Genomic DNA, 72089 nt, shown 5'->3' with positions numbered 1-72089 from the left:
ATTTTGGCTTGTATTTTTGGGATGTTACACACCGAGTTTCGGAAGTACTCGGTTGTAGTCTCAGAGGCAAAGGGTATAAGCGATCCGGTCTTTTATGGGTCTCGGGTCTTAATCATAAAGTTTTAGACTTGGAGGTATGGCATGGAGCGTAGGGTTTCCCGCCACCTTTTCATGGCTATAAAGTTCATCGGAAACGGACTTAGAACAATGAAGTTATAGAACTTTGAAGTTATTGGCATAAATGGTCCCTAATAGAAATGTTTAACAAGCAAGTCCCATGCATGCAAGGGAAGCATGCACGTGTCCGACTGGGTACGCCCAGCGTAAGCTGGGTTACGCCCAGCATATAGGTCATTTGGTTGCGGGTGCAGAGAGGCGTACGCCCACCGTACGGGAAGTATGCCCAACGTATGCTTAGAGTTACTAAACCCTAATTTTAGGGCATGTCACTATATAAAGACCACAATGCTTCAAGGATCAGCCTCCCTCTCACCCTAAAGCAACTACCACGAAACCCTAGTCCTCCATTGAGTGTTCTTGGAGCTTAGAAGACCATCAGAGTGCATATTGGTGTCTTGGGTCCATTTTTCAAGGAAGTGAAGAGCAAAGCAAGGTGGTGGATTAAACGAGAAGATATAGATATGGGGTTATTGCTTCATTTCAGACTTCCTTGAGGTATAAAGCTATAAATTTTCTTCATAGAATCTTAGATCTAAGTTTGTGGAGCTTTGGACCTTTATAGGTCCAAAGAATGGATCTTTATGTTGCAACTTCGTTTTTGAGCTTAAGGTTGCCACCCTCAAAGCTAAAAGTGTCCCATGAGTAGTAAAGTTTCAATCTTGATGGTTCATTTATGACCATACATGAAATCTATCCATTTCCATGGAAGCTTGTTGTCACATTTCAATTCAAACGTTAAGAGGAACTTAGATCTACATTTTGGACCATTGAATGGAGCCATTAATTGCTTAATAGAACAAAATGGCTTAATAGGGGAGTACGTTGGGCATACAAGTTGGTATGCGCATCATACATGTCACAATTCCAGTACGCCCTGTGTACAGCTGAGTACGCCCCTTGTACTCAGTCAGAGTGGGTTTTGCATTATTAGGCCTCGGTTTGGACCATGCTTTGAGCATAAGTTCTTTGGGCCTTAGTGGTCCATCAGAGTCAAATAAATTGGGCCAAGAATATGTTTGAGCTTAGGATAAGTCCTATTAGAGGATTTAGGCCCAATTTAGAAAATCGGGCCATTCGTGGGCTTAGAAATATTAGATTGAATTGAGCCTTGAGTATGGTCCGTGTTAGAGCAGGGGTAAAACAATCATTTTACCCTAAGTAGAATTATTGGTTTGGACTGATTGTTATTTTTGGATAATGGTAGCTCGGGGAGTCAAGAGATCAGCAGTTCGGGGATCTGCTAGCTAGTAGCGAGGGGTTATTCGCAGGGTTCTACAGTCAGTCTGTGAGGTGAGTCTTCTCCAGTAGGAACGGCTCGAAGGCACCAATGTCAGCCCTTTTATGTATGTTAGTGTATATTGGATTTAGATATGATGTCGGGGTTAGCCTGATAGAATATATGTGATATGTGTTCCAGATTTCGGTCCGATGTCGGGGCAAGCCCGAGGAAGGAATTCATGTTTAGTTATAATTGTTGTCTTTATGATACTTATATGTTCCTGGTAGGGAGGTGAGTGTGGGCGGGGGCCCGTATCTCATCACTAACTAAGAGTGGACGAGGTTCCATATCTCACTAGTAGCAGTGTATGGGCGGGGCCCAGGATAGGCGGGGCCCTGAGACCAGCAGTTATAGTGTTTTGTTTGTTTGTTATGTATCAGTTTGATTATGATTATATGATTGTATGAGTATAGTGGGTAGGGCCTGGACACAGGAAGGGCCTAGTAGAAACAGATCTGTATACCGAGCGGGGCTCGATGCCAGGCGGGGCCCAATGCCGGAACAAGTTCGATGTCAAGCAAGTCCCGATGTAGCGGGCAAGGGCCCAATATATGTACTTATATGTATGGTGTGTGGTAGATTAGGGAGCTCACTCAACTTCATGCTTACGGTTTTCAATTTTGGTTTCAGGTACTTCCGGTAGCGAAGGGAAGAGCTCGGGATGACTGCATGGCACATACCAAGAAGTTTAGCCTGGGATGTTTTACTCTGATAAAAGGAACATGTTTTGAGATGATACTCTGATTTGATATGATGAATTTTGTTTATGAATGATATGATTTGATAATTATAGTTTTTGTTAATGATTTTAAAAGAAATTTCTGGACTACATTTTTTGGATGTTTCAAGTTGGTATCAGAGCCTTGGTTTGAGGGATTCGGGCACACTCTCGGATGTGTCTGAGCTTAAACTAAGGACTTGGTATGAAAATTTTTCAAAAGGAAATCATTTTTTATAGAAAGAATTAAGAAGATAGAAAAGGATTTTGAAAAGAGAAAAGCACTTAGAAAAGAGAAAAGGGTGTGGTGTGTGCAATCAACCGAGCTCAAGTAAGTTCTCCCAAATTACCCATACATGTTTGTTTAGATACAATATGCTTATGAGAACCGCATGCTAGATTAGGACTAAGGATCCAGGGGGTTTTATCTAGTTTTGCAAGACTAGAAACTTAGTAATCAAATAACACTCAAACAAAGGATAACTAACAACTAAGGGAACAAAACACAACTAGATTCAACAAGATAAAGAGCTTCTGTTCAGATTTGATTCACTTATTCCTATGGTTGATTTCATGGTAGGTGCAATGGATTAATATATCAATGGTTACCGATTCTAATGTGATTAGGTTCATGTTCATTATTACTAATCCTTTAGCAAACAAGTTAATTCAAACAGTGATCAAGTGGTTAAACTAACAAGTTTATTAGTGTTCAGTTTCAATCAAGTAAGACTTGTAATATTAGTTAACTAAATTTGTCAATTCAATCAACTCATATGTGGTTGCTTAACACACATGCTCACACATCAACTTACTTATTTTCTAGTAAACCCTAGGTTCATGTTCACTAATACTAGGAATACAATCTTGTTTTCACAAAGCTATATGATTCAAGCAATAAAAAAGATGTTCATACAACTCAATAAACTTGATTATTATCATAAATAATTATCATTAACACATAAGGGTCTTTAAAAAGCTTAACAAGATAAATAACCAAATCAAATCAATCCAACCCACTAAATCAAACCATATTCATAAGATCATATAGTCTAAACAGAAGTATGAAGCTTTTAGTTCATAACTACAACAAATAACATCATAAAATTGAAATCTAATGATTCAAACATGGTTCGCACAAAAGATAAAGATAAAAGTAATGTTTGTTTGCCTTTGATCTCTTCAAATTTGACTTCTAGGTTGAATTCTCGAAAACCACGGCTCTAAGAACCTTTCTGGCCTCCAAAATGTCCAAAGCTTCCATAATTAGTTAGGGTTTTGAGTGAAAGTGTTTCTATATATAAATTCTGAAAACAGATCCAAGTCGATTAGTTTTTGAGAAAAACTCGTAGAGTTTTACATTTAAATCGCGTGTACGGAAAATCAACGTCAAGAATCGCGAAACTTCTAATCAACTCGTCCAGTTGATGGCCAACTCATCGATTTCGTTTGGAATCAACATTTTCTCACTTTTTTCTTTCAAAACTAAAAACCTAGAAAAACATACGCTTACGCAAGGGGATTTAACTTCATCCTTTATTGATTAAAGGCATTAGTCTTATGTGCAATGACTACTTAAGCTTTCCTGAATATATTTTTGGTACACGATGCTAAACATGTTGCGTCCCTCAAACTAAGCAAGGTTTTGTTTTTGTTCCATGATTTCACTAGAATAAAGGGGGCCACAAATGCATTATAACGTATATTGGTTCAACTAAACATTTAGGTCCTCAAAGAATCATCAAACACAATACTATCATGGAATGCTAATCTAATTTAATCCTAGCAATTATTTAAAAAAAATTATAGCTAGAATTCTAATGTCACTAATGTAATCAACCCCCTACCCCACACTTAATTAATGCAATGTCCGCATTACATGTTATGCATGATAAAGAACATAAAAGTAAAGAGAGAATTGGAACATAATCCCCTGTGATAGAAGTTGTGAGGTTGATGTTATTCTTTTTAAGCTCCATCTTCAAGTGACTTTGGCATGGGAACATCTCATCCATGACTTGGGTGTCAAAATCTCGTGTGGTACAGCTCTTAATGTAGTGGAAAAAAGCTTCTTGGAATCTCCTAGAATTGGACTTCAAAATATAAACAATTCCCACGTCGTATGGAATCAAATCGAAGACTCAAATATAAAATGATTGAGCAACATGCCGAGTTGATAGTAGTGAACTCGTCGTGTTGGATCGTAACTTGGGCATAAATCGCATTTTTTCTCTGGAACTTGGCGAGTTTAGTTGTGCACTCGACGAGTTTTTGGCTTTCATCAGACAAACTCTTCTTTCTGCTTCAGTTCTGATTTGGTGTTCAAGGAAGGTATCAATGCAATACACCTCCTTATTTTCTTTAATGATGAGACTCCTTTTTAACCACAGTAAACATCAGACTCAAATTATCACTCAAATCTTCTAATCTTCTCGTCTACGACTCGACCTCTCACTTTATTTCCTTCACGCTTTAAGAAATCGCTCTAATCTCACCCTAACTTCTGCAAATATCAAAGACAAAAAACTACATAATAACAAGGAAAACAACCATCAAACTTAAAATTCTTAATTTTCCCTAATTACTAGAAGTTAGAAAAATGAAAAAGAAAAGCAAACTCAAATGATGGGTTGCCTCCCGCGAGCGTTTCTTTTTGTGAGAGTTTTGAGCTGGACTCCCAACTTAATAAACTTCCAATAAACTCAATGTCAATCCATCCATTGTGTTGAATATTTTTTTGGACCAATTCGTAAAATTTAGCTCTTTGATTTTAGAATTGGCCAAATGAGCTTGAATTCATAAAACCCAAGAATTTTGACAATGGTTGGAACCGGTTGGATACTAATCAGAAATGGATCATGCCTCAAAACATTTTCCAAAGTTACCATGCTTTGAAACACAATCCAGAAGAACAGGGGGCCACGTCGTGGTAATGGTCAAACCATGGCTTGGTTTATGCAACACAACTTGTTCTTGTTCTTCGTCTGACCCCTCTACCAGCAACCTTTCTAGCTCCTCCAAATCTCTTTCTGGATAAAATTCTTCATCTTGTATCTTTAGCTCTTGTAACTCATATTTCTCTTGTTTGTTAGGAAATATGTTATCTAACCAGCTTCCTAATTTCATCAAATCTTCATCTAAGTCATACTCCTCATCTTCTTGCTCAATTTCATGTACTACTTCCTCAAGAAAAGCATCAAAATCATCGAGATTTGGAAAATATATAATTAATAAAAATAAAAATAAAAAAGTAAACTAAATACAAAAAAATTAATCAATAAATTGAAAACAATAACAATTAGCAAATAAAATTAACTATTTGAACCATTCCCCGGTAACGGTGCCAAAAACTTGATACGTGTGGAATGTACTAGTTTTAATCCTACTAACTTATACACAGAAACAAATACACAAAAGGCAGTGTACCTATCGATTAGCAGTTTAGTTCAGACAAGTAGGGTATCAAACACAGGGAATGGTAAATAATTAAAATTAAAGGTAATATTATATAAATAAAAAAAGGTATTAAAAGGGGGTTTTCTCCAGTTTTGCAAGACTAGAAACTTAGTAATCAAATACACTCAAACAAAAGACAATTAACAACTAAGGGAACAAAACACAACTAGATTCAATAAAATAAAGAGACTTCTGTTCAGATTTGATTCACTTATTCCTATGGTTGATTTCGTGGCAGGTGCAATGGATTAATATATCAATGGTTACCGATTCTAATGTGATTCGGTTAATGTTCACTATTACTAATCCTTTAGCAAACAAGTTAACTCAAACAACGATCATGTGATTAAACTAACAAGTTTCCTAGTGTTCAGTTCAAATCAAGTAATACTTGTAATATTAGTTAACTAAAATTTTCAATTCAATTAACTCATATGTGGTTGTTCATCACACATGCTCACACATCAACTTACTTATTTTCTAGTTAACCCTAGGTTCATGTTCACTAATACTAGGCATACAATTTTGTTTTTAAAAAACTATATGATTCAAGCAATTAAGAAGATGTTCATACAACTCAATAAGCTTGATTATTAACATAAATAATTATCATTAACACATAAGGGTCTTTAACAAGCTTAACAAAATAAATAACCAAATCAAATCAATCCAAGCCACTCAATCAAACCATATTCATAAGATCATCTAGTCTAAACAGAAGTATGAAGCTTTTAGTTCATAACTACAACAAATAACATTCTAAATTGAAATCTAATGATTCAAACATGGTTCACAAAAAATATAAAGATAAAAGTAATGTTTGTTTGCCTTTGATCTCTTCAAATTTGACTTCTAGGTTGAATTCTCGAAAACCACAACTCTAAGAACCTTTATGGCCTCCAAAAATCGCCCAAAGCTTCCAGAATTAGTTAGGGTTTTGAATGAAAGCGTTTCTATATATAAATTTTGAAAGAAGAGCCAAGTCGATGAGTTTTTTTGAGAAAAACTCATAGAGTTTTACATTTAAATCGCGTGTACGGCAAGTCAGCGTCAAGAATCGCGAAACTTCTAATCAACTCGTCGAGTTGATGGCCAACTCATCGATTTCGTTTGGAATCAACATTTTCTCAAAACACAAAAGTTGTCCGAAATTGTGTCTAGTTTTCAGAACATTTTGAATCTCATCAACCGAAGTTACGATTCATGAGATATGGCCAAAACACTAACAAGGGGTCAAGCTGTCCAGCAACATCCTTATTTCTTCAAAATCCAAGATCCAAGCTTCCAATTGCTAAATTCGCTTCCTTTTCCATCCGAGCATGTCATTATTGCTAAAAAATGAAATTCTAAACTAATTAAGCACATTTTGTTCGTTAAATGTGATAAAATCAACATAAAGTATTAAGATAATGCATGAATTTTAAAACTAAATATCCCATATCAATGGACTTAATGGATTTAGTCCTTAATGCATTAAGTCCTTAATGGGTTAAGTAGGAACACTTAACCCTAATCGGCATTTTATGTGAAAACACTATTTATGTTTGGGCTTCAAGTTGGGCCTTCTTTTGGGCTTTGGTGATTTATTTATTGATAGACCGAATGGAAACAAGTTATGGACTAAGGAAATTATTGGGCTTTAGGATAAGGCCCATTGGAAAGGCTTAGGCTCAATTTGGAAAATTGGGCTATAGGTGATCTGTCACACCCCGAAATCAGGATGGCAGAAACGTCCGGGGGTTGGGATGACTTTGATGTACAATATAATAACAGTTGAGTTATAGTAAAGAAAGCAAAGACAACCATCATATATATAGTTGAAAATGTTACATTGTTTCTCGAGTTACATGTTTGAAAATCAATTAAAATATGATGACCAAATGATTTGTCTAACGCCTTAGGAATATTAGTTATTATCTGAGAAAACAAGTAGTTTTGAAAAGTGTAAACAATTAAATTTGTGATTTCATAACCTTTTGTTATGTAGTGTTGAAATCCTTTCTTTGAAAAAGTAGTGTTTGTTTTAGAAAAATCCAATATTTTCATTGTAAAATGAGTTGTAGACTTAAAACCCAAAGACCCAAATGTAAAAGTATTTTCCATACTTATATTAGTATATGCAGCTTTAAATAACATAAAACCGTTCGAGTGAATGAAACCCCGCAAACTATATGTATCATTATTTCCCTATGTGACTTATTATAACCATGCTAACAACATAGATGGCATGTAACGACATTCTTCAGGCATCAGAATGTTACGACATTTGTCACCCCATACCTGCCAGTCTAGCTGTTGCAAGCAACTTAGGTGCGGGATTGTCAATCCCAATATAGATCTATACACAATTATCACGCTCTCCCTACAAAAGACTCTGGTTATAATACAGGACTTGGTAAGTATACTAGTGTGTACTTGAAGACTTGAGCTCATAAATTTGATTCAACTAGTTTACATGTAGTGCGAATGAAAAAACCTTTTTGTAGTGGAAATGAAACCTTCCGTAGTGAATTCGTAGTGTTAATGAATCATAAACTATATCTATTATAGTTTATCGTAAATGTTTGTAGTGATGAAAATCCTTATGTGTATGATTACTAATTTTTCATGAAAGTAAAATAACATGGAATGTAATCAGTATGTATTTCTATCATATTACACACTTTGCTCAACATGTTACAAAGTGTAGATAAATCCATAACCCACTTTTCTAGTTATAACGTTCATGTTCACGTTTTTCGAAAAATTATAGAAAAATCATCGTAAGTCGAAATCTAAATCCGTAAACTTTGAGTTTTTATAAAATGAGGATAATTTGTCCCTAATTTTTATGATGGACTTTAGAAGTCTCTAATCAGTGTGAAAATGTCCATTTTCACTAATTGGTCCGAAATGTATTCTGAAATGACAGGTTGTTTTGTAAAAATTGCCATAAATTGTAGAAAAATCATATGAACATGTGCAAATAGTCCTTAGAAAGGTATAAAAATGAACTATTTTCATATTGAATAGTTTTCAAAAAAATTAGGTTTAAGATGGTCAAAACAGTCCGTGAACAAGACACAACTTTTTCATGGAGAGATGATGTTTAAGTTTAGATTGTGTTTTAGTGTTGTAACTTGTATCCCCCATCCCCCTAAAATTTGAAGAAAACATGAAAATATAGGGGGTATGAACTCACCTTATGTGGTTGCTTGGTGAGTGGTAGGCGGAGGATGTCGAGTTTTCAAGTCACGAGCACTTGAAGAACACTTAGAGGTTTTGATGATCCTATGAACGATAATGTGTGAATATGTGTGCAGGCGATTTGAGATTATTATGGAAATATGTAAGAGTATAAGAGTTAGAGGAAATACTTACTAAAAAGTGAAGAAATAACTCAAGAACACTTCAAGAATGTGGTTGAAAGAAGAGATAAGGTGAGAGCACTTTTATGGAGAAAAAGCGAGTTTTTGGAGTGAAGTGTAGAAATGAGATTGAAATCTCCTCAATGTGGGTTTTATATGAATTTGAATAGAATATAATAATACAAGTGGATTCGCCTTGATATGTCTAATGGATAATGATTTGACCAATGCGAATTGAGGAAATGACATAAAGGTGGCAAGTGGAGATCCATTTTACCCACTTGTATAATATAATATCTATTTACCCTTAGATATTTCTTTATGTAAAAATATGATTTATAATTAATAAATCTTCAAGTTGTGGATAAAATATGAGTTTAGTGGGTCTAAGATGTGAAAAATATGAGTTGGGTGAAAATCCACCGTCAAAAACTCAAAAAACTGATGAAAAATGCGAAACTAAAGAAAATTTGGAACTGAGAGGTGTACTTACGAAGGCTGCTGATGATCCGAAAGTATTGCTGCGAATGCAAAATTCACTACCAGCGAAGGATTCGGTTCGCATGCAAGAGCTTAGAGGTTCATAGCGCAGGTCTCGGTCAACCTCGTAGCGAAGGTCTTTGGTTGCATGCGAAACTCGTCGGTGTAAAAGTTCCTGGCTCGGTCCGAAAGGCTAAGATGCGAATCTTCTCGGTTAGAAGCGAATGTGTCCGATTAGAAACGAAAGTGAGGTTTCACATCGAGAGGTTTCGCATCTGATAGGTTTCGCATCCTGAGAGGGTTTCGCTGCGAGAGAAGGGTTCGCTTCTTGAGAGGGTTCTCATTTTTTAGAGGGTTTCACATCCAAAGTGTTGTTTTTCATAATAACTTCCCGTTTCGAGTGGTTTTTGACCAATTTAAGGGTTGGGACGGTACGGGTGTTTATAAAAAAGTTGAAAGAGAAATTGAGAGAGATTTTGAGAAATATTTGGGGGAGAGAGAGAGAGAGAGAGAGAGATAGAGATAGATTGAGAGATACTATGTGTGTAGCTTTTTCTAGGGTTTTGCGGCATAGTGTTAGGATTATAAACTCCACTACGCCTTGTTATGAGTGTTGTACATCCCCTAAAAATATGTAATGGAGTTTTATCGATTTGTTACGTTACTCACCCTGTTTAGGGTTTAGGTTTTTTGAACATATGGAGCTTCTGAGTGATACTTTGTGTTAAGATAGTAAGTTGTACATTAGAAAACATAGAGTGCGCCCTAATATACAAGCACTAGTTGAGTTGACGGATTTGACTTGTTGACTTAGTCTTAAGGGGGTTCCTATGGCACCCTGTGCAAGACCTTGGAGGGTTTCCAAGGCATCCTTATATGTTTGTATGTATGGTTTATATGGCAGGTAGTTAAGACCATTTAGAGGTTCCCATGGTAGTGGGCTAAGACCATGAGGGGGTTCCTATGGCACCCAGTGTAAGACCATGGAGGGTTCTAGGGCATCCTTATATGTTTGTAAGTATGGTTTATATAGCAGGTAGTTGCGACCATGTGGGGGTTCCCATGACAGTGGGCTAAGACCATGAGGGGGTTCCTCTGCCACCCGGAGTAAGACCATGGAGTGTTTCCATGGCTTCCTTATATGTTTATATGCATGGCTTATGTGATTGATATGACTTATGTGATTAATATGGCTTATATGATTGATATGGATTATGTAAATGATATGAATTATATGATTGATATGGCCTATGTGATTGATATGGTTTATGCGGTTATGTGGATTATGTGGATTATGCGGGGTATGCTCTAGGGATGACAATTCTCGACACGACCCGTGTCACGACACAAAATAAATGGGTTTGGGTTGAGTTTTTCAATCCGCCAACCTTTTTATTAAACAAGTCATATATGGGTTTCTCAAAAAATAAACGGGTTGATCCGCCAACCCGTTTATATTCTTAATATATATATATATATATATATATATATATATATATATATATATATATATATATATTATTTTTAAATATATTTATATATCAAGTATTAATATTTAATAAGTATTACATAATATATATCATTGATTCATAGACCATTTAACTTTTTTGACATTTTGACTCATGGTGGATGGTCTAAGGTCGTAAGTCGTAACTTATAAGGATAAATTTGTAAAATGTTTCTATGAATGTTTTTAATTTTCATTTGGATGCATAAGACTTAAATGTCTAAAATTTCTATATGTTTGCATCAACCATCAATAATTTATTCATGTTTAATTGTCAATTTTATTTATAGAACCTGACCCACAAACCTGCCAACATATGAACCCATATAAATAAATGGGTTAATGGGTCATATATGGGTTTATGTTCCAAACCCGCCAACCCATGACATGTATATTTAAATGGGTCATGTTTGAGTTTGCATATTTTGACCCTCAAACCCGCGACACGTCAACCCGAACACGACACAATTGCCAGGCCTAGTATGCTATGGGGAACTTACTAAGTTTTGTGCTTACAGTTTTGTTTATTGTTTTAGGTATCATCGGTTTGGAAAGGAAGGGCCCAGCTTGATCGCAACGCACACACCCGTGTTTTCCGTAATATTTGATTTTGGGATGAACTCTGATAAATGTTTTTAATTAGCAATGTTTTTGGAAAGCTTGGATTTAAAAGACATATGTGTTTTGACTGTAATGAAAAATGAAAAAAAAAATACCCTTGATTTTTGGATCATTACAGTTCAACGTCCCTGTTAAACACATCGACCCGTTCCCTAACTCTGATACCATTTGTAACATCTCCCTTTGGCACGTCCCACAATATTCTCCGCTTTGGGCTCCCAGCATTAAAACTTCCAAGGGTTCACCCATAGGGACGAGCATAACCGGGTAACCGCCTATTTTAGTTGGAACCGGAACCGCTCCCGGAACCGGCGGTTCTTAGTTTTTGGGTATTGGAACCGGAACCGCCTACACCGGTTCCTAGAAAATTGAAACCGCTCCCAGAACCGCCGGAACCGGTTCCGGTTCCGGGTACCCGGCTTCTTGATAAATTACATCTTTTATTGTATACATTTCATTGAAATAAACTTTTATAAACAATAGGAGACTAGGACTGTAATATAAAACTAAAATAATCATAAAAACTTGATCTCAAAACACCATGCCAACACAATTGGAATTTATCAAGTAATATAACAAAATGAAAATTTAATGACAATTTTCAGCAATAACAAAAGTCAAAACAGCAATAGCAAAACAACAAACAATTTTTATCAAGTTTCAAAACAGCACAAAAACAACAAAAGAACCACAGCAAAACAGCCAAACAGCAACAGCAAAACAGCACCAACAGCAACCAAAAAACAGCAAAACAGCAAGCAAAACAACACCAAATAGCAACAGCAAAATAGCAAACAGCAACAGCAACAGCAACAGCAGGCAGCAAAAACAGCAACATCCCAACATCAAAAACAACAACTACTTATTCCCTCCATGTGTATCTTCCATATTGCGACTGATTTCTGCAGTGGAAATAAACATAAAAATTCAAATTAGAATATTAAATATTATACAAGAAACATAAAATAAAAGAATAAATAAAAGTGTATCTTCCATATTACCTTCCTCATATTTTTCCACATCTTCCAGTAACTGTTCAAGGTCAATACAAACATTTGATGCCCTTAACCAATCTTGAGTAAAAATCAAAGCTTCCACCGTTTTTGGAAGCAAATTACTACGAAAGTCATCAACCACACGTCCGGATGTACTAAAAGTGGACTCACTAGCAACCGTAGAAACCGGAATGGCTAGAATGTCCTTTGCCATTGATGCTAACACCTTGTATGTTGTGCACTTGTCACTCCACCACTTCAAAATATCAAATGTTTCATTATTCATTTTTTCGGGTGGAGCATCAAGATATTCCTCCAATTCAGATTTTTCCATAGCATCTTCAACATCATTTTCAAAAAACTCATCATATATTTTTCTCATTTGCTTATTCTTAACCACACCATCAAAACTTTGACCATCATTATCATTTGTATTGAAAGAACTAGAACCATCATTCTTGCCCCTTGAAGAAACATTAGAATAATGATTATATAGTTGATTCAAAACCTCAAACACTTGAGAATATAGCTCTTCAACCTTTTTGAAGTCTAAAGGATAGATTTTTCTTAGAGAAAACTTCACAAACCTCATCTTATACCTTGGATCAAGTGCAACCGCAACTAACACCATCACATTTGTTTTTCCAAAGTCTCCATAATATTTGTCAAACTTTTTCCTTATTTGATCACCCATAAGAACAATATTGATATCTTCATCTTGTGTCCACTCCAACAAGGAAGCAAGTACACCTAATATCTCATGATAATGCATATTATCCGTAACATACAAAGTTCCCGACATCCTTTTCGTGGCTTCAAAAAACTGCTTCAAACAAAGAGATAAATTTCTAGCACTTTCCCAATCTTTTTGGGATGGAAATCCATCTTTAAGATCTTTCTCAAATGCGGGGTCTTCTTGTCTCATTCTTTTAAAAGCTCTCTCAAACTTAAGTGTCGTTTCCAACATAATGTAAGTGGCGTTCCACCGTGTTGGTACATCAAGAGATACCGATGCTTTACTCGAAATTTTTGATTTTGAAACACAAGTATCAAACAATTTTGATCTTACTGTAGAGCTCCTAACATATCTAACTGCACCCCTAATCCTAACAATGGCATCTTTAATCAAATCGAGACCATCTTTAACAATCAAGTTTAAAATATGGGTGGCACATCTCATATGGAAAAACTCACCTCCTAAGACAAGTTTATCCATTAGATTATCTTTTATATGAGCAACAACTACATCATTAGCACTTGCATTATCTACAGTGATGCAAGATAACTTCTCTTCAATACCCCAATAAAGAATACAAGATTCTACTTCTTTCCCGATTTCTTTTCCTTTATGACTATCAATATTACGAAAATTCAAAATTCTTTTATGTAATTTCCAATTATCATCAATAAAATGAGCAGTTAAACACATATAACTTAAATTTTGCACAGAAGTCCAACAATCAGTAGTAAGAGCAATCCTAGAATTCAAACTTTTCAAGGCATTTCTCAATTGCTCCGTCTCACAAAGAAACACTTTACTAATATCTCTAGCAACCGTGAAACGTGATGGGATACAAAACTGTGGAACAACAACACTACAAAAATATCTGAACCCGTCACGTTCAACGTATGAAAATGGTTGCTCATCAATGACAATCATTTTTGCTAAAGCAAGCCTGATTGTATTTTGGTTAAATTCCCAATTAGAAACGGTAGTCGCATCACTTTGACTTGTTCTAAAAGTGCTAATTTTCTTTTGTTTTTTTATTTGTATTATCAGGATTCTGTAAACATACAGCAGTATGTTTACCCAAAGATGATGTACCATTTTTTGTAGTAACTGTCAAGATTCTGGAACAATGTTTGGATTGCGCCTTTACAATCTTGCCCGTCTTTGGATCTCTAACATCTGTGTAGTTGCGCCAAGCGTTTGATGTCCTTTTGTCCCCAACTACCGACACTTTGTTTTGCTCAACAGCCTCACTTTCACCATCCAAGTCAACATCAATTCGACTACTTTCCATTGTTGAACCTAAAATTTCAGACAACAAACATAAATCAATAACAACCAAAATATACAATAAACTTTTGAGACCACAAAACACAAAAAAAAAAAAAAAAAAATAGTGAATTTCTAAGTATTACATGTCATGTCTATATGAGCTATTAAGCACAATAACTCAATAAATTAAAACAGGGTCTGGCTTGGGTTTAGTTTGAGCTCTTAAACACTCGTTGTTATGCATTTAAGTTGAAAGGATTATTAACTATAAGTTATTTCCTTCCATATACAGGGCACGGGTATCAGTAAATCAAAACACATATACAGGGCACTAAATCAGTAAATCAAAACACATACGTATAAAACTATAAGTTATTTCATTCCATATCCAATGGAAAGTTTATGTTTATTTCACAGAGGCAGGAGTTGAATCAAATTGGACTATATTACCCATCTTGATCTCTGAAAGGTAACAGTTTGACTATTTGAGACTTCGAATCTAACCTTGTAGTTGTAAGCTTACAGCGATGGTCGGCGATTGCATCGGCAATTAGCTTTCTTCGTTCGTCGATTAAACAGACAAAACAACGTGAGCGACTAAGCGGGGGTCTAAGAATCGAATGAGTCCAATGTCTACCTTCGTCTTCTACTAATCTACTCCAGGGAATCAAAGGATTGCGAGACGGGAGATTGGAGTGTCGCTGTGTCGGCACCTTACGAAATACGAAGTTATGATAGCGAGAGGGGAGTGTGACTGTGTGGGTGTTTGCGTTTTTTTGGTGAGAATGAATTCTCAATCACAAATCACAAACCCTAAAAATGATAAGGCAAGAGGAATTTACGCCCCCTTCTTTTTCTAAAATATTAATATTATATTATATATATATATATATATATATATATATATATATATATATATATATATATATATATATATATATATATATTAAAGAGGCGGATACCCGACGGTACCGGTTCCGGGTACCCGGTATTGGAACCGGAACCGGCGGGTATCGGTTTTTAAAAAATGAGAATTGGAACCGGAACCGCTTAAGGCGGTTCTGAGACTTTAGGAACCGGAACCGGAACCGCCTACGGCAGTTCCGGTTCCAGAACCGGCAGTTCTGAGGCGGTTCCGGTTCCGAAAGCAGGTACCCGCTTCCACTGCTCATCCCTAGTTACCCATCCCTAAGTTGCTCTTGTTTGGGCATACTTAACTGCAAAGTTCTTATTGGATCTGATGCCCTCACAGATTTAAAATGTGTTGTGACAGGGAAGGTATACACACCCATTATAAGGAAATGTTTCGTTCTCGTTCTCAGCGTACACAATGTACGCCCAATGTACTACTCTATTGCCTAAAATTACCAAAATGCCACGATGGGGCATTTTGCACTCTTTCTTCTACTCATGGACTAAAATGCAATATTTATTCATACATAGGGTTAAAATTGAAAATATATCAACATAGGGATGTTACAATTCTCCCCCAGTTGAACTAGAATTCATCCTCGAAGTCGGTCGTCGTGAACAAATCAGCATAATGCTCCCGTATCTCTTCCTTCGGCTCCCAGATCCACTCAGAGCCTTTATGATGTTGCCACAGAACATTTATAAAAGGTATCTCCTTGTTGCGCGAGATCTTCATCTTCGTTCCCACTATCGCTACCGGCCTATCAATATAATTTAGGAATTTATCGACCTAAATAAAAATCAAAGGGACCACGACTTCATCATACCACACGCACTTCCGTAACTACAAAACATGGAAAGTGTTGTAAATCTGACTGAGCTTACTCAGCAAATCCAACCAGTAGACTACGTTGCCTACCCTGACGATCATACGGAACGATCCAATATATTGAGGGCCCAATTTTCCCCTCTTCATGAAGCATATCACACCCTTCTAGGGTGAGAACTTCAGTAGTACCATATCACCGACCGGAAATTCCAACTCCGGTCGGCATAACTCTTATGTCAACTTTGAACTATCTGCAGTCTTTGCCTGATTTGCTGAATAAGCTCTATGGTCTAAAGGACTACTTCAATCATTCCCATGAATCTGTGACTAACCTCTCCCCAACACACTAATGTATGACATTTATGACCATACAAGAGCTCAAAAGGCGGGTTACCAATGCTGGAGTGATAATTGTTGTTGTAGGAAAACTTCGCAAGAGGGTAGGTTAGAATTCCAACTCCCACCAAAATCTATGACCTAAGACCGCAACATATCCTCAAATGACCGGAAGGTATGCTCACTTTGATCATCGGTTTGCGGATGATAAGCAGTGTTAAAATATAGCCTCATGGTCAGTTCCTCATGGAAATTCTACCAAAAACGGTAAGTGAACCGAACATCTTGGTCTGATACAATGGAGACCGAAACCCCATGGCGAGCAACAATCTCCCGAACATATACATCAGCTAAATTTTCGGTCGAGGAGCTCTCCCAGATGGCCAAAAAGTGGGCACTCTTGGCCAATCTATCCACGATGACCCATATAACATCAAATTCCTTGGCAGTCTTCGGTAACTTGGAAATAAAATCCATGGTGATCTGTTTCCACTTCCACATGGGAACCTCCAAAAGTTGCAGCTTACCATGTGGCCTCTGATGCTCGACATTGACATCCTATAGGTCAAGCATCTCTCAACATATCCGTCTATCTTCTTCTTCATACACTACCACCAATAACTAAGTCTCAAATCCCGATACATCTTGGTGGCTCCCAAGTGTATCGAAAAGCGATACTTATGAGCCTCATCCAAAACCATCTATTTGATCGCACCAGAAAATAGAACCCAAACCCGATCACACCGGGTCAATAATCCCAGACTATTGATGACAAACCTGTCGAACTCACCCCTGATCCTCTCTTGTTTCCAGTTCTCCTTCCTGAATCCTTCTTCTTGTGCCCCTCTGATCAAATCCAAAAATGGGGAATCAATGGATCCTCATACACATATCTCTAGCTGAATACCCCGCCGACTTGCGGCTAAAAGCATCCGCGACTACATTTGTTTTACTCAAATGGTAAAGGATCTCGTAGTCATAATCCTTGACCACGTCAAGCCACCTGCGCCGCTTCATGTTCAGGTTCGACTGGTCTATAAGATGTTGCAAACTCTTGTGATTCATGTAAATGGTACAACAGACCCCATATAGATAATTCCTCAAAATCCTGAGGACAAACACCATTGTCCCCAACTTCAGGTCATGAGTAGGATATCATGCCTCATGCGGCTTCAGTTGCCGAGAAGCATACACAATCACTCGTCCCCTTTGCATAAGAATCGCCACCAAACAAGTGATGGATGTATCACAAAATACCATGCAATCCTCAAAACCCTCCGAAAGGGTCAATACTGAGGCCTCACATAACCCCTGTCGTAGTGTCTTAAATTTCATTTGTTGTTCAGGGCCCCATCAGAAATCCACTCCCTTGTTTGTCAGACGAGTGGGGAGTACAACAATCTTGGAGAAATACTGGACAAATCTTTGATAATATCTCGCTAAACCCAAGAAATTCATGATCTATGAGGGAGATTTCAGAACCTCCCACTGCATCACGACCTCATCTTGGCCGAATATACCAAAATCTCATTTTGATTAACGAGATGTCCCAAGAATTGGACCTCTCGTAACAAAAACTCACACTTCGAGAACTTGGCATACAATCGTTCTCGCCTCAACACTCCCAAAAGCTCTCGAAGGTGCTCTTCATGGTGCTTTCTGTTCTTTGAATACACCAAGATATCATCAATGAACACAATAACTGATCGATTGAGCATCAGCTTGCATACCCGATTCATCAAATCCATAAATACTACATGCGCATTGGTGAGCCCAAATGGCATCACCACGAACTCGTAATGCCTATAACGAGTCCAAGATGCGGTATTCTCTATGTCCTCCTCTCTCACCCTCACCCGATGATACCCCGATCTCAAGTCGATATTGAGAACCAAGACGCACCTTACAACTGATCAAAGAGGTCGTCAATCCGCAAAATAGGATAACGGTTCTTCACTGTCAACTTGTTCAACTCTAGGAAATCAATGCAGACTCGGTGTGAACCAACCTTATAAGAAAATTCCCCTGTATTGGTGGACAATCGAAGCTGAAAGGATAGACATAGATTAACCTACTACTAAGAACCAGGCAGTCGAGAGACAATCCACAGACCAGAGAGATATTGGTTTAATAGTGATCGATTACTAAGAACTAAAGAGAGATATTGGTTTAATAGAAATAGATTGACCTACTACTACACCAAACATTCTAGATTTTTTTTTTTTTTTTTTTTTTTTTTTTTGGGGGGGGGGGGGGGTTAGGAGTGCTTTTTGAACTCTAAAAGTTTTTATTGATTTATAATGGTTGTAAAATCAGTTTTTTAAAAAGGGTTTGGATTAGCTTTTATGGTAAAAAACTAATAAGATAATAAGTTAAAAAATGTTTTGCTTAAAAGTGCGTTTGGAAGTTATTTTGGTTAAAAAACAAAAAACAATTTCAAAAAGCTAAGTTTTATATGGTTTTAAAAAAATGATTTGTAACGTCCCTAAAAATCATGATATATATATTTTTGTTTTTAGATTAATAAATTCTTAATACATATATTTCCTATAAAACCAGGGTAACTAAGTTTTAGCAAAATATTGACAAATCAGAGTAATTCACAAAGTGCGAAAACATATGGTGTGTGCTCTGCAATCATCCCGAGCCCTTCCATTTGAAAACCGGAGTACCTGAAACATAAACTGAAAACTGTAAACATAAAGCTTAGTGAGTTCCCCAAAATCTCACATAACATAAACCTACAAAATCTTATGCAACATACATATAGTTTTCATGGTCTCCCCCATGGTCTTTAACTGGAATGCCATTGGGCTCCCCCCATGGTCTAATATCCAAATGTTAGGGGCTCCCCTATGGTCTTTACCTGAAATGTCATGGGCTCCCCCATGGTTTTCCATGCAAGTATCACAGAGACACCTAAAATTCCACATATCACGTAATGCGCCGATATTTGTGCCTTCGACCCATGGATATAGTGGGAAGACTCACCTCGATACCTGACCCCACAAATAACTCTTTAACTGTTGATCCGCCAAAATTCTCGAGCTATCAAACAATTAACATCCAATTAACAATTGTGTTCCAAACCGAATCCAATAATCTATATATGGGGTAACAGGAGCATTTTGCCCCTCACCTAGTTTAGTCCAAGACTAAGGCCCAAACTCCTCGTCATAAAGGCCTACCAACCAATAATCATATAAAGCCCATTTATGGCCCAATTTTCAAAATTGGGCCCAAACCCTTACATGGCCTTACCTAAAGGCCCATTAACATTTTCCTAATCCAAAAACTTGATTACAGATGGCCCAACAAAGCCCCAAGCAATCAAATCCTAAAAGCTAGCCTAACCCGAAGCCCAAACACACAAAGCCCATCAGACCGAGTACGCGAGGCGTATAGGCACGTACGCGTAACGTACTTGCTTGGAGGCTTGTACGCTGCGCATATCTGCTTGTACGCCCAACGTACTCACCTTATTAGTCCAAATATGATTTTCACTTAATCCATTAAGACAAAGCTTTCCAAACCATAGATATAACCTCCTTGAGCTGAAATACCACGTAAAGTTGCCAACTTTTACGTTCATACATGACTAAAAGAAGCTCTTAAGCTTAAAAGGGACTTAATAGTTGAATTAGTGCATGCATAACTCTATAATACACATAAAGCTCGAACCTTTATGCTCAAGGATACCAAAACAAACTCATATTTGAAAGAATGAACCCATAAACAACCTAACTTATTCATAATCTCAAAAAGAAGACCAAAATCGTAAAAGCTAACCATGAAGAGATCTAATCATACACAAAACCAAGATACAAACTTAATACCTCAAAAAGCTTCCCCATAAGGTGATGATTCTAGATCCAAAGCTTTCCCACTAAACTAAACATCTTCAAGCATCTCTTCTTGCTCTCCCAAGGGAAAAAATGAGCATCAAAACCTCCCATTAGCTCAAGAACACCTCCAGGAGGCTACAAGGTCGATTTATGGTTTTGGAGTGTGGAGGTTGACTTAGAAATGAAGGAAAGGGGCTAACATATAGCTTTTATAGGGTACAATTGCTAAAATTAGGGTTTCACTCCAACCCTCATACGCTCAGCGTACGAGGTCTCGCACCCTGATCTTAACTCCGAAGGTACGCTAAGCGTGCACTCAATTACACATGGCTTAACTCTCCTCACATAAGTACACCCCGCATATGACCTTGGTACACCGCGCATACTAAGGTATTCTCCTTAAACCCTAATTCCTTCCGAAGGCCATAACTTTCTCGATACAACTCTGATTTCAACCATCATTATATCCATGAAAAGGTATCGAGAAGCTCTATACTATTATTAACTCATACTTGCCATAAGATATCCCGAACGAACATCCACTTTCCATAGAAACCCAAACCTGAAAAATTACCGAAATTCCATTTGACTTCAAAACACAAACCGAATGCCTAAAACATCCAAATTATGTTATCCAACTCCAACGGAGTTCAAAACTCAATTCCTCAACGGTCCGAAGCCTACTAATACCTAATCCCTGATCACCATCCCAAAATAAGAACAATTTGAAATAAGACCTTACATGCTTTTTGAAACTAATAAAATCTATTTTGAAATCGTTTTTTTGAGTTTGGCTTGACATTTTTTTTTTCTTTGTTACTAGCTTTTAAAGAAGGAGAAGCTTGCCAAACACCCATTGGTTTAATCAAAGCATTAGTAAACCCCCAAACCACCAAGTTTTGGAGGGAAAACGTAAACAAGATCTCTCCAGCCTCTCCGGTTTTCAAGTTTTTTGCATCAAATTTATGTGAAAAGCCTGATTATCAGGATTTTAACCGGTTAATATATTTGGGCGTTGGATTTCGTCATCAGCATCTTCGAGTTTTGGAAACTGGAGTTATAGAAGTGAAATTAATCGAAGAAAATGGGGACGACACGAAGAAGAGGAGGCAATGGAGGGATGGAAGAGAATACAATGGCAATTCTCGATACTTCTTGTTTCAGTAAATCTACTCAACATATAGCCGATGACAGTACGTAACGTTTTTCTGTTTACCTAATCTTAATCATTCAAAATATATTGATTTCTTGAGCGTTTTTTCAATTCCGTACATGTTATTTTGTTTCTAGGGTTATCTTTTCTTGAAGCGGTTCGTTCTGGTTTCCTTGTTCCTGAAAATGCTCCTGCACCCACAAAGTAAACTCGTTTTTCTTTATCTTTCAGTTCGTAGAATTTTTGCCCACCAAGTGTTTGATAATTTGACTCATCACACTAGAGAAAATTAGTTCGTATTTGATTTCGTTGGTCAGATGGATTCTTACCTCGATAACTAAAATGAGTTTTCGTACCTTTTCCAAACCATTTTTTAGGGTCTTCTTTCGTAAACTGTATCTAATCCTGATATTATGCTGTATTGTTTAACTACTGATAACATCACAGCAAAATTTACAAGGAAATCTTCCAGATACTGAAAGTTGAGAATTCGCTGTATTTGATAATGTCAAGCTATCAACTCTTACTCGAGTTAGATAAGGTATTCAGTTGTCTGCTTATTTTCAGACTTATAATCTTTCTTATTTGCTGATTTTTCTTTTGATAATTCATTAATGTTTCCTACTCCTACATCAATCACAGCGCTTCCCTCAAGTTTATCTTTCAACTGCCAAAAAATCAAAATCATCTTCACCTTCTTCCCTCCCATGTAATGAATTAGTTGTGGTGGAAGAGGTATCAGATTTCTCATTTATTTATTATCTTTAAATTATAATTCACCAACCCTATATCACTATAAATCATTTAAAATTTTTCTTTCAAGTCAGGCATGGTCTCCATTTGCATTTGGCACAGAGTTCTCTCCTAATGAGAAAGAAGATCATGGCAAAACTAGTGGATCACTTGATGCCACTGTGAGTTAAATTTGTTCCTTTTCGTTTATATATTTTTTCAGTTCTTTGTATATTACCATTGTTGATCATATCTTCTTTATATGGTGTCAGGCATTTCATGATCTTATAAAAGATCTTGCTGAAGTGGCAGATGAAGAAAATACTGAAGTACTAGACATAAAGGTACCATAAATTTGTGTAAAAAATCTATCCATTACATTATCTAAGCTTTCTACAACTATTTTTTATTATAAGACAAGAAGGGCATCCATGTCTTTTGCATCCATTGACATAATTTCATTACAGCCCTTGAGGAATATGCTACTCTTCCAATACCTTGTCAGTTTTCTTGAAGGAGATTTCGTAATCCGTAATTTGGCATTTACAGGTGAACATCATCTTAATTGCTTTAATTTTTAAAGAATGTGTTTTTGTAAATAAAATTCTTTTTCTTGATGCAGAAAACTCAGATTGGATCACTTTGAGGGAGTCATTGCTCAATATGATTTTGGTGTGTGCTGAATGTTAATCTCTCTCTCTCTCTCTTCAGTTTTATTTAGTTTCAACACTTATTTTTGACTTTTATGTAATGATATTATTTGAATAAACTTTTCAGGTATCAAGGAAGATAACATACAAAACACTAATTAAAGATTGTTTATCAGCCATGTGTCAATTGTCTCAATTTTCTATGGATTCTAGCAATGTCTTAACACCTTCAGACACTGAATCACCAGAAGCAACTGAAAAATCCCATACAGCTCTTGCCATTGCTTTACCTCAAGTAATCAAACATACATGTGTTTCTTTTCAGAAGTTATTGTTAATGGTAAGTTAATTAATAACATATTTAAAAATATTTATATACTATTAGTGACATTATGAAGTTAAAATAGATCATTGAGCTGGATTCATCTAAGAAGGCAGCTGATATGGAGGGTTGGACTACTAGAGCTGATGGTGTAAGGTATATTTTTTTTTAATATACTTTTCACTTTAATAAATTTATGTTTTAACCAAATTATAAAGTGTCATATTTTTATATATATTTTGATGCAGAACCCCTGCCATGGAGATTATCATGGATGAACTTACATATGATAAAAATATATTGTTACCCTTCTTTCAGGTATATATTAAAATTCTAAAGCTCTATTTCTTTTAAGTTATTTAACATTTTCATATTTATTGGTTAATTTTGTATTAGGCGTTGGATAAACCTAAGCTAAAGCTGGATATGATTGTTCAGTATTTCCAAAAGTACATTCCCAAGGTAATTTTAGCATATTCCAGTTATGTGTTTAAAGCTGAAGTTCAAACACATTATTTGATTATTAATTATTTAAAAAAAAAAAAAAAAAAAAAAAAAAAAAAAAAAAAAAAACTTAATGTTGTAATTTGCAGACATCTGTTCGCACTAGAAGGTCTAATGACTCTACAAATAACTCAACATTTGGTGGAGTTTTGAAGTGTTTTTTAAATGAGAACAATACAAAAAGTATTATAAAGAAGATTAACACAGAAGTAGCTCAATTGCTTTTAGCACATGCTTTTCAGGTGAGTTTTGTTGCATTCATGATATCAATTAAAGAAAATTAATATGAAGTTTTTTGTTTTGTTTAGGCATTCATATCATTACCATGTCAAGATTCAACTGAATCTAAGGAAGATAACTCTATTCCAGAAATTTGCAAAAATATGATCTCAGCCTTCAATTGTCTTAAACAGACAGATGAGTAAGCTTCTTTCAATTTCTTATTTTGTGGTTTTTATCATTAAATATTAAAAAATTTGTACTATTGATTTTTCAGGCACATGGTGATTCCACCCTTTGGGAAAGAGGCACTTTTCACTGCTGCAGTTATGCTCTCAGGAGTTTGATCTCAATTTTATTAATGGTCAATATTTTATTTTGTGGATTTCTTCATGTGATTTTGGAGAACTTAGAAGTGTATTATATATGTTTATATTATGCTAGATAAATGACATTAGTGATTTTGTTTTATTTATTGTGTTTTGCAATCTCATTTGCATGTTTATTGGTTTTGATATTTATTAATATTGTAAACTGTAACAATGATGATGGTTAAGGGAAGCTTTAAATCTTCAAGTTCTTACTTTTAAGTTTAGGAGTCAAAAGGATTTGAGTATAACAAGAAGACGATATCTTTTTGGTTTTGTTGAAGAGTATAATTTAAATTTAACTAACTATATATATTGTATTATTTCATTTGTTTGACAGAGATGGTGGATTGTGAAATAGGGAGTCTACATTTTTACAAAATAATTGTAAATACAAAAAGAAAAAATAAAGTAAAGCTTTTGGAAAGTTGTCTACCGATTATTTTTACATTTAGTTATTAGTAAATTATAGTTTTGGTCTATGTGGTTTACATCTATTTGTAGTTTTAGTCCAATTTTTAATGTTTGACTTTGTCTTTATGGTTTTTAAAAATTGCATGCGTGGTCTTGAGACCGTTACGAAATGATGAAATTGCTATTTTATTTGTTATTTTCTTATTTTCTTTAATTCTATTTTAGTTATTAAATGAAAAAACAACCATTACACAACCGATCACCACCACTATCACCTCACGACCACTACCCACTGTTGCTAGAAAACTAACCACTAAATACCACCACAACCCATTACCGCTAGAAAACCAACCATCAATACCAACAACACCATCTCCCAACCACTACTAACCATCGCCGCTAGAAAACCAACCATTAATACAAACAACACCATATCATTCCACCACCACCACCAGCACCCATACACCTTCGAAAATCATCCACCAAACACCATCACACATACCAACACCATTAATACCATCACCACCACTACACCAACACCACAGCTTGTGTCCACCACCACCACCACATACATATATAAGATTAAAAAACATATTCAACTCCCTAATATAAAAATCAAAACAAAAGTCATTGTTCAAAATCAAGATCTTATACATGAACTACTGTAACATCTGGAATTTCAGGTATTATATTTATTCGTTTTAATTTCTAGTTTTGTGGAAGAACTCGGCGAGTTGATGCGTAGACTCACCGAGTAGGGGCGCGAATCATTATCCGGGTGGACGGCTGGACTCGGCGAGTCGCCCCAATGACTCGGCGCGTCCACGCTGTTTAATGAAACCCTAATTCCTCGGGTTTGGGGCCTATTTAAAGGGCCTTATGGCCGTCATTTGCGGTTACCAGACCCCAGAGAGGAACCCTAAGTGAGCTAGAGCGTTTGTGAGAGGAAAGAAGCTATTTCTTGATCTTTGTTGGTGTTTTTGCAAATAGAAGAGGCCCAAGACAAGAGGAGGTTGAAGAGGGTGCTAATCTAGTGATTCCAGAGCTCAGAGACTTCATTTTGAGGTATTCATTCGAACCCTCCTTCAGTTTATGATGTAATTCTTAGAGTTAGGGCTTTTTAGCCCCATTAGAGGATGGTTATATGGAGTAATTGGTCCCTTCTCGTGTTGGTGTTGTAGATCTTGATCCAAAGAGGTCCAAAGACCCTTTTCCCTTGAGCTTTATGGGTATTAATGGAGGTTATGAACTTAGGATGTCATTTTAGAGGCCATATCTTCAAATAAGGCCTTTAAGCCTTTGCATGTGCACCAAGATGTTAGATTTACATGATTATAATGCTTTGGGAAGCTGGATCTATGGTTTAGAGGAGCGGATCTGACCTCAAGAGGTCAGTTCAGCTTGAGCATGGCATGAACTCGTCGAGTCCCTTAACCGACTTGACGAGTAGGACGAGGGTTTTCCCGATAATCACACAGTTGGTGACTCGCTGAGTTGGGGAAGCGACTCGGTGAGTTAGAGGGAATCTAGAGGGCAAAGTGCACAATGGTACTCGCCGAGTCAGGAGTCGGACTCGACGAGTTAGGTCGAGACATTTCACAGATTTTGATCAATGCTGATTTGCAGAGTTGAGGTTGACTCAGTAAGTCGAATGAGGACAAGGAGAGTGAAGAGCACGTGTGGACTTGCCTAGTCACAGTTGCACACTCGGCGGGTTTGGTCAAGGTTGACTGTTGACTTCGTTGACTTTTAGGGATTAGTCAATGTTTGGACTTTAGAGTCATCGGAAGGGTAGGATAGCATTTTACCCTTCCTAGAGGATGTATTGAGAGGAAGAGATTAGCCTAGCCTGAGAGTTGTATTAATTAGAATATTTATTCATGTGATTAGGCAGGGGCTAGACCAGAGTTACCGAGTCAGAGATTTACTGAGATATCTGAGGTGAGTCTTCTCACTATACTTTACCTTGAGTGGGGAACCAGAGTTATGTGACAGAGTATTTGTATGCTATGTATGTTATGTGTTTGTACTGCATTATTTCTATGTGATTTATGTTGTGCATGTTTACAGAGTTAGAACCGGGAGGTTCCCAGAGTTAGGACCGGAAGGTTCACAAAGTTAGAATCAGAAGATTCACAGAGTTTGGGTGTACGGACCCACAAAGTTATAGCATCGAGTGGCTAATATGTGTTATATGTGGTATTTTGGGAAACTCACTAAGCTTTGTGCTTACAGTGTTCTGTGTTATGTGTTTCAGGTACTAGTGAGGATCGTGGGAAGGCTCCGGCTTGATCAGTACACACACGAAAATTTTATGCTATGAGATCTTGGGATTGATATATGTTATGAATTGAGTTTTAAAACAAAGATGTTTTTATGAATAATAAATGAATTATGCTTTATTAAAATGCGAAAAATTGTTTTGGGAATTTTACGTTGTTACAACTACATTCAAGCATAAATCTAATCCATAAAACCTAATTGAAAACAATAGTGGAGTTGATGTGGAGATCGCATCATTGGAGTTTGCGGATGATGATGGACGGGCGGGAGCAATGAAAAAAGTTGTCGGGTGTATATGGATGCTACGTGGCTCCCCAAATGTATGGTAGTGCTTGGGGTGGGTCCCTCTTCCAATGTTCATGCGAGAAGTTACGCTGCAAAATAGATAGACACTAGGTCGGGAAGCATTATCGAGGTGTTGCACCAATATTGCTCTCTGATGCATAAGTTAGATGTATGATACGAGTGTTGCTTAAGTTGTATACAATTTATTTAAAGATTACATTGGAATTTCAAGGGTTTTTTTTTATTATTATTATTTTTTATTTTTTATTTTTGACGGGTTAACCCGTTTATTAAATATGTTGGTTAGGAAAAATAATAAACATATAAACCCGATTTTAACCCATTTAATAAAAAGATTGGATTGAGTTGGAAAATCTCAATCTGTTACTTAAATATGTTGAGTTGGGTTGAGATTTCTTAATCCATTTAATTAAATAGATCAAATTGAAAATAACCTAATCCAACTCATTGACAATTATAACCAGGAGAAATGGTATGTGTAAGTGTTCTAAAAGCCGCGCTTCAAGGTGTGAGGCGTGACTTTGCCATTATGAAAAGCTTCATAATGTTGCTGTTAGGCGTGACGCGTGACAATGTGTGATATGGCGTGCCATGACGCGTTATGGCACGTGTTTTATCGTTTGAGACACGTTTTTTTTTTTTTGCTATTTGTTTTGTCTTTTCTAGTCCGAGATACAAATATTGTGTTTTTTGTTAACTTTTTGTTATTAGTTATTGATATAACACTTCTAAATAGTAGTTATATTTAATATAAATTTATATTTATATAACAATATAATTATAAAATATTACAAAATTGCCGCCTTACATTACGCTTTGAAAAACGTTGTGGCTTGCCATGACTAGTTAAGCTTGAGGTTTGACCTTACCGCTACGTTACGTCTCACGCCATTTAGAAACTTGATATTTATATTACCCAAACTTTTGTGTTCCGAGTGATTATTTTAATTAACTCAATATGAACTTAGACTTGACAACGATAGTAGGCGGAGTAAAGAGACGGGTTAGATGACTTTATATGCATATCAATAATGCTCCGGTGAGTAAAAGGAGCTTAGTGGCAGTGGCTAGTTCGAGATCTTTGAGGTGATGGATAGTTGTCCAGATTTAGATTTAAAGTTTTTATTTGTTGAAAGAAAATTACAATAAAAAGAAATGTCATGTATAAAATAGGTGGGTCGATGAGAATAAGATTAGTTAGGTGTGCAGTGTTGTGGAGATAACTTATATTTTGAAATTACAAATAAAAAACAATAAATAGATTAAACAAGACTAATAAGGAAATATACTTTTAAAACTAAACCAAAAACAAAACTAAACCACTAGGCGATTCAAGCTTAAAAAAAAAAAAAATAGGGACCATGTAAAATAATAATAATAATAAAAAAGTCGAAGCATATGTTTAATATTTAATTATTTTATTTGTTTACTTGTTTAAACATTTTATAAATTACGATTTTAATCGACGATTTATGTAAAAGAAATTACGTTTTTAAGGATTTATGGAAAAGAAATGTAAATTAAGACAGTGCAACGGTAAGAAAAGAAAAAAAGGAAACTACGTAATTTCGACGCTACTCCCCACGAAGCGTATATATACATTCCCCTTTCCTCGAAATTCATCATCCCTTCCGCCTTTTCTCTCATTCTTTTCGACGACGATTATTTCCCGCCTTCTTTCTCATCCTTTTTTCAGACGACGATTATCTCCGGTAAGTTTCTTGTTCCTGTTTCTGTTCTCTATTCATCTTCTTCTTTCGACGCATTGAAATTTTGTTTTAGAGAAAGGCCTCTATATTATATATTATCTGTCGACTGTGGTATTATTCTTGATCATTTATCTCACACACTTCTATTGCACATTACCGAGAACTGAAATATCATAACGATCAATGGTTCAAGGTAACATCGATGCATCACTATTACTTGTGTTAAAGCGAATAAATTAAGAAGGAAAATGTTTTGGTGATTTTTTGCGTTAGGGTTTTACCGATTTGTGGATATTTTTCTGCACCAGTTATGTCGGTTCAGGGGATCTATTTCTTGGTATTTTGCTGCACCAACTAGGGTTTTAATGTTCATTATGTCTCAGATTTCTCTCTATGTTTATCGAAAATTGTATTGTCTCTGCCTAAAAGATATATCTTCTACATGAAACCTGTAAACTAATGAAGATTTACAAATATGTGAGCAACATATCCTTGATTTGTTTTGATCCCTGTAGTGTATTTTTTCAGGTTGTTTAATGTTAATAATGCAAATAACTTGTCTTATCTATTTCTTAGCTCCTAATTCCAATTTTTTTAGAGATTATTATGGTATTAATGTATTCTATAATGAAGCTGCTTGTCTTAAACTCGTGCAGGGGATGATGGGGGAATTCCAGTCCCTTTGTATACTACACTTGGAGGAGCTAGACATTTTACAGTTAGCTTAACTAAATGAAGGGAACTCCAAAAAGCATAGAAAGAAGAGGAACAAAACTTGGATAACTTTGCTTGTATGAGGTAACATCACCTAATCTTATTTCCTTCATGATTATGCATCATCAATGTCATGCAAGTTTTATCATATGAAGATATAGTGTTATTGTTTTCTAAGATGGACATCTTGAATGTTAGTTAACATCAAACTTTTTTTTTTTTTTTTCTTTTTTTCTTTTTTTCTTTCTAATCTTTGCATTTTGCATTAAAAAAACTTCCAATTAAAACATTCTATTTTCAGTTGTCTTATTATTATTGCATTTTAAAAATTCATCCCCTTTATAGCATTCTGTTACAACATTGAAAATCAAACTTTTTTTTCCCCATCTATGTATTTTACTTTGAAAAATATTATAATTTTAGCATTCTGCTTTTAGTTTTTAATTACTAACACCTTCCATTTTTAGCATTGTACTTTCATTTTTTTGTTACAACATTGAAACAAGAATTCTTTTTTATTATCTATGCATTTTACTTTGAAAATTATTCTAGTTTTAGTATTAGCACCTTGCATTTTTTGAAAATCACCCCTTCTTAGCATTCTACTTTACCTTTTCTTTCTGTTACAACATTGAAACATCAAACTATTTTTTCTCATCTATGCATTTTTCAATAAAAAATCTTCCAATTGTAGCATTCTAGTTTCAGTTTTCTGTTTTTAGCAATTTGCATGTTTAAAAATCATCACATTTTCACATTGTACTTTTACTTTTCTTTCTTGTACAACATTGAAGCATCAGTATTTTTCTCATCTATGCATTTCACTTTGAAAAATATTCCAATTTTAGCATTCTACTTTCAGTTTTCATATTATCTACACCTTGCATTTTTAAAAATTATCCTATTCTAAGTATTCTAGTTTCTTTTTTTTTGTTTGTTTTTTTTTTCTGTTGCAACAGGTGAAACATCAAACCTTTTTTTCTTATCTATACATTTTACTTTGAAAGAAATTCCAATTATAGCATTTAGTTTTTAACTTTCTTATTTTTTGGGCATTCCATTTTCAAAAATAATCTCATTTTTACATTATACTTTCACTTTTTATTTCTATTACGATGTCTAAACATCAAACTTTTTTTTTTCATATATATGCATTTTACTTTGAAAAATATTCCATTTTTAGCATTCTTCTTTAAGTTTTCATATTAGTACCTTGCATTTTCAAAAAACATCCCATTTTTTGCATTATACTTTCATTTTTATTTCTGTTACAACATTGAAACAGCAAACCCCCTTTTTTTTATTTTATTATTTTTTATTTTTTTTCTGATCTATGGATTTTACTTTGAAAAAAGTTCAAGTTTTAGCATTCTACTTTCACTTTTCATATTATCAGCACCATGCATTTTAAAAAACAAGTCCTTTTTAAACATTGTATTTTCAATTTTATTTTTGTTACAAATTGAAAAAACAAAACTTTTTTCTATTTTATTCATTTTACATTGAAAAACATTCCAGTTTTTACATTCTACTTTCACTTTTCAGATTATTAGCACCTTTGCATTCTCATAAATCATCCCATTTTTAGCAGTCTACTTTCATTTTTCTCTCTTTAACAACATGAAAACATCAAACTTTTTCTTTTCTTATCTATGCATTTTACTTTGCAATATTTTTCAACTATAGCATTCTACTTTAAGTTTTCTAATTTCTTACTTTTAGCACCTTGCATTTTTAAAAAATCATACCATTTTTATCATGAAAACATCAAACTTTTTTTTTCCACATCTATGCATTTCCTTTGAAAAATCTTCCGATTATAGCATTCTACCTTAAGTTTTTTTATTATTTTTTTTAATCATTACATAATATTAAAAACCAACATGGTTATGAACAGTAACAATTAACAATTTAGACTTCTAACACTAACAATTAACAGTTTTACACTTTTGTCCAACATTTTCTATCCTCACCAATTAACGATTTCAAACATACCCTACAGTTAATCCAATATTTCCTCCATCATCTCTTCCATAAGTTTCTCCAAATTCGTCAGACTTCTCTTTTTGATTTCTCATACGCCTTCTCAAACAAGAATCCAAAATTTGAATTAAACTCATGAATTAACTTTACCATTCAAAACCGTTTGCCATCTCACTGATTGACAATTAAATTTTCTTGAAATTAAACTCATGAAGAACTTAGAATTTCAACTTCTATCGGCAAGAAACTGCTATGCTCTATTTTGCCTCCAACCATCTACAATCAATTGAATTTGAAGTCTGGGTATGTTCTCTATTGTTGTATTCAATTTTGATTTTATGTCTAATTTTAAATTTCGAATATGCTATTTTTCTAACTTTCTGACTCGATGAAATTGAAGTTACGGAAGCCTCTCGACAATTTTCCCCCATCATCGCTTTCATACGTTTCTCCAAATTCTTCGGACTCCTCTTCTTCTTCCTTTCTGATTGAGTGGATTTGACATCTCCTACGCTTTCTCGATCAATAAATTAGGATTTTTCAATTTTGGGTTTGACATCTCCTAAATTATCTCAATCAAGAACTATGAATTTTCAATTTTGTCGCCAAAAAACGGTTGTGATTGTTGCCGCCTCCAATCATCTACACTCAATTGCTATTTGAATTCCGGGTATGTTCGCTGCCATATGAGTTTGATTTTCTATCCAATTTTCGATTTCAACTTTTCTATTTTTCTTACTTTCCAAATCTATAAAATCGACTTTTCCGGTAGAATCTACTGTTAACCTGTTTGTGATGTATATTTTAATCATTATATATCTAATTTTCAGATAATTTAATCTTTTTTATAACCTTTTGGACTTTCATGGGTTTCTGGCTGAAGTTGGGGCATGAGTCTTCTCAATTTTGATGTCCTTGAAATATTTGAAAACAATTTTTTCATTGTTAACTACAATGATTCATAACACTATAAGTATCCAATCCTTTATTTCAGTGTAATAATGAATCATTAGATCATTTCATCCTTTCTCAAAAATTCAGTTTAAAATTATTAATTAATATTTTGATAATGATCATAAGATGATTTTGATCCTTTCTCTAACACTCAATTTTAAAGTTGCCATTCATGTTAAGAAATAAGCTCCATATCAAGATAAGATTTCTTACACCTTCTCATATAGAGTTAACATGTTGATTATAATCGACAAAGAGCAAGAAAACCAAAGGTATGGTAAAATAAATTGAAAAATCATGTTTGTTTTACATGAAATAGGAATGTGCAGCAGAATCATGGACCCTTGATACTTTGGAACCACTTACTCAACATACTCTCCTGTTCCAATCAAACGCCACCTAAATATTTACTTAATGTTAAAGTCACATGTAGCCATCATAACACCAACTGCTTTTCTAAGCAGTTAAACGCATCCATCAAAAGAATTCAGGATTTCAATTTCACCAGACGTTTGTTTGTGCTCTATAGCCGTTCTCTGAACAGTAAACTTCAACAAATTCAGAATTTCACCAAGATACTTTGTAAATTTTCACAACCTTACTTTCCCAATCCAAAAACCCACTGCCATCACTTCTCAAATTCTTGGACTCCTTTCTTTCTTCGTTTCTGACTCTCTTGGTTTGAGTTTCCCGACGACTTCTCAACCAAGAATTTAGGAATTCGAATTCTGTCGCCTACAACCGCCTGCGTTGTATAGCCGCCACCAACCGCCTGTCTCAGTTGCTCTTCGGAGTTTCTGTATGTTGTATGTTGATTCAATTTGATTATGGTCTTCTGTTCAACTGCTCTTCTAAATACATTTTTTCCAATTTTAATGACTTTCCTCCACCACATAAACACTACAGTCACATACATATACGCTAATACACATATACACCCACAATTACTTATAAAAAATATTACTTCCATTTGTTTTTTCTTATAGCATCCTACTTCTATTTTCTCAATTTAACCATCATATTTTCAACTTTTTTCTTAGAGTAAACTTCTGTCATATATAATTTTTTTTTTGTCTCAAACCCAAAAAATATTTATTTTTTCTACAAAAGGTTTTCATGTCAATGTTCCATTCCAACTTTTGCAAGTCTACATAACAGTTTAACTTTTTTCCTGTTAGATGTTTTAAAATGATTCAAAATGCTCCAATAAACGTGTCAAGATGAAAAATTAATTTGTAGTTTGATTAGACCAAAATTTGCAAGTTGCTTGTATAGTTTTTGCTGTCAAAATGGTAACTGTTTGTTATTAAAAGGATCCTTTTTGTCATTGTTTTGTTTTGAAAATGTCTTTTTTGTTGTAAAAATGATAATTTTTAGTGTTGAGCATTAATTTTCTGTTGAACAAAAAATTCGTGTTGAATGGTTTAATCATATAATTAATATTTAGCAAATAATAGAAGTGTTTGTATGTGTGATTACTATTTTAACAGATGGGGTTAATGATATATAAATTATATACTCCTTGTAGGGCATTTAGTTGAATTTATAGCAATGTATGTTGATTAATGACTAATCTGTTACACGATTCTGATATGTGTGTTACAAGATTATGATATCCAAGTCTAAATCTGTTCGATGTCTCTTCTATATAACAGTATTTATGATGAATCCAGTGCTTAGTTGTAAAATTCTAAAAACATCTACTTTTTCATACTAAAAAATATCCATATATTTTTCATGTTATGAATTTTGTAGAGTTAAATCACAGGACGATGGGTTGGTTTTGCACATATTTTCATGTTAGAGACGACAGTCAGCCTCTGTTCTCTCAACCAATCGCTTCAAATCCCAAGGTAAGATCTATAGGTGAAGGTATAGAAGTTGTGCAAATTTTGGAGGTGGGTTGTTTCTGAAGAGTTGAAAGCCGAGGTAGACTTAAAATAGGAATGACCATTTTTCCCTTTGGCTTTTCCATTTATTTATTTTTAGAGCTTGCTTTCACTTCAAAATTTAGAAAAATAGCAGGTGACATAACTGTTAGTTTCAACTGATTGTATTTGGCTTGAAGCTAACTTTATCAGCTACACTATTGAAATGGTACTCTTTCTTCTATTTGAGAAAAGGAGCATATATCAAGTATGGTTTTTATTGTTTATTTTTTACCTTCAATCTACTACAATGCAGATTTGATGTAATTTTGGTAGCCATCTCCACAAAGGTACTAAGGTCCTAATGTTGATATAAAAAAAGAATTGCAAATTCCAATTACATATATGTCTTGCTGTAACTTTTTGATTTTGCTTTGTGATTCCCAAGTATTGGTTTATTTAAAAGAACATTAGTTTTTATTTATTGGTTTGAAGGTATAATGTTTAATTTGGGTTAGTCTTTTTTTTAACTCACTGATAGAACTAAAAGCAAGGTTAAATGGAGTACTTTGAAAAAAGTCTGATGCTTTTAACTCTAGAGAGTTGGAAGAGAAGGTTAGATCTTAAAATTCTGTTTAATACATATTAAAAGAGTAAGACTTGTGAATACTTCTAAGTGTTGACCCGTGTGGTTTCTGGTATACCTCTTGGTGTCCGGGGATATTTACTAAGTCTCAATCTAACACAACGTTTAATTTTTTTTCTCAACAAAAGTAGGTAATTTTCTCAACAAATTTGGCTAAATTGTAAAATGCCTGACTTGTATGTAGGTTCATTTCTAGCGAAGGTTTCATATCAACAAACCACACCTACATAGCCTTAGCACCACCCGGGGAAGTGAGATCATTGCAAAACAAGGCATTTTTTTTGGATTTATTCAGGTTAGAACAAAAGATTACTATTGACAACTTCTTTTTGAAATTTGTATGGGAGAGATGGAACCTTCCATTTATCGATAAGAATTACATCCAATTTTGTTTGTACCCTTATTGCATATACTCTATAACACATTTTATACAACTTATTTCTAACCCTTTGTGTGTGTGTATTGTTGTCGATTTTTTATCTCGAGTGGGTACCAACAATCCAATTCAACACAACACAAAAAAAGGAAAAAAATCATCCCATGTAAAGCATGGGATCACCTACTAGGTTATTTTTTATTTACAATTAGCAACTTGCATTTTTAAAAATCATACCATTTTTAGCATTCAACTTTCACTTACTTTCTTTTACAATATGAAAACATTAAACTTTTTTTTTTTCTCATCTATGCATTTTACTTTGAAAAATATTAATTATAGCATCCCACTTTAAATTTTTACTATTGGCACCTTGCATTTTAAAAAATCATCCCACTTTTAGCATTTTACTTTCACTTTTCCTTTTCTTACAACATGAAAACATCAAGCTTTTAATTCATCTATGTATTTATTTTTGAAAAATCTTCCAATTATGACATTCTAGTTTTTTTACAATTAGCAACTTACATTTTCAAAAATCATACTATTTTTAGCTTTCAATTTTCACTTTTACTTTGTTTTTATTTTACATCATGAAAACAGCAAACTTTTTTTTTTTTTTTTATCTAAGCATTACTTCTAAAAATCTTACTTCCAGTTTCGTTACAATTAGCACTTTGCATTTTCAAAAATCATACCATTTTTAGCATTCAATTTTCACTTTTCTTTCTTTTACAACATGAAAACTTGTAAAAAAAAATTAACATCTATGCATTTACGTTTAAAAATCTTCCAAGTATAGTATTCTAGTTTCAGTTTTCTGACAATTAACACCTTGCTTTTCAAAGATATACCATTTTTATCATTCAACTTTCACTTTTTACAACATTAAAACATCAAAGATTTATGCATTTACTTTTAAGAATTTAGCTTTAGCAATTTGCATTTTCAAAAATCATCTCTAACATGTCACAACTGCATTTTTCATATAATCTAATAAAAGCATGCAGTCACAAGGAAAAAAGATGCGATCTGATTAACCACCTCTAATTGCAGAGAAGCTAGAAAAGCTTTTCTTGCTCTTTCTGAAGATGCAAAAGCACCTCCCACTCAAGTTGAAGCTGAGGATGACTTGGCATCTGCTGCAGAACTCTCTACTGATGGTGTTAGTCAGCTCCACAAAAGTACTCCAGTGCATATATATATATATATATATATATATATATATATATATATATATATATCCTTGTTTTCATCATTTTCCATGCATCACATGAATTGTAAAAGTGGTGACTAGTGTCTCCTCATACTTTTTGTTTTTTTTCCAGGTTTATGTGCTAAATCCAAAGCAGGATATGCATGGTCTAGGCTACGATCCATTCAAAGGTGCTCCAGAATTCAGGGGTATTTATGTAATTTCCAGAGACTCACCAACTTAATTGATATTCTACAACTAATTCACTCGCCATTTTTCTGCTTCAGAAAACAAAAGGTCGCAATTTACCTGGGAATAAGGAATCAGGCCACCAAAGAAAGATGGCCTCTTCTCTTTCAAAAGTATGTTTCCATGTTCACTCTTTCTCATTTGCATAATTTATGTATTCAACTTCGTAATTCTTGTTTGTTTTACATCATGAAAGCATCAAACTTTTTTTTCCCTCATCAATGAATTTACTTTGAAAAATAGTCTAATTATAAATTTTTTACAATTAGCACCTTTCATTTAAAAAAATCATCCAATTTTTTGCATTCTACTTTCACTTTTCCTTTTTCTCTACATGGAAACATCAAACTTTTTTTTTCTCATCTATGCATTTACTTTGAAAAATCTTGTAGTGTTTTTACAATTAGCAACTTGCATTTTCAAAAATCATACCAGTTTAGCATTCAACTTTCACTTTACTTTCCTTTACAACATTAAAACATCAAACTTTTTTTTTCTCATGCATGCATTTTAATTTGAAAAATCTTCCAATTATAACATTCTACTTTTAGTTTTCTTATTTTTAGCTCATTACATTTAAAAAATCCTCCCATTTTGAGTATCACTGTTCTGTTTTATTCTTTTACGACATGAAATTTGCATTTTCCTTTCAATCTTTTACCACTGAAGACATCATACTTTAAAAATTACATTTCTCTTTCAATTTCTTCATCTTAAGAAAATATATTTTGAAAATTGCATCTTATTTTCATTTTTTTTTCTTCTAAGGCATGATATTTTGAAAATTGAATTTAATAATCTTTTTTCTATTAAGTCATCTTACTTTGAAATCATGTTTCTCTTTCAATTTCTTAATATTAAGAAAACATATTTTGAAAATTACTTCTTATTTTCATTTTTTTTTTTCTTTTAATGCATGATCTCTTGAAAATTGCATAAAATAAACTTTTTTCTATTAAGAAATCATATTTTGAATATTGCATTACTCTTTCAATTTCTTCATATTAAGAAAATATATTTTGAAATTTGCTTCTTATTTTCATTTTTTTTCTTTTAAGGAATGATATTTTGAAAATTGCATAAAATAAACTTTTTTCTATTAAAACATCATATTTTGAAAATTTCATTTTTTTTTAAAAATTTCTTCATATTAAGAAAACATATTTTGAAAACTACATCTTATTTTATTTTATTTTTTCCTTTTTTTTTTACTTTTAAGACATGGTATTTTGAAAATTGCATTAAATAAACTTTTTTCTGTTAAGACATCATACTTTAAAAATTACATTTCTCTTTCAATTTCTTCATCTTAAGAAATATATTTTGAAAATCGCATCTTATTTTCATTTTTTTTCTTCTAAGGCATGATATTTTGAAAATTGAATTTAATAATCTTTTTTCTATTAAGTCATCTTACTTTGAAATCATATTTCTCTTTCAATTTCTTTATATTAAGAAAACACATTTTGAAAATTACTTCTTATTTTCATTTTTTTTTCTTTCAAGGCATGATATTTTGAAAATTGCATAAAATAAACTTTTTTCTATTAAGAAATCATATTTTGAATATCGCATTACTCTTTCAATTTCTTCATATTAAGAAAATATATTTTGAAAATTGTATAAAATAAACTTTTTTCTATTAAAACATCATATTTTGAAAATTTCATTTTTTTTAAAAATTTCTTCATATTAAGAGAACATATTTTGAAAACTACATCTTATTTATTTATTTTTTTTTCATTTCTTTTTCTTTTAAGATATGGTATTTTGAAAATTGCTTAAATAAACTTTTTTCTATTAAGACATCATATTTTGAAAATTGCATTTCTCTTTCAATTTCTTCATATTAAGAAAACATATTTTAAAAACTACATCTTATTTTAATTTTTTTTTTCTTTTAAGACATGATATTTTGAAAATTGAATAAAATAAACTTTTTTCTATTAAGACATCATATTTTGAAAATTGCATCTTATTTTAATTATTTTCATTTTTTTTTTCTTTGAAGGCATGATATTTTGAAAATTACATTAAATAAACTTTTTTCTATTAAAATATCATACTTTAAAAGTTGCATTTCTCTTTCAATTTTTTCATATTAAGAAAACATATTTTGAAAATTGCCTTCTATTTATATTTTTTTCATTTTTTTCTTTTAAGGCATGATATTTTGAAAAATTACATTAAATAAACTTTTTTCTATTAAGACATCACACATTGAAAATTTTATTTCTCTTTCAATTTCTTCATATTAACAAAACATAGTTTGAAAATTGCATCTTATTTTCACTTTTTTCGATTTTTTCTGATAAGGCATGATAGTTTGAAAATTGCATAAAATAAACTTTTTTCTATCAAGACAACACATTTTGAAATTTGCATTTCTCTTTCAATTTCTTCATATTAAGAAAATTTCTTCATATTTTGAAAATTGCATAAAGTAAACATTTTTCTATTAAGAGATCATATTTTGAAAATTGCACCTCTCTTTCAATTTCTTCATATTAAGAAAACATATTTTGAAAATTGCATCTTATTTTCATCTTTTTCATTCTTTTTCTTTGAAGGCATGATATTTTGAAAATTGCATTTTCAAAATTTTCAATTTTTTTACCTATTAAGAAGTATTACATTAGAAAATTGCATTAACTTTTGAATCTTTTTCCTATTAAATTATTATACTTGGAAAATTACATTTTTCTATAATATGAAAATTGCATCTCTCTTTCAATTTCTTCATATTAAGAAAACATATTTTGAAAATTGCATCTTATTTTCATCTTTTTCATTCTTTTTCTTTTAAGGCATGATATTTTGAAAATTGCATTTTGAAAATTTTCAATTTTTTTTACCTATTAAGAAATATTACATTAGAAAATTGCATTAACATTTGAATCTTTTTCCTATTGGAAAATTACATTTTTCTATTAATATTTTCATATTAAGTCATTTAAAAATTGCATCTAATTTTTAAAATTTTAAATTTGTTTTACCTATTAGGACATTATTAGTTACAAGTTTGCATTAAACTTTCAAACTTTTTCACATTAAGACAACATGTTTTGAAAATTGCATTAAACTTTCAAGCTTTTTCACATTTAGTCATTATGTTTCAAAAATTACATTTTTATTTCAAATTTTCATATTAAGTCATCATACTTTGGAAATTGCTTCTTATTTCAAAATTTTCCTTTCTCTAACCGATTAAGACATTTTGTACTTTAAAATTACATTAAATTTTCAAAATTTTTCCTATTAAGTCATTATACTTGGTGAATTGCATTTTTCTTTAATTTTTTTCATATTAAGTCATCATATTTTGAAAATTGCATTTTTCTTTCTATTTTTTCATATTAAGTCATCATACTTCAAAAATTGCATCTTATTTTTAAAATTTTCCTTTTTCTTACCTATTAAGAAATTTTACATTTCAAAATTGCATCTTATTTTCAAAATTTTCAATTTGTTATTTCTATTAAGACATTATACATTATAAATTTGCATTAAACTTTCAAACCTTTTCACATTAAGTTATTGAATTTTTTCATACTAAGTCATCATACTTTAAAATATGCATTTTTTTTCAAAGTTTTCAATTAGTTATTTCTATTAAGATGTTATATATTATAAATTTGCATTAAACTTTCAAACTTTTTCACATTAAGACATCATGTTATGAAAATTGCATTTTTCTTCCAATTTTTTTCATATTAAGTCATCATATTTTGAAAAGTGCATTTTTCTTTCTATTTTTTCATATTAAGTCATTGTACTTCAAAAATTTTCTATTTTTCCATATTAAGTCATCATACTTCAAAAATTGCATCTTATTTTCAAATTTTTCCTTTTTCTTACCTATTAAGACATTCTACTTTTCAAAATTACATTAGTTTTTCTTTAAATTCTTTCATATTAAGTCATTATACTTTAAAAAGTGCATCTTATTTTCAATTTGTTAATTCTATTAAGACATCATACATTACAAATTTTGCATTAAACTTTCAAACTTTTTCACATTAAGTCATTGTGTTTTGAAAATTGCATTTTTATTCCAATTTTTTCAAATTAAGTCATCATTCTTTGAAAATTACTTGTTATTTTCAAAAATTTCCTTTCTCTTACCGATTAAGACATTCTATACTTCAAAATTATATTAAGCTTTCAAAATTTTTCCTATTAAGTTATTATACTTGGAAAATTGTATTTTTCTTTCAATTATTTTGATGTTAAGTCGGCATTCATTAAAAATTGCATAATATTTTCAAAATTTTCAATTTTTTTTACCTATTGTAAACATTAACATTTGTCAAAATGTTAAACACTGTAGATAAGAGCACATGAATCTAGAGTGTTTTTCACTTCACTGTGCTTGTATGGTTTTGTTCACTGTTTACTCTCTCTCCCGCTACAATCCTCTCCGACTATCTTAAAACCCTAGCCGGAAACCGCCATTGGTCCGCCTTAAAGCCCTTACCACGTTATATATCATTATTATATAAAAAAACCTTATTTTTTAAAAAGCGCGTACAGCGTGTGAGCAGGCCTCAAGGAAGAGCAATTGCAACGGTTGAAGACAGTCAATCGTTGCTTCAAACAGACGTTTCAAAGAGAAAGGTACATCTTTTCTTTCAGGCTCCCGTTTCCGAATCCCTTGGACACGTTGCTTCTATCCTCACGATAGAACGACACAACTTACAACTGGGTTGATTCAATCCTTGTTATCGTCGTTCCTCGGGTATGTGTAAACATCGCATTTGTACATTTTCCAACGACGCCCATCAAATTAGATCGCAACACCCGTTTGAGAGACGCTCTGGTCTCTCGGGTATGTGTAAACATCGCATTTGTACTCAATTTCTGCTCTATCTCGAGAAATTCAATAGACTCTCATATTACCATCTACGGTTTTAATTCTTTTGTTTGCTCTGAGTTTCCGATCCCCCTCTTCTCTCTTTCTCTCTTCTTTAGTCTCGCCATGTCTTCCTTTCAGAAATTGATTTACCATTTACTGTTTACAGTGAAAGTAGCTCTCCCTGGAAAATCTTGGATTAATATTACATCAGTAACAAAATCAACGGGTTTTCGGGTAACGGAGGACCAACCGCTATCTTTATGTACAATGATTATTTAGTTCGTTTTTTGTATAAGGTTTTTGGGCTTTGACGGTTTTTTCATGTTTTTTTTTAGAACAATTCCCACTATGTGTCAAATCATTTAAAAGGATCTGCTAACATCTTCATACTGTAAGATACACTCATATCTTGATTTTTTTTTTTAATCAACCAATAGTTTATTCCAACTTGATTTGATTGTAATCAATGATTAATTTTCATTATTGTTTGTTATAGAATCATTATTGTTTATTCCAACTAATTTTCATTCCAGCTGCAATAGTGTTTAAAGCAAAAAAAGTTTATATTGCCATTGTCAAATAAAAATGAAGGAAACAGCTTTGAAAAGCTCTGAAAGTTCATTTCATGAGAAAGAGAAAGATCTTCATCATAAAATAAAATAGTTGGAAACAATATTGGAAATCTTGATCAAAGCATTGCCATTTCACAGGTAAATGATCTTTGTCATTTAAAACAATAAAGATCCGGTTTTTTTAAATATTAATATATTATATTGAAACACAGGCTTGAAGTGCTGAGGAAGAATTGTTGGAAATACAAGAAAGCTATTCAGAAATACGTCTGAAATTTGCAGAAGTTGAAGGTGAAAGGCAAAAACCTATAATGACTTTAAGAAAGATAATCAAATGGTGTGATGTGTAAATCAGTAATAATATAATATTGTCTATGGTTTCTTTTATTCTTTTTATATTTCCATTTGTGTTTACTTTGAAGATATTAATTACATTTACATATCCTTCTTATGGATAATATTTAATATACTAAAGAAATCCCATGATTTTATATGCACGATGAGATGGAGGCTGAACTTGAAGAATTAGAAGGAGCTGAGCAGGAAGAACAGGTTCTACAGCCTACCAGCATCGCACCTGCAGCTCCACTCCATGTACCTGCAGATAGGCAATCAACACGTTGGTGCATTGCAGGCTGAAATGCCACTTTAAAGGTCCATTTCTTTTTCCTTTTTGTTTTCTTTTTTGTAATAAAAAATTATAATTCGTTTGTCTCAGAACTACTTACCATTGCTAGAAGATTCCATGTCCCCCTCCCTGAAAATCCTCCATGGTGGAAAGCTTTTGATGCTGATAAATCAGGTATAGATGAAGTTTGTAGAGCTTTAGCTCAGTTATACACTCTACCAAAAGCACAATATATACGTGTATGCATTCACTGTGTCTAATCGCTCTTGGAATTTATAATTTTATAATATTATTAATTATTAATCTACTACAATTACTTGTGTTTATACTATACTTTTTGTGAATTATTTAGAAAAACTATAAAAAAAATAATCTATTTTGATTTATTATACAATTCTTCTAATATATTCTTTTCATTTCATCGATCTTTTTAAGAATTAAATTAAAAAGTCAATATCAACATAATTACATGTTTGGTTATGTACATACTCAAGAACATATGATTTAAAAGGAATCACAAGGGTCTAATTTTTTATAATATTTTAATAAACAAAAGAAAGAGATAAGATGGATTTGGTGTCATGTATTTTGACAACATTTTACACGTTATTATTTGTTCGTTTTTTAATTTATGAAAGTGGGGGTGGGGATGAAACTTTAATAACTTTTGTTGTGTATTGTACGTGCCTCATGCGCGTAATGCTTGTACTTTTTTTTTCTAGGTTTTGTTTTGATTTATGGTTTTTGTGGTGTAGGAATCACAGATGATTGATGATGCTAATATAAACAATGTGCCTGTGGTGTCGGTTTTGGTGTCTCCGGCACGTGTGATTCCGGAGTTGAAGGGTGGAATTGGAAAAGGTGAAAGATTCAACAAAGAGTGATGATGTTGATGAGAAAGTTGAGAATCAGAGTGCTGTTTCAATTCCGGTTGAGGGGGAATCTGTTTCCAAAAGCAAATAAAGGGAAAGGGAGAGATATAAAAGAGGGAGGGATTCAAAAAGGGAAAGGAAAAGGGATGATAGAGAAAAAGTCAAAGATAGGAGTCATCGGTCAAAGGATAGAGGAGGAAAGGATTCAGGTTTGGTTTGCTTATTCCATTCCATTCAATTCATTCCAATCAAGTAAGTTTTATCTATTTTTTTTTTAATTACACTCTTTTTCAACACACAGGACATGGTGAAAAACCAAAACATCATTCTTCACGAGGTACATGACTGAAAAAAATTCACTTAAACATTATTTTTAATATTATGTGTGAAATTTACAATTATGCCCTTTTGTTGGTTCAGATCGGGACTACCATGGCTTGACATATTCCTCAAGGGAGAAAGACCGACATAGACATCATTCGTATGGTTAATATTTGCTAAAAAGTTGTCCATGTTCATATCTCTTATATCGTATTTGTGAGGTTTTCTGACATTTTTACCCTTAATAGTTTATTTTAAACATCTTTCATTTTTTTTTGACATGTAGGGATGTTGTATTTTCCTATCTCAGAAGTTTCATTCTGTTTTTATAAAAGTTAGTTATATATACAATTATCTTCATAGCTTAAAATATTGTGATAGTGAATTATATAGGGAATCATAGTCAACGATCATGAATAGGATTGTCACTAATTTAGCTTAGTATAAGCTATGAACAGATGAGAAGCTGAATGGAACATGAGTATTTTTAAATAAGTACTGATTATTGACACCTGGTGAGCAAAAAAGCTTCTCTCACAGGTAAGGTCATTTTGATCTTTTCTTCTTTAAAAGCAATGACTTATAATATGATTATTTCTTTGGATGATTTTATTAATAGCATTTGGAATCTGTATTTAAAGCAAACAAACTGGGAATTATTTCTCTGATAAATAAAGGTTTTAAAGACACGGAAGCTGAGTTGCATCGCCTTGGAAGACCGATTGCAGTTGATGATGGAGTAAAAATCATTTTTTTTAAATGCTGAATTATTTTAAATTGATTGGCAGAGTTCTACCACGAAATTTATTATGCAGTAATTGATGAAATTACCAGCCTTAACAATAAGGTGATGCTTATTCATGTTACATGTGGTTTGTCTATTTTATTTTATTTTGATAAGTAGTTAACCCTTTTAACAAGACATGAAATCATTAAATCATTGAATTTACATAAGAGTCAGGTAAACAGGTTACATATTTTTTTGTATAAAACAAAATTTCAAGTTACTTCTGGGTAACGAGATTGTGACTTTGGAGGAAAAAAAATGCAAACCCACCCGTTTATGAGGCATATTTGTTTTAATCTCGACAACTAGATGATTTAATTATATTATAATAATATTTTCACAGGAAGTTGTTGAAGGAATTATAATTCCAGAGACATGTTGAATGACTATTGGACAACACGAGTTCTTTCGGATGGTGAACTTCTAGAACATGTTGAATGATTATTTTCGCTCCGATTTGTATTGCAGAGGGCTATTATATAGCTTCAAAAATCGTTTTTGATCATTTGCAACAAATATCACACAAGTTTAAGAATGAGTTCAGTGCTACAAATATAGAACCCCTGGTTCAAACTTGCATGACTATCTTATCCTCAGGATGTAAGCTTCATTATTTTTTCTTCCAGTTCTATAAAAGACTAATTACATGGTTTTTATACATGCTATATCCGATTCAACTCTATCTCTTAGTGTCAATCATTGCAAGAGAAGCTTTGCTACGATTGTTGTGAAGGCAGCAATGGCAGTTACCAATTTAGAGGAAGAATGTTAACATCAGACCCCATTAAAGTCGAGGGAAAAGTAGGTGTGGAGGCATGGTTCTGTGTGTTTGCTAGGGTGTTCAACTGTCACCAGGTTCTAGGAGTACTACAAAGTATGAACAGTCCGCTTGATGAGGAAAGAAAGTCTGTGGAGTGTGGAGTCACTTCATAGCATTCACGCTATAAATGCTCAAGTTAATTGTGAAAGATTTTGGCGATGACTTCTGATCAACTTACTTTATTACCAAATGTTGACTGTTGTAGTGATGAGAAATGGCTAACATACAAGGTACATGGCAAAAATAACAATATACTTTAGGTTTTAGCTTTTACGACTAGAGGATTAAATTGTCATTGTTAATAATATGAAGTGTGTGGGTTAAGACGGTCTCATGGCTATACTTTTGTCGATTTTAATTATTGTTCCTTAAATTTAACCTTTTTTTCTTTTGCAATTACTTTATGAGGCGTCCAGGTGACTTTAAGGTCTTGAAAGCAAATGCAATTGTTAGGAGATGCTGGCTTTTGCTTACCCCAGATCTTAGATGCTTCATGATGCTTTTACATTGTGAGTTGCAGCAAAAATCAATGGACTTTACTGTTCTTACCAATATATACAATGTACTTTCATTTTTATTAGTAAAAGCAAATACATTTCATTTCCTCACTCATAATAGCAATGTACTTTGATTTTTTTTTAACAGTATACACAGGTGCAAAGTAGGAAGCGATCGTTTTGGATGGAGTGGAATAAGGAAGTGGTAATTCTCTCTAATTACTTTTTTTCTTTGGTATTAAATGCTTATTCTTATTTTGGTATTAAATTATTGTACTCATTTAAAGGCTTTGTTTTTGTAATAGGCTCGATTTTTAGTGAAGGAGAATATTTCTAATAAATTTAAATGACAAAATAACAGTAACTTTTAATTTATAACGTTTTTAACACTATCAAGCTTGAATTTTATCACTTTTTAGTCCTATGAATGTTTTGTGTTAATTTTTTCTTCTTTAAACATAAAAAGTCTGAGCAAACTCTTGTTTGTTATATTCCCAAGTTCTTATGAAATAAAAGATGGAGTTAATATTAAAAATCAAATTCCTAAAATCAATTTTTAATTGGTTATAGCCTTGCTTAAAGGAATTGAACATTGAACTAGTTTTGGAAACGGAAGCCTCTGAACTCACTCACAACATACCTTACTTTTTCTGGTTAGATAAGATTATTTGGTGTATTTGTTGATGTTTTCTTTGAATCTTGATAAGGTTGTAGGAAAAGTCCTCCCTGTATCGAACATGAAGTTGATCATAATGGCATTCCGTATTGATGTCATGACTGTTTGATTAGAAAAGTTTCCATCAAGTAAGCAAGCAACTTTATTTGATTGTAATTTATCTTTATGTTTCTGGGGTGTGTTATTAGGGAGGAGGAATCAAAAGGAAAGATGAAGGGTATTTTAAATCTACCATTTTCTTTTATATGAAATATAGTTTCTAGGCATTTGATTGGCTGAACAGGAATGAAACCTGAATGTGAGGTTGAAAGGAAATGTCTGGTGTCGTTTTAGAGGGTGAAACTGCTAACTGCAACAAAGTTGTTTCTGATCCTTCCTATTTCAAATAACTCTCCACTTTGCAATATTTGATTTAAATTTATTTTGACAGATGGGAAAGGTTGCGATCAGCCAAGTAGAGCATTCACGCTCCCTTTAAAAAAATGTGTGCATTTAATAAAAACACGTTTAATGACAAAGGAAGTATGTATGTTATATGAACAGTAAATATATTTACTGAAAATACATATAGACAATTCTATCAACCTTTTTTATGAAAGAGTAGTAGTGTGAACATATAAACAATGACATACACAACCATTCATGCACACTATAGAGTCACGTCACACTTAAACACATAGATAAAGTCACATATACAAACAACCACAAATATATAAATAGTTGTAGCATTGTAATTTGACACCTGCTAACTATAGCAAGAAATAGCAATTAACTTACATTGATTTGGTAATATAATTATTGTAAAAACTATACCTATGTTTAAATACATGGTGCATGTGCTTGTATATGGGTGTATTTGTAGCAATATACTTCCATAAGATTTGCAAAATTTCATGAAAATGAACATTAATTGTTTTTTTCTCTTTATAACAATGTACTTTAAACAAAAAGGTAGACTTAAACTCCCACCGCAACGCGCGGGCTTAAAACCTCATTAAGAAATAATACATTGCAAAGTTGTATTAACTTTTCTAACTTTTTCCTATTTAGTTATTATACTTGGAAAATTAATCTTCAAAACTTTCAATTTGTTTTACCTGTTAAGACGTTATACATTACAAATTTGAATTAAACTTTCAAAAATTTTCACATTAAGACATCAATTTATGAAAATTGCATTTTTCTTCCAATTTTTTCATATTAAGTCATCATATTTTGAAAATTGCTTTTTTTATTTCTGTTTTTTCATAATAAGTCATCATACTTTAAAAATTGCATCTCATTTTTAAAATTTTCCTTTTCTTACCTATTAGGACATTCTACATTTCAAAATTACATTAAATTTTCAAAAATTTTCCTATTAAGTCATTATACTTGGAAAATTGCATTTTTAAAATTTTTTTTTTCACATTAAGTCATCATATACTTTAAAATTGCATTTTATTTTCAAAGTTTTCAATTTCTTATTTCTATTATGACATTATACATTATAAATTTGTATTAAACTTTCAAACTTTTTCACATTAAGTCATTATGTTTTGAAAATTACATTTTTATTTCAATTTTTTAATATTAAGTCATCATACTTTGAAAATTGTTTTGTTATTTCAAAATTTCCTTTTTATAGATTAAGATATTTTGTATTTCAAAAGTACATTAAACTTTCAAAAAATTTCCTATTAAGTTATTATTCTTGGAACATTGCACTTTTCTTTCAATTTTTTGATATTAAGTCACCATTCATTAAAAATTGCATCATATTTTCAAAATTTTCAATTTTTTTACCTATTAAGAAATAATACATTACAAAATTGCATTAACTTTTTCTAACTTATTCCTATTTAGTTATTATACTTGCAAATTATGTTTTTTAATTTTTTCATATTAAGTCATTTGAAAATTGCTTATAATTTTCAAAAATTTCAATTTGTTTTACCTATTGAAACATTATACATTACAAATTTAAGTTAAACTTTCAAACTTTTTCACACTAAGACATCATGTTATGAAAATTGCATTTTTCTTCCAATTTTTTCATATTAGGTCATCATATTTTGAAACTGCATTTTTTCTTTCTATTTTTTCATATTGAGTCATCATACTTAATTTTTTTTTTCTCATATTAAGTAATCATACTTCAAAAGTTGCATCTTATTTTCAAAATTTTCCTTTTTCTTACCTATTAAGACATTTTACATTTTAAAATTGCATCTTTATCTTTTTTTGTTTGTATTTTATCGTATTGGCTTAAACCTAACAGGAAAAGTCAACATGAAACCTTAGGTGAGTAGAGAGGAAATTTTAGATGGCCATAGACCACCTTATTGTTCTTCCACCACGATTGGAAAATAATTTAAAAAATAATAGAAAAATAATAAAAAAAATAATTTGTAGAATCTTTTTGCAAGAAAGAGTGGCCAAAAATAACATACAAACTCATTCACCTAATTCACAATGTTACAAGAGTAATGTATTACAATTCATCATAAGTTCATAAGTATAAAGCTTCTTTAATATTAGTATTAATGAAATTGCAAATGCTCCATTAATACATATGACTCCTACTCCTGCTTGGATCTAGCCACTTCCATCAAGATTTCCATTAGAAGCAAGGTGAGCCTGGTATTGCTACAAAAACAAAAGTAGGAGGTAATTTAATTTCTCAAAAACAAAACCCAACACACAAACATTTATAAATTATAATAATATTCAACATATTAACTACTTATAAAGTTCAAGTTACTTACAGCATGATACGCATATGGTGATTTCCCTTGACGTTCAAAATGCTTGGCCATTACAGACCATTCAATCGGGCCCCATTCTTCCTCTTCGAAGCAATTCCCAAGTGCAGATTTATACAACTAACCACAAACAAAATCACAAATCCAATAAACAAACAATTAAACCATTTTCATGTATAATAATATACAATTTACCTTAGTAGTATCAGTCAAAAGCTCACTCCCTGCAGGATAAGATGCATAAAACTGATCACCTCTTGAGAATCCAGCTCTTGTCCTGAAATAAAAAGGGAAAGACAAATTATAAAACCCAATCAGGGAACGACGAAGTTGTCTCAGTTTATGTTGAGATACGAATAAATAATCAATGAAAAAGAAAAACAATCATATATTTAGATATACGTACGTGTTGGAGTTGTAGGCATAGCTAATGAGCGCCGAGAAAGAAAAGAAAATAGTGTATCCCACCGTTCTCCGGAACTTCTGAATCTTTAGAATTTCATTCCATCCATCGTAATGTCCACTCATCTTCGACGATTGATCATAAAATGGGAACACTTGGAAATTAATTCCTGTAATTTGAAAAAAGTTAGTGAGGCATTTCGTCGAACATTTAGTATGCACAACATGGTTAAAGCTTGTCTCGCCACTAAGTAATTCTACTTTGTAGATTCAGAAATTGGGGAGAAGAAAAACAAGGATGTGAAATCAATTCACCTCCGGTATGCAAAGTACCGGTAGATCGACCCGAAGCGAACTGAAACAGAGGACGAAGGCTTCTGGAATCGCCTGTGGTTCTAATGGGCGGATCCTTGTTGGTAAAAGGTAGGGGTGTGCAAAAAAACCGCAAAACCAAAAACCGAGCCGAACCAGCCGATCCGAAACCGAAAAAAACCGAAACCGGAAAAACCGAAACATAAAAAAACCGAAACCGAAAAAACCGAATATCAACGGGTCGGTTTTGGTTTGGATACTTAGGTATCCGCGGATAACCGAACTGAACCGCTTGATATATATATATATATATATATATATATATATATATATATATATATATATATATATATATATATATATATATATATGTATATATATATGCAAAACTTTTAGCCATATCCCAAACAAAAATCATGAGCGGCTATTCCAATTTTACACTTCTACATTATGTTTTCTTCTATTTTTATTTTTATATTTATTATACCAATTATAATGTATGTTATTTGACCTTCATTATGCTTTTATAATTCTTTGGACTTAGTAATTTTTAGAAAGAAATCGTTGGAATTAAGTTTGTAATTTTAATTGTATTTGAATTTTTATATTTAGCGGGTACCCGTGAACCGAAACGTGGTTACCCGCCATTATACGGTTCGGTTTTTTTGCTAATTCGGTTCGGTTTCGGTTAGTGCACATGAAGTACCCGCCCCGTGATGACGGTTCACAATTTTATTACTATCCGAACCGAACCGTCCCGTTAACACCCCTAGTAAAAGGATCCTGGTAATTATGTTTTAGTCCTTTGGAATTTGGACTTTGTCCACTCTGTCCCGCAAACTTCTTTTTTAACCGAGTTTATTGAAACATGCTTCTCACGTCCATTCGGGGCACCAAGACTTACGTGTTGTTTGTTTTTCCGAAACGAAAATGTTTGAAGTTGCAGACCACCTCTGCAATCCTCTGTTGCAAAAAAGGAGGACCAAACGACTGCAAGATATAATAATAAGTTTATTTGTTTTTTTAACATCTGCAGACTGATACAATAAGTTAAAGTAAAGTGTGCAGAAGTTTGAAACAAAGGGTCCAATGTTGCGCCACACAGCTCACGCACAACAGTTTTTAAGTCAAAAGTTTTCTGAAAAACAAACAGTTGTGAATGGTCAAGTGCTCTGCGGCGCAACAATAAGTGATCAGAAGTGATTAAAAAAAAACAAACAACACCTTAAAGTCTCTTAGCCCTATCCTCTTCCGCAACTTTGGCGTTTGCTTCTTCTAAAACCCTAAACCAATGACAGTAAAAAAATGAAATCACTAGAAAAGTCTTAATATTTTAGAAAAAATTTAATAAAGTCTTAAATTTTAGTTTTTGAACAGAAAAGTACTGATTTTTGAACTCTTTCAATAGAAAAGTCCTAGAAACCAGTAAATTTATCCAATTTAGCGTTTTTTAACCTGTTTACCTAGTCATTAGACCAAATTGTTACATTTTCCAAAATAATGAGACTTTTATGTAGATCTTGTCAAAATTTGTATATAATGTATAAACGTAATTTTTACATATTTATACATATTTTTATGTATTTATATATTTTTCTAAGTTTTTATATTTATATGTTTACATATTTTTATGTATTTTGAATATATAAACGTACTTTTTTACGAATTTATATGTATTTTTAATCATTTACATACTTTTTTTTATGTATTTTTATATGTTATTTTTTATGTATTACATATTTATATGTATTTTTACATATTTATGTACTTTTTAAGTTTTTTATATAGATGTTTATGAATTTTAAATGTATCAACATATTTTTTTACGTATTTATATGAATTTTTAAGTATGTTATATATTTTTATGTGTTTTTTTATGTATTACATATGTATTTTTTATTTATTTAATGCATTTTTTAAAGTTTTCTATATATATTTATGTATTTTTATATATTTTAAATGCATAAACGTATTTTTTTTCGTATTTGTAAGTATTTTTAAGTATTTTGCATATGTTGTGTACTTTTTTGTATTTATACAAATACCATTTCATTAATTCACACATCTTCTTCAAGTATATGTAGATAGTATTCCTATATACCCACATATTTTAAGCTTTCAAGATAAACGAATTAGAAGACTCACTTCGGATGGCGAACAGGTCCTATAAATGCTGCTGCTACTTCATGAGAGAAAAGAAAGTAAAACAAAATTTTCTTTTGTGTTCCCGAGTTGGAGAGAAGTGGAAGGAACATGAATCATTTTGTTCTTTCTTTCCAAGTCCTCCCAAATCGGAAGGAAAGCTAGAAGGGAAAGTGATCCTCCAATTTCCCTCCACTTCCCTCCTTTAATGAAACTCGGAAACACCAATTGCTTTTATTTTCTTCTCATTTCCACCTATTTCCTTTCTTTTCTCTCGTTAAGTTGAACCTGAGAACGGGGTGTAAGCCGAAGTATGGTTCTAAAAAGCGCGCCATGGCGCAAGGCGTGATGTAGCCGTTACGAAAACATCTCAGGCGGGTTTGTTAAGCGTGACGCCCAAATAACGTGTCAAGGCATGCCTTATCGCGTTATGATGCAGGTTTTTTCGATTTTTTTTGTTTTTTTTGTCAGGCCTAAAATAATTGAGTTTTTGTTAACTTTTTTATATTAAATATTAATATAACATTTCTAAAAACTTCATATATTTGATACAATTCAATAATCATATGATTTATCTCTTTTAATGTATATAAAATAGTCACACCTTGAAAAACGTCATGACTTGCCAAGGCTTGACATAAGTTAACTTTTACCTCGCCGCCAAGTCACGCCTTGCGTTTTTTAGAACCTTGAGCCTAACCCACAAATAACTCTATTAGGATATAAGACAAACCTTCCCATTATTAGGTCTAAATATGGTCCACCAATCCGGTCCATAATTAAACCAAGCCCAATGGGCCCACCGAGGCCCAATTCCAAATGGGTTCACAAAAAGTCCTCTAATGGTCCAACTATGACCCAATTTTCTAATGGTGGCAGGCAGGCGACAACCACCATTTCCAATGGTCGTGGTGGTGGTTCGTGCCCAAAGAGTGCATAACGATCTCACACATAAAATACACAGGCACACAACCACCTCCCACGGTGGCTGGTGGCGGCAAAAGGACGACAGAAGGCAGAAATGGGTGGCAGAACGGTAGCAACCACCACCATGAGGTGGTGGCGGTGGGTCTTTTGCCAACAACACACGCATGATATGCACTCAACTCGCAATAACAATGCAAACACATAAATAATCATGAGAACTAAACTCCCAACCACCGATTTGGGAGGCAGTGGTTGTCGGAATGGCTGAGACGAAGGTTTCCAGGGCCATCGGAGGTTCTGATAATGATTCTATCGTCAGACCCACAAGAAAGAACGAGAAGAAGAGCAAGGTAGGGTTGCGGTGGACTTACTGGTGTTTCTGGCGGCGCATAACCCCCACACGATGAACAGATGCGCTGATCTCGACGGTTCTTCGGCGATCAACTGGTGTTTCGACGTCGCTTCTAACGTCCGACAATCGTGGCAACGTTCCGGTGGCGAGTCAGTGGTGGCAACGAACTCGGTGATGCAGCGGCGGTAAGGAAGCTCCCTCAGGGTGGCAGCTGTGAAATGGAGTCCCAGATTTAGTGGGTGTTTGGGATAGCTTTTAAAAAAAGATTATTAGTTTTTTAGCTTTTTAAAAAGCTAATAAGCTAAAAAAGTGTTTGTGTATTTAAAAAAGCGCTTTTTAAAATAGCTTTTTGAATAGGAAATAGTAAAGCTTTCAAAAAGCTAGAAAATTCTAGCTTTTTAGCTTTTTAACTATTTTACTCCTGAAAAGACAGCTTTTCACATCCAAACACTTTTTAAACCCCATCTTTTCCTAGAAGCAATAAGCTAATAAGCACTTTTCTTGAAAATCACTTTTGGCATAAAAAAGCTAACCCAAACATACCCTTAGGGTTAGACGACGGGAGGGGGTCACCGGGTATAACCCTTGCCTTTCTTCAACATTTGGACATTTTACAATACTAGCCCCTCCTCACCAAATATTCTTCAACTTCAACCCAATATTTACCCTTTAGCCCTTGATCCTATAATTCCATTTCATTTTAGATCAAAAACTTACCAAACAGCCCCTTAGCCTCCACAATATTTACAAACCACTCCGGAACTCACTATGTTAGCCCCTAACTTCCAAAATTGAAACAATTAATTCCTCGGGACCAACACCTTGCTAAATATTATTTATCTTAAGGCTATTATTCATTAAGTAATCTTTATCTACATATTTATTTAATTAAGTGGGATGTTACACCTTGTCGAACTGTCAATTTTTACCTAGAGTCGTTGCTCTCTCACCACCATCCTCATCTTCTTTGCCTTCTCATGACACACCCGCCTTCATTAGTGTTGTAGGAAAACTTTGCTTCAATCACCATCGGTCAACCATTATCGGCCTCCTCATCCAATATCTTCCTCTTCTTCTCCTCCCACTACATCTCAACCAACCCAACCATTTTTAGAAGTTACTAGGTTTGGTCTACACTCTACAAAAATCCTTTTTCTCCTTGATCCCCTCATTCACCCCAACGTCGTAACAAATTCATCCAAAGTCAACGACTCCACCTTCTTGGGAATTTTTTTTAATAAAGTCCTATTTTTTGTTTAACAAAACATTCATGATTTTTATACTTTTTGAATGGAAAAGCCTAAAAACCGGCTAATTTATTCACTTTAGTCATTTTTAACCTGATCAGCAGGTCATCGGACCAAATTATCAAATTTTCCAAAATAATGAGACTTTTCTGTAGATTTCGTCAAAATTTGTGTATAATGTATAAACATAATTTTTACGTATTTATGCATATTTTTACGTATTTATGTACTTTTTTTAAAAGGTTTTTGTATGTGTATGCTTATATATTTTTATGTATTGTAAATGTATAAACATATTTTTTTATGTGTTTATATGTATCTAAGTATTTTTTTTAACCATTTTACATATTTTTTAATGTATTTTTATGTGTTATTTTTTTTTATGTAAGGGTGAACATGGTGCGGTTTAGTCCGGTTTTTGCATTCTTAAAACCGTTGGGTGCGATTTTGCAATGGTTCGTTTTTTTGGTTTTTAAATGCGGTTTCGGTTTTAAACCGTGTTTAGAATTTGGTGCAGTTTTTTATGTTTTTTGGTGCGGTTTTTTAAAACTGTAAGAACTGAAAACCACATGTAAGCTTATATTGTGATGTTTTTTTAAACCATTCATTTTCAGCTCAAAACAAAAATACATAAACAAAAATTGTAAGTCGCTTAAAATACAACATGTGATTACTCTCATAAACTAATCAATAGTTGAAGGTCCGTTGATTTTGACTTAATTTGTTACAAGCTTATTACATGTAATCGATTAGTACGTTTGACCAACAATAGAGCATTTCTTTTGCATCCAATATAGTCTTACACAAACACAAAATCAACATATAATAAATGTATTATCGTTTATAAGTATTTTAAATAGCATGTATAAAATATACATTGATTGATTTATTATTATACACGCTTGCGGTGCGGTTCGGTTTTGGTGGACCGGTTTTTTGGATAGAAACCACACCGCAACGTTGACGTTCGGTTTTTGCAAAAATTACATCCGCACCATTGGTTTCGGTTGGTTGCGGTTTTTCTTTAATCGGTTCTGTTTTTGCTCGCCCCTAATTTTATGTATTATGTATTTATATGTATTTTTACGTATTTTTACGTATTTATGTATTTAATAAGTTTTTTTATATAGATTTTTATGTATTTTAAATATATAACCGTATTTTTTTTATGTATATATATGTATGTATTTTTAAGTATTTTACATATTTTTTAGTATATTTATGTGTTTTTTTTTATGTATTACGCATTTATATGTATTTTCACGTAGTTATGTACTTTTAAGGTTTTCTATATAGATGTTTATGTATTTTTATGTATTTTAAATGTATAGACGTATTTTTTACATATTTGCATGTACCTTTAAGTATTTTACATATGTTGTGTATTTTTATGTGCTCTTTATGTATTACGTATTTATATATGTATTTGTACGTAATCATATGTATTTGTACATACTTAGGTATTATTTTAGTTTTTTTATGTAGATGTTTATGTATTTTTATGTATTCAAAATGTGTAATCGTATTTTTTTTATGCATTTATGTATTTTTTTTTTTTTTTAATTTCAAGTCGTCTTCACTATTTCATCTAATTCACAAAGCTTCTGCGAGTATGTCCGGATGGCTTTCCAACATACTCACATATTTTAAGATTTTTCCATTCGATGCCTAATTTCAAGGTAAGCTAAATAGAAATGTTTAAAATATGTGGGTATGTACGAAAACCATCTAGACATACTTGAAGAAGCTGTATAAATTGGATGAAATGTTAAATACAACTTGAAGTAAAAAAATACATAAATACGTAAAAAATATGTTTATAAATTTAAAATACATAAAAAAATGTAAGCAAATACATATAAAAACTTAAGAAATTACATAAATATGTAAAAATAGATATAAATACGTAATACATAAAAAAATAACACATAAAAATACACACACACACACACATATATATATATATATATATATAATATTTAAAAATATGTATAAATACGTAAAAAAATACGTTTATACATTTAAAATAGGAAAATTTTCATTTGTATCCTTAGAAACCTTAACATTACTTTTATATCTTTATAAATTTTAAAATTACATATATATCGTTCTCAAACCATAAAATTCACATTAATATCCAAATTCATAATTCAATTATATTTAAATTAATTTAAAAATAAAAAAGTTATCTAAAAGTTAAAATTTTATATGAACATACTAAATTACCCTTTCTAGATTAAAGATTAAGATTAATATTAACATGAATACATTTCTAACATTTTTTGGAGGTTTGATGATAAGTACATTCTTATATCTGACACGAACAAATGACAAACATCTTCCATTACCGTTATCAATCATGTTTAGAAAAATCAAATTCCATCATTTCCTAAAACAACCAAAAACTCCCAACATATCCCTCTCATCTACATATACCCTACTACAATAACAAGAAATAGATTTGAACTACAACCTACATAACATATACATATTTAATTTTTTGCCTCAACATTCAACGATTGGATGTATTCTTTTAGCTTATAATGTTCATAAGCAAACAAGTGATAATCATCATTGACCTTGCACATATGGATGGGTCCCCTATCCATGAAATCTGCACACAACTCATGCAATTGCTGGAAATAACAACCTTTAGGACATGTATAACAAAACCATGATATGGATTTTCTTTTTTGAGTAAGGATAACCCCTAATGAATTAGAAATTGGCTTATTAGTTTAGGAGTTGCCTAAAAATGACCGACCAGAGTTAAGCATTGTCCATGATAATTTCATGATCAATATTCTTTTATAGAAACACATAGCTTGGGGTTTCCTTAAAAATTCAATGTATAAAGAATGCAAAGAAGAAAGACGGTAAAGTCATTTTTCGTTGGAGTTATAAAGAGGTACATAGAGCTCGAAGGAAAAGTGAAAAGACATTTTTTCCCATAAAAACGAAGGGAACATGAAGTGTGTTAACGAATGAAATTTAACGGGGTTATCTTCACAGATGAAATCACAATGAAAGTAGACCAAAATAACTATATTCATAGTCATCACCGGATCGAAACCCAAAGAAATCAACAAACTATAAGGTCCAAATTACAAGTTTCTTATTTTTACATTTAGTTATTAGTAAATTATAGTTTTGGGCTATGTGGTTTACATCCATTTGTAGTTTTAGTCCAATTTTTAAATGTTTGACATGGTTTATCCGTATGGTTTTTAAAAATATCATGCGTGGTCCCGAGACTGTTTGTTATTATCTGATGAAATGATGAAATTACTATTTTATTTGTTAGTTTCTTATTTTTTTAATCCTATTCTTGTTATTAAATGAAAGAACCACCATTACACAATAGATCACTACCACCATCACCTCACTGCTACTAGAAAACCAACCACTAAATTCCACCACAACCCATTGCTGCCAGAAAACCAACCATCAATTCGAACAACACCATCTCCCAACCACCCCTAACCATTGCCGCTAGAAAACCAAGCATTAATACCAACAACACCATGTCACTCCACCACTACCACCACCCATACGCCTTCGAAAAATCGACCACCATCACACATACCAACAACATTAATACCATCCCTACCGGTACACCAACCCCACTGCTTGTGTCCACCACCACCATCGCATACATATATAAGATTAAAAAACAAATTCAACTCCCTAATATAAAAATCAAAACAAAAGTCATTGTTCAAAATCAAATCTTATACATGAACTACTTTCAAGCATAAATCTAATCCATAAAACCTAATTGAAAACTGTTGGATTAGTGTCTAAGCCCATAACTACATTTGGTATGTACTTGACCTGGTTCAGCATGATCCTTTTGGGCTGCCTTCACCATAACACCTTGACAGGATGATTTATGGAGAGAGAGGATATTATGGTTTATTAATATATTATAAGAATAATATATTAAAGGAGAAATCATATTATTTAATTAATATTAGTCATGAATTAATTAAGAATTAATTTGGTGGCTAAAAGAGATTAATTAAATATAAGGGACTAGACTGCAATTATTGGATAATTGAGTTATTGGGCTGGTAAACCTAAAGGAACAAGGGGTGAACGAAATTATGATGAGAGCCCATCATATTTTCGTCCATAGGCCTTATTCTAGAAGGTTCCATGAGCTACTTGGAGTTTAAGTTGTCCATTAGGGTTTTGACTGAAACCCTAGCAGTTCACAGTATAAATAGACCCCTTGGGATAGGAAAATCGGCCACTTGCTTCCTTGGAACCCTAGAGCCGATTTTAGCCTCCTTCCAACTCTCTCATACTTCATCCTCTTGCTACTTAGTGTTTGTAAGCCATTAAAGGAGTGACACTTGTGACTCTAAGCTCAAGAAAGAAGAAGAATCAAGCTTTTGTGAATAGGTAATCATATAGATCTGATTAGTTACATTAGTTTTGTAATATGTATGCTAGATTTAGGGTTCTTAAGTCTTGGATGAATTGCATGTACAATAGAGAAGCCTAGATCTAAGCTTTAGGGTTTGCATGAGCACATAGAATGATTTTTTTGTGTAAAACCCATCAGTGGTATCAGAGTCATTGTTTGGTTTCTATTGTATTGATGCCTTGAACATTCATCTGCTAAAAATCGAGATTCTGCCCTCTGCCCGACCTGACCCGACTAGTCAGTATCTGGACTCGACGAGTCAGCCCAACTCGATGAGTCCAGGTAGTGAATCGGCGAGTCCGAGAGTCAGAGTGAAAATCGGGATTTCTTGCTGTTTTGCTGAAGGATAATTGCTAAAATCGTTTTTTGATGATAAAATCTGAATTTTATTGTTTCTATGTAATTATCCTTACCAAAACAAAAGATAGTTTCAAATTGTTTGAATAATAAATTCCTTATATAATAAAATTTGATTATTTAAATTATTTGATGAATTATCTTGTGAATAAAAATGGGTTAGGTCGAATATAGATAATCATTAAATTAATTATTTGATTTAACTTATTTGTTATTTGATCCTATGTGTTTTGAAAAGTTCAAAACTTTCCCTCAAGTTTTGAAATTTAAAATTTTGATTAAAAGATTTAATTTTGAATTATTTAAATTTCAAACCCTAGAATTTTACAAGATTAAAATTCAACCTTATACTTTATTTTATATATATATATATATATATATATATATATATATATATATATAAGATAAATGCTAGTCTTACTGTTAATAGACCTCATTCACGAAGCCGATCTATAAGGGGGGTATAAGGTTATTGCCTATAAAATGGCGCTTAATGGGTTTCCACTCTCACCCACCGCTTCCTTGATTGGTGAAGGGTCGTTAGCCGAACGGCTAGGATAGGGAAAAATAATTCCTCATTATAAGTATAATGAATATTACAAAGTAACTAAATGTTTTACAAAATTCCTAATCTTAGTTACATTAGGTAAAATGTGAATTTGATGTTATTCCATGGAATTACACTTTGTACCTTTGCCGAGATGTTAGTGAAGCGTGTGTGGTTAACTGACACACTAATTTGGGATTGGCTTTGGTTCTGAAGGGTGAATTGATGTTTATAATAGATCGATGGAGCGTGTGTGGCTAATCGACACATCGATTAGGTGATTGTAACATTGGGTGCACCATGTACATTCACATGGTTATTCACACCTTGTTTGTGATCCTCGGTATCCCAGTCACAAACTTGAAGGGCATATCGAGATTTAAACATGGCATTGAAAAATTCAATGAATCTCAAAAGGATCTTGGAGTTTTCAAATACATTTAAAACTTAATCTCTTTTTCGTTTTTCATGGTGGAAAATTAGTGAATTGTCATTCACTTACCTTCAAATTATTTGCATTTTAGATTATGACATCCCTTTTCTAATTTGTAAATAATGTTGTTGGATCCTAGCCCTAATTTCTCATTTGGGTGTTTAATTGGGGATTCTTATCTAATTAAACTTTGTCTCTTTCTATTTCAAATGTCGAACTCGAACAACAACGCTTCTGGGTCGTTCTCGCTTATGAACTTGTCTAGGAGGGTGATCTTTGATGGGTCCAATTTGAATGGTTGGATCCGGAACATTCGAATGGTCACTCGCTACGAGGACAAATAATATTTCCTTGATGAGAAGCTCAAGGCGATCAACCCAAACACCACTACTATTGAAGAGACCGCTGCCTTTGAGGCCCACAAGCAACGAAAGTTCATTGCATCATGCTAGCGACAATGATTGCACAATACCAGAAGTCCTATGAGGACATGTATCCTTACGAGATGCATTAAAATTTGATGGAACGGTACCACCAAAGTTCAAGGCAAAGGCAGTATGAGATCATCATTTCGATGATCACTGCTATGATGGGGAGTGGAGAATCCCTAACCTCTCATCTGCAAAAGATGTAGAGGTATTTCGATCGTCTTCTGAAGTTAAATGTTAACTTTGATGAGGATTTGACCATCGACATCATCCTCCACTCCTTGCCTCCCTGCTACAACCAGTTCCGCATGACCTACCACGTGAACAAAGAGGAGGTCACCTTGAGCAAGCTTCAGGGCTTATTGAGGACTGCTGAGAGCAACATCAAGGACAAATATATTGCATCGACTCCTACTACTGGCGCCCCTGTCTTGGCCATTGGGAAAGGAAAGGGTAAGAATAGGAAGGCTCCTTCAAAGGGCCAACCAAAGGGAAAGTCCCAAGATGGTTCCTCTTCTAGCGCGACCAAAGATGGCTATGTAAACCCTCTTCTAACCCTAAAGATGCAGAGTGCTATCACTACCATGAGAAGGGCCACTGGAAACGAAGTTGCCCTAAATATCTGCAAGATATTAAGGATGGGAAAGTGAAACCCACCTTCGCAGGTATGTATTCTATTCAATCTAACGACTCATCCCATGCTACTTCAAGAGTTCTCGATACAGGATGTGGTTTTCACATTTGTTCTGCTTTGTAGAGGCTAAGAGGAAGTAGGGACGTGGAGCATGTAAAGATAAACTTGATCATGGGAAATAGAAGATCGTCGTCTGTCACCAAGATCGGAGTTTATTCTTTAGTGCTTAGTAGTGGGTTAGGAGTAGACTTGAATAATTGTTGCTATTCTCCAGATATGGAAAGAAACATCATTTCATTTCATGGATTATATAGACAAGGATATAAATTTTCGTTTGATAATGATAAAGGTTTTATTAATGTTTTTCTTAATGGTGTTTTCTATTTGAAGCATTACCTTGTAATGGAATATATAAACTTGTGTTGGTTGTAGACAACTTAGGAAATGATGTGTTGAATATCGATTCTTCCAATAGTATGGACAAAGCATGCTTGTGCCATTGTCGTCTTGGACATGTCAACAAGAAACGCATAACCCAACTCCAAAAGGATGGAGTGTTGGAGTCATTCGAGATTAGGGACGATGACGTGTGCGAGTCTTGTTTACTTGGAAAGATGACCAAGTCACCCTTCACTGGAACTTGTGCGAGTGGTGAGGGTTTATTGGATCTCATACATACGGATGTGTGTGGATCCTTTAGATCCACCACAAGGGATGGTTGCCGCTTTTATGTGACTTTCCCTGATGATTATAGCAGATATGGATATATCTACTTAATCAAGCAGAAGTCAGAAACTTTTGAAAAGTTCAAAGAGTTTCAACATGAAGTGGAGAATCAGTTGGGCAGGAAAATTAAGATGCTTCAATCTGATCTAGGTGGTGAATATCTTATTTTAGAATTCCAGGACTATCTAAGGGAATGCGGAATCGTTTCGCAATTGACGCCTCCTAGGACACTGCAGTTGAATGGTGTTGCTGAGAAACGTAATAGGACCTTGTTAGAAATGGTTCGTTCCATGATGAGTCAGGCTTCGTTACCAATCTCATTCTGGGGGTATGCTTTAGAGACTGCCGTCCACATCCTTAACTTAGTCCCTACGAAGAAGGTTGCCAAAACACCTCACAAAATGTGGACAGGGAAAGCTCCCTCGTTGGCACATATAATGGTTTGGGGTTGAGAAGATTTCGTAAGACGAGAGAATCACGACAAGCTCGAACCTCGTAGTGAGCAATGTACTTTCATCAGCTACCCGCAGAAGTCCTTTGGATATCTCTTTTATCGACTGAGTGACAACGTTGTCTTCGTTGCGAGGAGAGGAGTTTTACGAGAGCGAGAACTCATATGACATGGGGACAGTGGGAGGCAAATCGATCTTGAAGAGCTTCAAGAGTCGAGCGATGAAGGAACCTCTAACACTGGCGCTCAACCTGAGGAGGAAACTCTTGTTGAACCAATTAACGAGTCCTTACCTCTTAGATATTCCAGTAGGGATAGTGTTCCACCCCAGTTGTATGGTTTCCATATTACTACCGAAGGGGATACGTTTATTAGTGATAGCACACTAATAAATCTGGATGAACCTAACAACTACAAGGAAGCCATGGCAGGCCCAAAGTCTGTGAAATGGAAAGAGGCAATGGACAACGAGATTCAGTCCTTGTATGATAACCAAGTTTGGAATTTGGTTGACAATGTGCCATGTCGTAAGACGGTCGGGTGCAAGTGGATCTTTAAGAAGAAGACCGACATGGATGGGAATGTGCACACTTATAAGGAGCGATTGGTTGTGAAGCGCTTTACTCAAACTCCGGGAGTTGACTATGATGAAACCTTCTCGCCAGTTGCGAAGATAAAGTCTATTAGGGTGATACTCGCAATAGCTGCGTTTCATGACTATGAAATATGACAGATGGACGTCAAAAACACCTTCCTTAATGGGAAGTTGGCTGAGGATGTTTACATGAATCAACCATAGGGTTTTGTCGATGCGAAGCACCCCAATAGAGTGTGCAGGCTTGAGAAATCCATTTATGGATTAAAGCAATTATCTCACAGATGGAATTTTGACGAGAAGATCAAAGAGTTTGGCTTTATGCGAAGCGATGAGGAATCTTGTGTATATGTCAAAGTTAGTGGGAGTATAGTAAGCTTCCTCGTATTGTATTTCGATGACATACTACTCATAGGAAACGACATCCCAACCCTGAAGGAAGTCAAGTACTGGATTGGGAAGTGTTTCGCTATGAAGGACCTCGGAGAGGCTGCCTATATTATGGGAATAAAGTTAGTGAGAAACAGGAGTAAAAGACTAATAGGACTTAGTCAGGATACTTTCTTGGACAAGGTACTAAAGCGTTTTAGTATGGAGAACTCCAAGAAAGGGGAGGTGCCAATCCAAAGCAATACCAAGCTGAGTAAGACTCGGAGCCCGAGTATAGAGGCTGAGATAGAAGAGATGAGCCGAGTACCTTACTCTTGCACAATCAACTTGATCATGTATGCTATGACTTGTACTCGGCCTTCGCTTTGAGCATGGTCAGCAGATATCAAGGGAATCCTAGTAGAGCGCATTGGATTGCAGTCAAGAATATTCTTAAGTACCTGCGGAGGACTAAGGAATGGTTTCTTATCCTCGGTGGGAGTGACGACTTAAGGGTACGAGGGTAAAGTGATGCTATTTTTCAGACGGATCGGGATAATTACCGATCGCAGTCGGGCTGGGTCTTTACCCTAAATGGAGGAGCAGTGACTTGGTAAAGTTCCAAGCAAGAGACTGTAGCTGATTCAACGTGCGAATCAGAGTACATTGCGGCAAGCCAAGCATTAAAGGAGGCAATATGGTTGAAGAAATTCATTGGAGACCTTGGAGTTGTGCCATCCATACAGGAACCTATTGAAATTTTCTGTGATAACGAAGGTGCGGTTGCCTTGACCAAGGAACCGAGGTATCACGACAGATCCCGACATATCAACAGAAAATACCATTTCATCAAACATAGGGTAAAAGAGGGACTCCTCATGGTGAAGAGGGTATCGTCAGAAGATAACCCAGCAGACCCCCTTACGAAGGGACTGAGTAGGGTTAAGCACTTGCGGCACACTAGGAGCATCGAGCTGAAGGACGATATTAGTTTTGATTAGATAGTTTAGAAACGTGTAATAGATAGATTGTAATTAACATTTAATGAATAAATAAAGGTGTATTATTTATGAGTAAAGTTACTATCTTATGTTAATCATTTACCTATTGTTTCATTTTTCATGTTTTGACTTCCTGAATAATAAGATTATTTGAACAGTCCACAGTCGTTCATATGTTGGAAGTAGATATGAAAGAAGACTGTTATGAATTTGTTTGTAGATTGTCTAAAGTGTATTAGACATAACAAAGGTTGCTACAAAGTTGATGAGTGCTTATGAATTGAGATTTGAACATTGGAATAAACCCGAACTTGCTGGTATTACTTCATGGAATTTATCTCGAGTGATCGCAAGACGATAATATCATATAGTCTTTAAACCTAGATATATGATTTATTGTTTGCTGTTTGGTTGTGGATTGATAATGCGTAAACACATTGGTAACTTGATGTTATAAAACACATTGTTGTGTATGATTTAACTAGTGAGTAGTAAATGCATATAAGTCGAAGTTTATCTGTTCCTTTTATCCTAAGAGGGTAAACACGATATCTGGGACCCTCGATGATTTCGTTTGACTTATGTGTCTGGCCCGGTCAAAGCAAAGTTGATGTGTTCAACTAAGTTTTATGTCGAACAAATCAGAGATCAAGAAACAAACTGCTGGACAATAAGTATGACTTAGTTCCATGTAGACCTGTCAATGGGCAGGTTTGGAGCGAATCACCCTTGATCCAAACCCATTTAAAAAATTAAAAACATGAACCGCCCTACTCTAATAACCCTCAGGGTCTTGAATAATTGAATCCATACCCTTATCCACCAAATCAACGAATACCCGACCCATTAACCCGATCCTTTATAATATTAAATTTTTGTAATTTTTATGTGTTCCACAAAGTAATATTTCTCAAAAGGATAAAATGTCTACTTAAACAAGATGTATACTAATTAATACTCAAAGTCAAATATAATAAAAATCATATTTTACATAGACATCGAGTTATATATTTTGTAGTCATATATATATATATATATATATATATATATATATATATATATATATATATATATACACACACACACACACACACATATATATATATATATATATATATAGATATATATATATATATATATATATATATAGCGTGGGGCAGGTCATAAGTGGAGTGGATCGACAATGATCCATACCCGACCCATTTACTAAAAGGGTAAAAGGGTATGGATCGTAAACGGGTAAGCGAATCAAAAATTAAAATCCAAACCCGTTAAATTCTTATGGGTTTGGAGCGAATCAAGGTCAAAACCCGTCCCATTGACAGATCTAGTTCCTTGTGATTGTCCACACGATATCTAGAACAGAGGACTATACGATCCCTTATCTAAAGGACAAGTTACTGATCAGAGTTGACAACGGCATATAAGATCAACGATTGTTAATTGGATCCTGAAGTCATATGTGAGATATAGTTATTACACTTATCCAAGTGGGAGACTATTGGATTAGTGTCTAAGCCCATAACTATATTTGGTATGTACTTGACCCGGTTCAGCATGGTCCTTTTGGGTTGTCTTCATCGTAGCAACTTGACAGGGTGATTTATGGAGAGAGAGGATATTATGGTTTATTAATATATTATAAGAATAATATATTAAAGGTGAAATCATATTATTTAATTAATATTAGTCATGAATTAATTTGGTGGCTAAAAGAGATTAATTAAATAAAGGGGACTGGACTGCAATTATTGGATAATTGAGTTATTGGGTTGGGAAACCTAAAGGAACAAGGGGTGAACGAAATTATGATGGGAGCCCATCGTATTTTCGTCCATAGGCCTTATTATAGAAGGTTCCTTGGGCTGCTTAGAGTTTAAGCTGTCCATTAGGGTTTTGACTGAAACCCTAGCAGTTCACAATATAAATAGACCCCTTGGGGTTTCCTTAAAAATTCAATGTATAAAGAATGCAAAGAAGAAAGACGGCAAAGTCATTTTTCGTTGGAATTATAAAGAGGTACATAGAGCTCGAAAGAAAAGTGAAAAGACAATTTTTCCCATAAAAACGAAGGGAACATGAAGTGTGTTAACGAATGAAATTTAACGGGGTTATCTTCATAGATGAAATCACAATGAAAGTAGACCAAAATAACTATATTCATAGTCATCACCGGATCGGAACCCAAAGAAATCAACAAACTATAAGGTCCAAATTACAAGTTTCTTATTTTTTACATTTAGTTATTAGTAAATTATAGTTTTGGGCTATATGGTTTACATCCATTTGTAGTTTTAGTCCAATTTTTAAATGTTTGACATGGTTTATTCGTATGGTTTTTAAAAATTGCATGCGTGGTCCCGAGACTGTTTGTTAGTATCTGATAAAATGATGAAATTAGTATTTTATTTGTTAGTTTCTTATTTTTTTAATTATATTCTTGTTATTAAATGAAAGAACCACCATTACACAACAGATCACTACCACCATCACCTCACTGCTACTAGAAAACCAACCACTAAATTCCACCACAACCCACTGCTGCTTTGGGGTTGGGTGAAATTCACGATTGGGATGTTTTGAGTATTCTTTATGCATGGATTTGTGGTGTTCCTAGTCAGGGAACTAGGGGTAGGTATGGCGAATGGATGATCATCAATCTTAGGGTATGGTTTATGAAGTTTAGACTATTGGATTCCTAGTTTCGGGGAGTATATTGATGGAGTTGGTCTGAAGAGATTAAGCACTTAATGGAGATTTTGGCCTTCTGACCAGAAGTCACGACATGACATAGGATCTGTCACGACGTGACGGTGCCTAGAATCGTGAAAGAATCCCTTTCATAAGCGACACATTGTTACTCCAAAACATGCTACATGCATATTTAATAACATATTATATTTTACATTGATGGTCTTATTACAAAAGACTTGATACAAACCGACTAAGTTTTAATATATTACAAAACTACCAAAGATATTAAAATTTTATCTGTCAAGGCAATATTGCAACCTTGCCGAGGGTTTGTTTTCCCTTTGGAACTCATGTTGGTCATAATCATGGATAGACATGATATATCAAGTTGGTGTTGCAAACTTGTCGGGGTGTCGTTTGCCCCGTGGAGTTCATGTTACCCGTAATCATAACTTGGGATGATTTATCAAGATGGCGTTGGAAACTTGTCGGGGTGTCATTGATCATGATGATTTCCGGCTTGGCTTGTCGGACTTGTTGGTTTTTTTATTTCAAAATACTCGCTTTTCCTAGTAGGGTATCTATCATTTGTGTGTTTTTTATATGTTTCCTATGATCTTGAAAATTTAGCGGTAGTGATAGTATCCCCAATGGCCATATCGAATGTCTTGCAAGCTTGTTAAATGTGATTCGGGTTATTTCATTTCCTTTTTCATGGTTTTCGGTGGTTTATAAAATCAGTGCTCATAGATAATTTCTGTTGAGCTACCACTGTCATAATATAGTCGGTGGATACATATGTTCTGGATGTATCTGCATATTAAGATCAGTTCATCTCAATTTATTGGTTGTTGTAGGATTTGTTGCTTGGTTAACAGTTTATAAAGGGTTTCTTTGTTATTTTCTATATAGGGTGTTTCTGCTTGTGTTCCTGTCCTTGATTTTCATTGTTTTGTAACATCCTGCTCCACATCAATAGTTTGGGGATCCATATTTCCAGTTTCGCTTCTACTTGCGTTGCTATGATGTAAATGAGTGATGTTGATTTACTACTTTTGGTAGGTAGTTTTTTTTCTTTTGTTTTTATATTTGTATGGTTTTGCTCATTCTTTTGTATCTCGTCTTTCCCCTAGTGTTTACTTGTTGATTGTCTGGTTGCATCACTTAGTATGTTAATACAGATTGCTCCAAATGATGCTACGCGGTTCATCGGATGCATGGTAGCATTTAGGTGAGCCCCTCTTCCAAGGTTCATGCGAGAAGTCATGCTGCTAAATAGATGGGCACTAGGTCGGGAAGCATTAACGGAGTGTTGCTCCAATATTGTTCTCCGATGCCTATGTTAGATTACTGATATAGGTGTTGCTTAATTAAGATGAAAAAAAACCTTACCTTTCCTTTGGTCGAGTCTGCTTTGACAGGGTTCCTAGGAAAAGTTAGATCAACCTCCTACCCGGTTCCTTATATAATTGTTGTAAATAAACTAACAGGCGCACAAGGAAACCGACAAATAATATTGAGAATTATATGTCGATTAGTTGCGAATAATAGATCCAAATATTATTAATATATTTACCAAGTTTCATCCATAAACCAGATCTGTTCTTCTCGATTAGATCTGATTTTAAGAAAGGTAGAAGAAGATTGTCCTGTTGTTAGACGAATTAAACACAAGACAAAAAAGTAAAACCAACCTGTCGATTGCTGATCTTGAACTTGAAACAATTGCACGGATCGGACTCCTGTTTTTAAAGGTTTTTACTTCACTTCTATTGGCTGTAAGCAATAGAGTAAAACCCCATGATTTAATGCAACTTTACCGATCTTCCAACAACACTGGAAATCGACAAACACAAAGCGAATACTCGGAACCAGGAAAAACGCAGATAGTGGGAGGGAGGCTTTTAATTTTCGTGAGAGGCAAATACGACTCCTAGGGAGCTGTATTTATAGGTATCGAAACCATAGAAGGCATGAAACGGGCCCCCATAGGCCGGCCCCAAAAACCCTAGGGCGACGACTTGCTTTCCAAGCAATCCGTTTCCTGATCCTTCCAGAAGGTCCCGAACGGATCGGCTAAACCGGCTTGACCGGAACTCATCAAAAATAAAAGCTCCTCAGCTCCCAGCGACCGATGCGTCGTGCGAAGTGCAAAGTGTGCCTAAATCGTGCACTCGCGGTGTCGGATAGTGCTAGGCTAGGCTAGGCGCGCGCATGGGCTTGGCCCATTCCTTTGATCCACTAAAGCCTTTGAAGGCCTATCAAGGGTAGGGGTGTTAACGAGGCGGTTCGGTTCGGATAGTAATAAAATTGTGAACCATCATTACGGGGCGGGTACTTCATGTGCACTAACCAAAACCGAACCGAATTAGCAAAACAACCGAACCGAACCGAACCATATAAAGGCGGGTAACCACGGTTCGGTTCACGGGTACCCGTTAAATATAAAAATTCAAATACAATTAAAATTACAAACTTCATTTCAACAATTTCTTTCTAAGTCCAAAGACTTATAAAAACATAATAAATATCAAATAACATACAATATAATTGGTATAATAAATATAAAAATAAAAATAGAAGAAAACATAACGTAGAAGTGTAAAATTGAAATAGCCGATCATGATTTTTGTTTGGAATATATATATATATATATATATATATATATATATATATATATATATATATATATATATATATCAAGCGGTTCGGTTCGGTTATCCGCGGATACCTAAGTATCCAAACCAAAACCGACCCGTTGATATCCGGTTTTTTCGGTTTCAGTTTTTTTATGTTTCGGTTTTTTCGGTTTCGGTTTTGGATCGGCCGGTTCGGCTCGGTTTTTCGGTTTTGCGGTTTTTTTGCACACCCCTAATCAAGGGAATAAGCTTATAAACCCACAAAAGTTTTTTCCTCCCACCAATGTGGGATACAATGGAAATTGTCAACTTGCTATTCCTTTATATATATATATATATATATATATATATATATATATATATATATATATATATATATATATATATATATATAAAGTTCCAACAATCCCCCACCAATCTGGAAAGTATCCTTTCACTTAGAACAGATGATGTCACTTGGGTGTCACGAAGATTAAACACTAGTTTAATGAGAACAAACAAGAAGAGACCAATTCAATGGTATCCTTATAGGTTTAAACCATGAACCTTAATGACCTCTCTGGTTTACCCCACACATCACAAGTCATCTTTGTGTTCTCCCTGAGCGCTAATATGGCCATGCGCTATAAATCCTTTTCATGATGCTTTAGAAGATAAACCACTAATCTTCACTTGAGGCACCACTGCCTCTAGATCATATAGGCAAAGTTTTACAACATCTTCGTTGCTTAGATGTCTCCAAAACTATGTTAAGAGTCATAAATCAACCTCGTTCTCGGCAACGACGTACTATCCTACCTCACATGGATCTTTCATTAATGATAGTACCTTCTATCGTTAGTGATTTCGTTGTTACCCTTTAAACTTGAGAATTAGCAGCACTAATGTAAAGTTAGGTTTCCATCACTAAAAGGTTCTATGATGGTTTTAGACCCATGACTCTCGGGGTAGATGTAACCAAATCTCTTGTCGGAGGTTTGGTAAACGGATCTGCCAAGTTCCTACTCATCTTGACATAGACAAGCTTGATGGTACCACTTTCAATTAGTTGTCTCATAAATTTGTGTCGCAGATCTACATGTCTCGACTTCCCATTACATACCGCATTATATACTTTAGAAATTGTGGCCTCACTGTCACAGTACATGGGTATCGAAGGAATCAGAATATCCCACAAACGGATATCCATAAGTAGATCTCGAATCCACTTTGCCTCTTTGCTCGCCCAAGAAATATCACCGCCAGCTAAAGTGTAAACCCAACCACTTGTTGACTTCGAATCACTAGTGTGATCAATCCAGCTAGCATCAGAATAACCTTCAAGTATTCTATTAGATGACGAATATGTCAACTTGAAAGTACTTGTCCTTTTCAGGTATCCTAGTACTCTACCTACTGCCTTCCCGTGCTCCGTCCCTGGATTAACAGTATACCAACTCAATTTTCTTACAGCGAATGCAATGTCAGGTCGTGTACA

At 33.7% G+C, this 72089-nt stretch overlaps 3 protein-coding genes and 1 long non-coding RNA gene across 50 annotated transcripts; 3 read left to right on the top strand and 1 right to left on the bottom strand.

Annotated features, from left to right (window-relative positions):
• The first annotated feature begins 21345 nt into the window (after nucleotides 1–21345).
• On the top strand, nucleotides 21346–24558 carry SNI1 (negative regulator of systemic acquired resistance (SNI1)). The gene is made up of 15 exons (XM_078990380.1): nucleotides 21346–21700; nucleotides 21798–21864; nucleotides 22108–22201; nucleotides 22303–22395; nucleotides 22488–22574; nucleotides 22665–22736; nucleotides 22860–22941; nucleotides 23015–23064; nucleotides 23170–23382; nucleotides 23450–23520; nucleotides 23613–23682; nucleotides 23761–23826; nucleotides 23958–24110; nucleotides 24177–24289; nucleotides 24365–24558. The coding sequence occupies exons 1-15, from the start codon at nucleotides 21592–21594 to the stop codon at nucleotides 24432–24434; spliced, it is 1410 nt and encodes a 469-aa protein (XP_078846506.1). The 5' UTR covers nucleotides 21346–21591; the 3' UTR covers nucleotides 24435–24558.
• A 4516-nt stretch (nucleotides 24559–29074) lies between these two features.
• Nucleotides 29075–44674, top strand: LOC145042024 (G patch domain-containing protein TGH-like). Of its 46 annotated transcripts, none has more exons than XM_078990345.1 (16): nucleotides 29075–29170; nucleotides 29824–29965; nucleotides 34587–34671; nucleotides 35003–35036; nucleotides 35228–35301; nucleotides 35517–35627; nucleotides 36765–36900; nucleotides 37037–37120; nucleotides 37191–37265; nucleotides 41677–42398; nucleotides 42541–42717; nucleotides 42792–43233; nucleotides 43298–43381; nucleotides 43963–44288; nucleotides 44381–44416; nucleotides 44500–44674. In XM_078990345.1, the coding sequence occupies exons 5-10, from the start codon at nucleotides 35246–35248 to the stop codon at nucleotides 41860–41862; spliced, it is 648 nt and encodes a 215-aa protein (XP_078846471.1). In that variant the 5' UTR covers nucleotides 29075–29170; nucleotides 29824–29965; nucleotides 34587–34671; nucleotides 35003–35036; nucleotides 35228–35245; the 3' UTR covers nucleotides 41863–42398; nucleotides 42541–42717; nucleotides 42792–43233; nucleotides 43298–43381; nucleotides 43963–44288; nucleotides 44381–44416; nucleotides 44500–44674. The 46 variants fall into 46 exon arrangements, with proteins under 46 accessions (XP_078846471.1, XP_078846469.1, XP_078846485.1 ...); XM_078990343.1 differs by having other exon boundaries at nucleotides 34587–34915; XM_078990359.1 differs by lacking the exons at nucleotides 35003–35036; nucleotides 35228–35301 and having other exon boundaries at nucleotides 34574–34671; nucleotides 41677–41769; nucleotides 42174–42241; nucleotides 42343–42398.
• Nucleotides 44675–46257: 1583 nt separating this feature from the next.
• LOC145042027 (uncharacterized) lies at nucleotides 46258–47569 on the top strand. The gene is made up of 3 exons (XR_013680529.1): nucleotides 46258–46516; nucleotides 46653–46709; nucleotides 47212–47569. It is a non-coding gene; the product is annotated as an uncharacterized LOC145042027 (long non-coding RNA).
• A 2030-nt stretch (nucleotides 47570–49599) lies between these two features.
• LOC145038574 (uncharacterized) lies at nucleotides 49600–50830 on the bottom strand. Of its 2 annotated transcripts, none has more exons than XM_078986888.1 (5): nucleotides 50642–50830; nucleotides 50331–50496; nucleotides 50120–50201; nucleotides 49928–50044; nucleotides 49600–49808 (listed from the first exon to the last, which is right to left on the bottom strand). In XM_078986888.1, exons 2-5 carry the CDS (start codon nucleotides 50450–50452, stop codon nucleotides 49758–49760), a joined length of 372 nt encoding a protein of 123 aa, XP_078843014.1. In that variant the 5' UTR covers nucleotides 50453–50496; nucleotides 50642–50830; the 3' UTR covers nucleotides 49600–49757. The 2 variants fall into 2 exon arrangements, with proteins under 2 accessions (XP_078843014.1, XP_078843015.1); XM_078986889.1 differs by having other exon boundaries at nucleotides 50660–50830.
• Nucleotides 50831–72089: the final 21259 nt, after the last annotated feature.

The sequence above is a fragment of the Lactuca saligna genome, chromosome 4 (genome assembly GCF_052625555.1).
Source record: "Lactuca saligna cultivar CGN05327 chromosome 4, ASM5262555v1, whole genome shotgun sequence".
Taxonomy (NCBI): Eukaryota; Viridiplantae; Streptophyta; class Magnoliopsida; order Asterales; family Asteraceae; genus Lactuca; species Lactuca saligna.
Note: the sequence above shows the minus strand (reverse complement) of the source record. Positions and strands in the feature narration are given on the sequence as shown.

Excerpts from the sequence above, each read along its gene's own strand:
- SNI1 (XM_078990380.1), top strand. The coding sequence starts at position 21,592 with ATGGGGACGACACGAAGAAGAGGAGGCAATGGAGGGATGGAAGAGAAT. Across the intron at positions 22,396-22,487 it reads AATTAGTTGTGGTGGAAGAG|GCATGGTCTCCATTTGCATT; the intron begins GTATCAGATTTC and ends CTTTCAAGTCAG. Across the intron at positions 23,683-23,760 it reads TATTGTTACCCTTCTTTCAG|GCGTTGGATAAACCTAAGCT; the intron begins GTATATATTAAA and ends ATTTTGTATTAG.
- LOC145042024 (XM_078990341.1), top strand. The coding sequence starts at position 34,616 with ATGTTAGAGACGACAGTCAGCCTCTGTTCTCTCAACCAATCGCTTCAA. Across the intron at positions 34,672-35,516 it reads CAATCGCTTCAAATCCCAAG|GTTCATTTCTAGCGAAGGTT; the intron begins GTAAGATCTATA and ends ACTTGTATGTAG. Across the intron at positions 35,628-36,764 it reads TTTTTTTTGGATTTATTCAG|AGAAGCTAGAAAAGCTTTTC; the intron begins GTTAGAACAAAA and ends CTCTAATTGCAG.
- LOC145038574 (XM_078986888.1), bottom strand. The coding sequence starts at position 50,452 with ATGAGTGGACATTACGATGGATGGAATGAAATTCTAAAGATTCAGAAG. Across the intron at positions 50,202-50,330 it reads TATGCCTACAACTCCAACAC|GACAAGAGCTGGATTCTCAA; the intron begins GTACGTATATCT and ends TTTTTATTTCAG. Across the intron at positions 49,809-49,927 it reads CACCATATGCGTATCATGCT|CAATACCAGGCTCACCTTGC; the intron begins GTAAGTAACTTG and ends TTGTTTTTGTAG.